Source organism: Hibiscus syriacus, unplaced genomic scaffold (assembly GCF_006381635.1).
Source record: "Hibiscus syriacus cultivar Baekdansim isolate YM2019G1 unplaced genomic scaffold, ASM638163v2 tig00110462_pilon, whole genome shotgun sequence".
In the NCBI taxonomy this organism is placed as follows: domain Eukaryota; kingdom Viridiplantae; phylum Streptophyta; class Magnoliopsida; order Malvales; family Malvaceae; genus Hibiscus; species Hibiscus syriacus.
In genome coordinates this window covers 627,915-700,003 of record NW_024062747.1, presented here as the reverse complement: position 1 = coordinate 700,003, position 72,089 = coordinate 627,915, and the positions used below count along the sequence as shown (strand labels likewise).

Genomic DNA, 72,089 nt, shown 5'->3' with positions numbered 1-72,089 from the left:
TATTGATAAAAATTTAAAACATTAATGTTTAAATTTATTAAATTAGTTTTAATTAAAATAAAATTAAGAAAATATATAAATTTTTAGAAATATTATTACATTATATCACAAGCTGTAACAACTCTCATTATATCGTTAGGGGTGTAAATGAACATAACGTTTAGTGAACTGTTCGTGAGTCGTTCATATAACATTCGTTTATGTTTGTTCGTTAGGTTAAATAAACGAGTATGAATAAAAAAATTTAGGTTCATTTAATAAATTAACAAACACGAACAAAGGTGTGTTCAGTTCGTTTATGTTAACGAACAAGCTCGTTTATCGACTCGTTCATGAACAAGCTCATTTATCCATTTATCCTTGTTTTTCTTTCTTTTTTCTCTTTTTTTAATTTTAAATATTGGTAAAGGTAGAGACTAAATTGAACACATGATAAAAGTTGAAATTCAAATTATGGATTTTAAAGAGTTCAAGCACTAGTGGTGTAATTTATCATTTTTTCTTTAACTAGCAAATGAAAAGGTAAAACTAAAAATTAACTATATAAACCAACAATAAACGAACGGTAAACGAACATGTTCGTGAACGTTAAATGAACACGTTCGTAAACATATAAATGAAAACGTTCACGAACAATAAACAAACATGTTCGCGAATAAGTAAACAAAAGAACACAAACATAACTTTGTTTGTTCAAATTCGGTTCATTTACACCCCTATATATCGTTAACAATATATATTTTATAAAAAATATTATTAACAATAAAATTTATTAAAATTTTACAATTAAATAATTTATTTATAACAATATTTAATTGACATATTTATAATTTTTAAAATAATAACATATCTATTACTAATGTCATTATTAAATAATTTTAAATTTAATTTAATTATTAATATTTTGGATCACAACTTAAATATATGAGCTCAAATCTTAAGCAAGTCAAGGGGCACATGCTTCAGTTGCAAGGTAAAGTTCAAATTATTGGGAAGATGAGAGATAGCGATAGGCGTGGCCATAAATAAGTAACGAACTAAAATCGAATTATTCTCAATGACACTAAACTCCAATCACGCATGTTAGTTTACTGGATTAATAATACAACCACTTGATAAGGTAAGTCCATCTACACTAATTTAATAATATTATATAACTTATTTTCACATAAGAGTAGGTGGCTAGGGATTTTTATAGGCAGATACGCAAAAGACCAAAATATCACATATATTTATATTTTAGATAATATTAGTATATGCTGATTAAAAATGTCGTACAAATTTAAATACTATAGTTATTAAATAAAATAAAATTGGAATCAAAAGATATAACTCTGTTTTGAAAACCGGACCGGATCGGCCGGTTTAATCGGGAATCGTTGCCTAGTCCAGTTCAATATAAACCGGTTGAACCGCTACTAGTAAACCGGTCAGAATCGCTGAACCGTTCGAACCAGACCGACTGAAAACCGAAAAAAACCGAAAAAATCGGAAATTTTGTTTTTTTTTTTAAAAAAAAATTAAACCAAACGTCGTTTGTTAAACGAGCCAAGTCGAACTCGAGTATTGCTGATATCGACTCGAACTTGAAAACTTTAAAAGTAAGCTCAACTCTACTCAAACTCAAAAGTTTAAAAATATCAAGTTCAACTCGAACTCGAAATATAATATTGAAACTTGAACTCAAAAAGGCTTGAACTCAAAAAAAAAATTAGAAGCTCAATTGAAGCCTAAAATTCGAGCTTGATTGAAATGAAATAATAGTTCACTCAATGCTCACCAAAAGGCTTCATGATTTTGAATATCAAATTACCTCTATTATTTATAGAAGTTAGTTGTGATGCTCTTCTATGTTTCTAGCAATGTGTGATTGTTTTATTCTCATATTTTTAATCTTTAGACTTTTGGGATGCTCTTCTATGTTTCTTAGCCATGTAGGATTGTTTTTTAAAAAAATTAAACCAAACAATATCATTTTGTTATGATTTTTTAGCCCCAAATTTATTTTTTAATTATAGTTATATAATTATATTTATTATTTAATATGTTTTACCTTAAATATTATGTTGTAGTTAATTTGAATCATTTTATTTCACTTGATTTTATAGTTTTAAATTTATATATGTTATGACTTGCTTTGAATATGACTTGTGATATAAAAAATTATTTTTTATTAAATATTTTTGATATTTTTATTTAATTTTTTTAAATAATTATGACGTCGTCTGACTCTTCTGATCAATCGAAATAATTCAATTAGTTAAATCAGTGAACTGATAGTATGACCGATTCGTTAATCGATCCAATTCGTTAATCGATCCGATTCGTTAATCGGTCCGATTCTGAAAACCATGATGTATAAGCATGGAATACGCGTAACGCGCATACGACAATCCAACAAATTAAAAGCAAGTTTCGGTTTTGGGTCAAAACTCATATGAAGAAGATGATTTGAACTATTAGTTTTGTGCTTGTTGAAAAGGACAAAACAAAAAGACGGCACCGTTTTATATGAAAATTATACTAGACACGTGTCGAACGATGAATTTATGTAAACGCAGCCAATGACCTACTATTTATCTTTTCTTTTCTTTTTTTCTCTACAACTAACCCTCATCAAAATAGAAAATAAACATTTTTCATTTTCCTTTGTTTGAACATTGAACTTTGAATTAGAGAAAAACGTAGCAATCTTTCATCTTCTTCGTTTTGATCCAAAAATCTTTAAAAACAAACAAAAAAAAACTTCTTTTCAATTAATCTTCCACTTAATCCTTCATGGGCAAAGGCGGTGGCTGTTTCCCGAGCAAGAAAAAACACCCGACCCCCGCCGAAGACGCCGCTGGCACTGCGCCCGTTGCTGCCGATGAAGAAATCCAAGAAGCTCCCGCCGTAACGGTGAATTCAGAGAACGCCCGATCATTCACGGCCACTTTAAAAGTCTTCATTGTGTTTTACTCCATGTATGGTCACGTTGAGAAGCTGGCGAAGCGGATGAAAAAAGGAGTCAATGGTGTCGAAGGTGTCGAAGCGGTTCTTTTTCGGGTCCCCGAGACGCTTTCAGATGATGTGCTGGAGCACATGAAGGCGCCGCCTAAAGATCTCGAGGTTCCTGAGTTATCGGCAGCGGAGTTAGCGGCGGCGGATGGTGTTCTATTTGGGTTTCCGACAAGGTTTGGATGTATGGCTGCTCAGATGAAGGCGTTTTTCGACTCCACGGGGCAGCTTTGGAGGGAGCAGACACTGGCTGGGAAACCGGCTGGATTCTTTGTTAGTACCGGAACTCAAGGAGGCGGCCAAGAAACCACCGCGTAAGTTATAATTTCTTTGTTGGAAAATAGAATGACAAAATTTGAGTAACAATTTGAATTCTTTTTCCTTTCCATTCCGATTTTACTGAATTTGTTGGCCACGAGATATATTTAGGTGGCTTCTTATAGATGATTTTCGAATATGAGTATGAATCATTAAGTATATGACAAATCCACCATCGAGTATAAGTAACATGTTGCAAATGTGCGGCAAATGAATGAAGCTTCCATATAGCATGTACTCTGTATTTACATCTGTATGTATGTTTTTATCAACATTCCGACATTTCTTATGCTTTGTTGATCCTTATGGTTCAGTTGGACGGCGATAACCCAGTTAGCACACCATGGAATGTTATTTGTTCCCATCGGCTACACTTTCGGAGCCGGTATGTTCGAGATGGATTCGATACATGGAGGTTCCCCTTACGGTGCCGGAGTCTATGCTGGTGATGGCTCAAGGGAGCCTACTGAAGCCGAGCTCGATCTGGCCGAGCATCAGGGCAAATACATGGCTGGTATTGTCAAGAGGCTTTCTCAAGCATGACGTTCTCAGCATATTTCCCATCGAGATGAAAGATGTTTTCTTTTTTTTTTCATTCCTTGACATTTTACATTCAGTTAAAAGTTGATATACATGATTTGATATTCTTCTATCATATATAGCTTATCAAAACTTGTAGATGTCTACATGTGAGAATTGGGTGTTCGTTTATATAATTTTCTGTGCACTTCACTCAAAGTTTCCGATTTAATAAAATTTCAGCTCATTGGTATTCTCTCGTTTCATATGGATTCAATATCCCTTGTTTATCTATGAACAGTGAACTGTTGTTTCTTCATAAACTTCAATAAATTATAAAGATAATAAAAAATAAACACCTTTGTTATTTACATATAAATTAATTATTAAAACTAACAGAAATAAAATTGAAAATAACAACACAAGTACACAACAACATGAATTTATGATTTACCTGCCACTCTACAAAACCTTACATGCTATCATACTTATTGTCTGCAACAACCATTCCAAAGCCAAGCTTGAAGGGTGTCAAAATTCTCTCTCATTTGTAAATTTAACCAAACCATGAAACCGCCCTTCACCGAAGTGTTTGTGAAAATTGATTCTTATAATTATTGAAATTGTTGATTGTTAAAGATGATATGGTGTTGTTTAATGTATCTCTTCTCAGATTCTAGAGCATATCAAAGAGAAGACTAATTGAATTTTTGATCGTTTCATCTTTGACTTGAGAAAAAAAAAGCTCTTCACTCCGTTCCCACTCCAACTCATCTCGTATAACGGACAAATGCAAAATTTTATGTTGTATACCTCATTCATCTCTATGTTTTATTTAATTTCAACGCTAATTTTTTTTAAGTATTTATCAATGGCTACTGCAAAAAGTAGTGGCGAATCCAAGAAGAATGTTAGTAATGGAACATAGAAGATGGGGAACGACAAGATTGGGAGATTGAAAAGAGGACGAACTTGATTTTGGGTTCAAAAAACAATGGAAACCAGTTTTTTGTGAAGCTTCCATGACACAGACTTCACAAGAAAATTCGTGGCCTTCAATGAAATCAAGAACCTGTTCGATCATTTGCTTCACTAGCAGACCAATCATCTTCTAGTTTGTCTTCTCTAACGCTTTCTTTACTGTCTCCTTCTTCGTGGAATGTTTCTTTGGCATCTTCGAGATTGGCTTTTCCTTTCGCTTTCGGTGCATCCCAACAGCCGATTTTGTTCCCTCTGCCAATGCTCTATCCGTCACTGCAATATCAGAAATAGATGATTTCGTTTAGTCCTCAACAGCGGAAACATTTCGTTTACGGACCATTTTGTGCCCGAGAACATCACTGGTACCGTTACAAATCATGGTCTTTAAAAAAGCAATAAAATTCAGTACCTTTCAGCACTTATTTTGGGTTTCTTTGTGGCAAATCGAAGCAAACCGACCGCTGGGAGTGGTGGTTGTGGAGGTTATGGCAAGGTTTTTGAATTTTCTAACCGGAGATATGGTGATGGAAGTTGTTGTTATCTTCAATGGGTCTTGATTAATTCAGAGGGGTGTTGGGGTTGGGGAAGGAGGATGGTACTGACGACGGAAATGAGAAAAGAGGAGTAATTTCGGCATATTATTTAGAGAAAATCGCCTCAGTGACCAAAAAAAAGTTATAATATACGATTTTAACCAACTTTTTTTGGATTTGCGAAAATGACCAACAAAATCGCAACGCGAAATAAAAATCGCAACGCGATTTAGAAAATCGCAACGTGATTTAGAAAATCGCAACGTTGAAAAGAAAATCGCAACGGTCAAAAGAAAATCGCAACGCGATATTCCAAGAATCGCAATGCGATTAAGAGAATCGCAACGCGATCTTCCAAGAATCGCAACGCGATTAAGAAAATCGCAACGCGATTCCAAGAATCGCAACACGTTTAAGAAAATCGCAACGCGATTCCAAGAATCGCAACGCGATTAAGAAAATCGCAACGCGATTCCAAGAATCGCAACGCGATTCAGAAAATGAGTAAATTCTTTCAAAAGCTATTGTATTTGTTTCTTTCTTAAGAATTTTCTCTAAAAAGATAGTATCCGCGCGGACGTGTCGAAGACACGTATTACCACGACCACGACCACGACCACGACCACGACCACGACCACGACCCGAGACGAGACGAGACGGCGGCGGCGGCGCGCGAGAGTCCCCCTTGTTCTCTTTCACTCAACAAGGAAATGGGAAATCCAAGCCTTAAATACTCTTCCCAATAGTGTTTCCAATACTATGTGGGATTGAGCATTACTCAACACTTCAAAGAAAATATAGCAATTTTTGTAGCATGTTTCCCGCTTAATCCATATTTAAAAATATTAAAACATTTTATCATATTAAAACTATATATATAAGTTTGAATTGAAATGTAGATATCTACAACTCTTTTAATTCTCTTGATAAAATGTTTTAATATTTTTAGATATGGATTAAGTGGGAAAATACTACAAAAATTGCTATATTTTCTTTGAAGTGTTGAGTAATGCTCAATCCCACATAGTATTGGAAACACTCTTGGGAAGTGTATTTAAGGCTTGGATTTCCCATTTCCTTGTTGAGTGAAAGAGAACAAGGGGGACTCTCGCGTGCCGCCGCCGCCGTCTCGTCTCGTCTCGGGTCGTGGTCGTGGTCGTGGTCGTGGTCGTGGTCGTGGTCGTGGTCGTGGTCATACGTGTCTTCGACACGTCCGCGCGGATACTATCTTTTTAGAGAAAATTCTTAAGAAAGAAACAAATACAATAGCTTTTGAAAAAATTTACTCATTTTCTGAATCGCGTTGCGATTCTTGGAATCGCGTTGCGATTTTCTGAATCGCGTTGCGATTTTCTTAATCGCGTTGCGATTTTCTGAATCGCGTTGCGATTTTCTGAATCGCATTGCGATTCTTGGAAGATCGCGTTGCGATTCTCTTAATCGCATTGCGATTCTTGGAATATCGCGTTGCGATTTTCTTTTGACCGTTGCGATTTTCTTTTCAACGTTGCGATTTTCTAAATCGCGTTGCGATTTTTATTTCGCGTTGCGATTTTGTTGGTCATTTTCGCAAATCCAAAAAATGTTGGTTAAAATCGTATATTATAACTTTTTTTTGGTCACTGAGACGATTTTCTCTATTATTTATTTTATTTTTAATTGATTTTTATTTATTTTGATAAAGAAAATAAAAATAAAAATATAATATGTTGATTTCCGAATTTTTTTAAATGCAATTAACAATTTGAAGCAAACAAAATAACTATTTAAATTTTAGGAGATAAAATATTTCGAAAAACACAGGCAACTCAATATATACTTTAAAAAGCATCAATGCATTTAATCTTAAAAAATATTACCTTCAACCATGCATTAGTGTTCATGCAAACTTAAGAAATGGCTCAGTGACGAAGATAGCAACTTTCCCTAATGAATAAAAAAAATTAAGGCAAAAAACATAAGAAGTATTTGTATTTAAAAAAAATATAATTAATATGGTATTCGTATTATTTTTCACTTAATATAATCATCAACTCAAAAAGCAAATTTGATATGATTATTTGACCAAATTTTTATCATTGATCGTCACTGTATTGATGTGACGATTTGTGAGGTTGATATATCATTTTACAGTGATCAATAATATGACAGAATATATGATATATAAGTTAAATTGATTTTTTTAGTTTTGCTCATGAGTCAATTTGATTTGTTTTCAAAAGTTCAAGGGTTTGTTTGTTTTTTAAATAAAAAATATTTTAAATATAGTCATTCAAATATTTAAAAAATAAATATAAAAATACTAAAAATAAAAATTAAATTACTAAAAAAGTTGAATATACATATAAAAAATACTAAAACTATTATAATTATTTATTATATATCATAGGTTAAATGATAACTTATAAATTATTAAAAATATTTTTTAAAATATATGTTATACATAATTTATAAATGTAACATAAAGACATTCACCAACACTTATATAAAGCATTATTATTATTACTCGAGACTTACAAAATTTAAATTAATTGAAACTTATAAATTTGAATTAGTCAATACTTACTATATTTTCTAATTATCTTTTATGTCGAAACCTATTATATAATTATCTTTGAAATTAGTTGAGACTTACAAAAAGATAATTAGAAAACATAATAAGTTTCGACTAATTTAATATGAGAAAATAACCTCAGTGACCGAAAATTCTTTAAAATATACGATTTTGACCAACTTTTTTTCGATTTGCCAAAATGACCAACAAAATCGCAATGCTATCTCTAAATCGCAACGCGATCTCCAGTATCGCAAATCAGTTTCCAGATTCGCAACGCGATTTTGACTATCGCTTTGCGATTTTTCAAATTTGCAACGCGATTCTGATTATCGCAACGCTGAATTTCAAATTCGCAACAGGTTTTAGTTTCGTAACACAAATGTTTTGGGTATATAACTACGCAACAACAACAACTCATAACCTAAATCCCTAAATTACAACTCATTCCATCTCCATCTATCATTCTCTCCGGCGACATCCGTTCCTATATCCAACGACATCCTTCCCCATCCGGCAACATGTTTTAGTTTCGCAGCTCGTTTGTTTAGTAAATTAATTTACAATAATGAAATCATCTAATGTTGATCATGTTTGGATAGATTTGTGTTTTGGAGGGTCATGGGAAAATGTTCATGGTGTTTTACAATATATGCCTTTACCCATGAATCTTCAACTAAAACTGTCTTTAAAAAAGTTAACTTATGAAACTCTAATGTTACGTGTTGCAAATAAATTGAATTTAGAGCCCTTAAGTGGATTTAGGCTATCTTATCAGAGAAAATGTAAAGTTTATTTGTTAACCGACAATGAAGATGTTGAACGATTCATTGCTTACATTAGTGTTTCGCAAGATGATGTTACATTGTATGTTGTTGAACTTAGAAGTAGTGAAGTTGGGTCAGTAGCAGGTAGTAATCAACTAAGTTTTTCAACCCCAGTTTATGGTGCTCAAAATTTAATAGTTCCACCACAATTTCATCACCAAGCAAATTTTGTTTCACCACATTTCCAATACTAAACACAATCTCAAAACCCACAACCTTTCCCTAATCCAAATCCCAATCAACTTTCAGCACCAAATTCCGATTTTCGTATTGACCAGTTAGACGATGATGAGCCAACATAAAAAATTGTGAGTACTAGTCAGTATTCGAAATTTGATATTGGTCAATACCCGGACTTTGATCATGGTCAATACTCGGATTTTGATGATGTTTCAGAAGAAGAAACAGACCCTGCGTGTAATGATTTTGATATTGGTCAATACCCAAATTTTGATGATGAAACAGCCGCTGCCGAGGAAGATGTTGTTGATGATAACGAGAAGGAAGTTACGACTGTGAATGAATATGTTGAACATCCATTCTGTAATTCATATAACCCTGAAGAAGAAAAAGAATAAGAAGAAATCCCCGAAGAAAAGTCCCCAAAGAAAATGCCACGGGAGTATAACTGGAATATGCCAGAATTACTTCAGATACCGAAAGAAGAGTTGGTAAAGATAGCAGTTGATTGTTACACAAAAATTATTCGTATCAAGAAAGATGATTGTTTTGATACAAAGGAAGACTTGAAGATAGCTTTGTATACGAAATGTGTGGAAGATTACTATCAACTAAAAGTTAACAAATCAAGCAAAGATCGTTTCGAAACAAGGTGTATGATTGACAAAAACTGTATGTGGCGTATGATTGCAAAGAGGATAAAAGATTACGAAATGTTTCAAGTTAGGACTTTTATTGATAAACATATATGTTCAAGAACCCAAGTTTTTCCTCACCATAGACAGGCAAACAAAAAGGTGTTGGGTGATTTTCTGGCTGAGTTAATGTTTTTGAATGGCATGGTATATCGGGGACATAAAATTATGATTGACATGAATGCTCGGTTCAAGATTAGTATCTCATATTCTCAAGCTTGGAGAGCCAAATGTTATGCCTTGAAATTGTTGAGGGGGTCGCCAGAAGCATCGTTTGCCCAACTGCCGGCTTATTGTCACAATTTAAAGCTGAAAAATCCTGGGTCAGTAACTCATATCAAAACAGATAGAGATGGACGCTTTGAGATGATGTTTATCGCCATTGGTGTTGCGGTTAGTAAATCAATATAATTTTGTTGACTCATTTTTGTTAGTTACATGCATTTCACATTTAAATGATTATATTTCTTGTGTATATGATTTTGTAGATTCGTTCGTTTTATTACTTGCATGCGCCCAGTTATTATAGTTGATGGAGCACATTTAAAAGGTCGATACCATGGAGTAAACTTATTAGCAGTAGCTATGAATGCTAACAATGAGATACTGCCAATAGCTTACGGGGTTGGCAAATCTGAAACCTCTAATTCATGGACATGGTTTATGGGGCATCTTAGGGATTGTATAGGTCCTATTAGCAATCTGACAATCATATCCGATAGGGCAAACTCAATTGACAACGCTGTTAGAAGGTGTTTCCCAGATGTTTTTCATGGACTTTATGGTGTTCATTTGTATAGAAATCTAAAATCAAGGTATGCTGGTATAAAAAATCACAAATGGACATACTGGAATGCTGTAAAAGCTTATCGGGAAGTGGATTTTAATAAGCATATAAATTGTTTAAGACGTGTTTTGCCTCAGTGTTCTCAAACACTAGAAGATGTTGGGTTTGAAAGATGGTCAAGAGTACATCAACTTGGAGCAAGATATGGTTTCATGACGTCTAATAGTACATAATCAATCAACGCTCTAAGTCGTTATTCCCGAAAATTACCCATTACTATGTTAATGGAGTTTTTTCGAGCCTTTATTCAACAGTGGTACTACAAGAAAAGAAACCATGCAGGTATTATTTCTTTAAATTCGTAACTTTTCATATATTTTACTAAGTATTATTTATTTAAATTTACAGGAACATTGGAACATCGTGTTACACCATGGACTGAAAAAAAAGATAACGAAACGTGTTGTGAAGTCAACGTCATAGAGAGTTGAACCATGTTCTGTAACCCCCCAGACCGATGCGGATAACCCGATCCGATCTGGGTTGTCACATTAGGGCCACCGGAGCGACCCACTGTAAAAATAGAGGAAAATTTAAAACTTTTTATCAGAACATGTAAACTTATAAAATCATTTGTCACGATTTAAAAATAAAACATATTTCCAGACTCGTATATAAAACAAAATACAATTACATGCCCCCTAATCACATGTACCATACTCTACAAACAGCACCGGAAGAACTCCCTTACTGAAGTCGATAGCTGCACTGGTATCATTCTTTTAGCCTGAAAAGATGAGTAATAGAGTGAGCTTCGAAAAGCTCAGTAATACAGAACTACCAGATGATGCTACATGACATGCAGATAAATGGGAAACCATAATTTCCTTATTGAATCATACGTATACCAGTGGGCGGAATAATCTGGGGTTCCCTTAGAAGTTCATCGAGTAGAAGCCATGAATCTCAGTTCATAAGAAACCTTTCAAAGTATGACATTTTCAGGAGATCGAATAGGATGTCTAGTGTTTTCCAACAATATAATAAAATCATAATAGGTACACTTATCAAATGATAGTTCAGTAAATCTCATAAAATCATAATGAAATTTAACTTTTGAAACTTGTAGTTTAAACTATTCTCTTGTACACCATCCACAGTTCTTAGAACTGCGTCCATAAGGCTTACCTTAAGCACACAGCGAAAAGGAAGCCAACCTAAGGATAGGCTTTGGGACTTGTATCCTTAAGTCTGTAAGTCCATATGGCTTACCCTAAGCACACAGCAAAAGGAAGACAACCTAATGGAACATCTTAGGTCCCGTGAGCCTACCCAAGAGTCACATTAGGTCCGACAAAGTTTTTCAGCTTGAGAGCTGTACTTTATAAATCCGTATCAAAAATATAATTACACCATGACATAAATTCCATAAATCCATATACATAGTAATCAAATACCAGTTCAAACTAAAAAAATCAGATAGTCGTCTTAATCCATAAAATATCACAATAAATTGGTGCATCAATAAAACAGGAGCCATAGAATCCAGTGTACCACATTTTAAAATAAATAAAACAGTTCATTAATAAATAGGGAACATACTAGAGAATCCAAGTATTTTCAGAGGCCATTGTAGTTATCATTATGGATAACATGAAAATTATGATATTTGATCGAATTCCAGAAACAAGGTCCTATTGAGGAGAATCGATTACTAGCCGATCTAGCCAGACATTTAAGGTTGATACTTTAGAATCCCACTATATTTTCGTGTGCATTAGGAAAACGTTCAGGAACCTTTATACATAATAAATCTAAATTCAGATTTACTGCGAGTGATTCCATTACCCAAACAATCAGGGGTATTCAGGAATATACTTTGAATTCATAGGATTTCAGCCCAATTGAACCAAATGAGGTATTCAGAATATTTTCCTTCTGCGTTACTTGCTTTTTCAAACATGACCGAAGTGATTTTAGATGAAATATAGAATCGAAGATTCAAGTCATTTACAATCTACGACTATCGATCATATTATCAAACAACTCGAGTTACACGACTCCCAAACTGATGCATGTCAACAAGTCAATTCATTATCCTTCTAGTGTATTTACTCTTTAATACCATAATGCAGATCCATAGATCGTCCCCATAATCATCACTGAATAAATCTTCCAACGATCATTATTTCATAAGGAAATACAGACGTACTTGATCCATGGCTCATAACCCATAAGGACAATTCATCATGTAAGTTCAATAGTGTTTCCAAACTCATCCAATCACCTATTTAATCCTCAATCATTGATGTTACTTAGTTCGTTTAGTAAGCAAGTCTATCCCGATTACTTTAAAGTTTTCCAGAATAATTCAGACGTTTCTGAATTTCAAATACAGGTTATACTTCATTTCAGTTCAATTTATTCATGTAATAAAGTCATTATGGTATTCGTGGTTGATTTAACTCACGAATACCCACTTATTAGTACTGTATGCGCTCTAGAGTTGAGCTGAGCCAAGTACTTCCAGAATTATCATCGATCCAAATTTGAGAAGATGAACAAACATTCAAGTGGTACTTATATCATTCAAGTAATGATATAACACTAACGTTGGTTGATCACTTAAGTTGTGTTCCATAACTTTTAAGAGCAGTACAACATTCATGTTTATTTGGATTCCTTAATTAATCCAAGGCATTCACTTATTCTAGGCCAATAGGGTATTTTGGTCATATTAGTGCTCAATATTTTTCTATTCATTTCAAAGCTTGAGTATATCCATTCATTCCTGAGCTTGGTGACATTCTTGAGTCATTTCCATTCCAGGGGTATTTTGATTATTTTACAAATCTAGAATATTTCAATCATTTCCTTCCGTTCGGTCTTATTATTTAATTCAAACTTATCATTTATGTCAGTCCCTTTGAACTATTCTGACAAAATATCACCATCGATAAATTATTATTCTTCACGTACTTACTCAAGTCGGAGATTTCCAAGTTAAATGCCTTATCAGATGTTACTAACGGATTATCAGAATTTTCCATACAAAAATAGGATCTCAACAATCAAATCAGTAATTTATCGGTTTAAAAACAGATTCTCATGTTACTCCCTCATTCAGAGTCAACTTGGACTATTTTTACCTCTCAAGGGCATTTTTGTAATTTCTTAATCAGATAATTTCGGTATTAACTCTTAACGAAAATAATTATACTTTAGAGATCCAATGGTTAATTGCTTTCCCGAACATTCTTTGATCTTGAAATGATTCCTTCACAAACTCTCTTATGATTAAAACCGGTTATCCATAATTTCCAAATAAAACTAACATTTCTTATGCACATCAGTAGTTATATCGGATCAATATGTCTTTTCAGAGTTATTAACCAACTTCCAGGGACAATTCTTGTCATCCTACAACATAAGGGTATTTTCGTAATTTTACCCTACCGGATTATTCTCATAATTTCCCATCCAAGTACTTTTAACATTTAACCTTTGATGATATAAAATATAATTTACAAATCCATGTCTGATTTCTTTATCACTAATCACAAACTTGTAATTTAATTCTAACAATCTTTCAATCTCTTATATTAGTCATTCGATCCATATTCAGTTATCGAATTTCTACTACATTCATATCGAGTGTATAAATTAACCAACTCCACAAAAGTGACCAATATTATCTTATTCATGCATTTACCAATATTAACATGTTCCATAAAGTATAAAGAGGTAGTAAAGTATTACCTCTATTTCCGTGCAATACTGATCGACCATTAAATTTCATTCGAATGCCCTCGATCTTGGAATCATCTTCCAATATTTCCTCGGATACAAAGCAACCAAATATACGTCAAAAACTGAACTTAATTGTGAAGCTAACTTGAAACCGAAGGTAAAATATGAAAAAACGGCTTACCGGTGTGAATTTGGCAAAACGGACATCGGAATCGGAACATCAACAAAACCCAAAATATTCGTCTTAAATTCTAGTTCACCAACTTGATTTCTAGCTTCTAATCTTTTTCTAACGAACACGGATAATCTATCGTACAAATACGACTTCCAATAATTTTCCTTGCCATAATAAAAATAACTTATTAGAATCTAATTAATAATTTGGAAACCAAATTTGCATAACTAAAAACTTGAAGAGCTAGTAATATTTAATTACTAACATCATGGACTAAATTGATATTGTAAAAACTATTATGTCATAACTATAACCACTTGGAAACTAAGAGACAAGGTAAAGATCTCACCAAACTTGGATGACATACCTTGTGGTTACCCCTTTTTGCATGTTATCTAAAATTCTCCAACAACCCACGTGTATTTTATTCCCTTCCACCATTTCTTTTCCATTCATTTGCTTAATCTTTAAAGCTTCAAGCCATATTCTGCAGATGAACAAGGAAGCCTCGTCGATAGGTAATTGAACGCCGATGACCACCGTATCAATCGTCGTCACTAGTCGTCGATCGAGAACCAACATACATGGTTCAAATCGCATCAAACTCTTCATTACTAATCCAACCTCCGAATACTTTGCTTCGTACATACAACATTCCAGGTTCGGCCCTGGATTTAGAGTTGATTGATTTGTAGATGATTTGTGAGCATCTTTGTTAGCTGAGAAACACTCCTCACAGAAATTCTTCATCGGGAAACTTGCAACAACAACTGGCTCAGGACCATGTGTACCTCGTTCGAGCACACTAAGATCAGATCTTGAAGAAACTGCGAGGGATCTCCGAGAAGCTCTGAGCTGAATCCGAGCACAAATCAGACGTGTACAAATAAACACTAATAACATAATACTCGTTGTGAAACCTATAACTGTCATCACCAAATTACTCCCGATATCATTTTTCTAAATATATATTTGTTCTACAAAAACAAACGTAAAACAGAAAAGAAAATCAACTTCTCAAGCTCATTCCAATCAGCTGAAACAAACTGAAGAAATTCCAAGACAACCCATTTTCGATTTACACGAGCATGATATGAAATTGAAGGGCTTTAGTTGGAGTAACAGAGCGAAACCACTAGAAGTGAAATATTTTGAGTTTTGATGCTGATTGTTCCATTGTTGGAAAACATAGAGGGAATCTATTAGAAAAATTATATATATAAGAAAAGGCAAAAGTTTCGTTGGGAACAATCAGTGATATTTGCTGCCATTTAAGTGGAATCATAAGGTCACCTGCTATTCTTTTTTTTATAATAATGGAGATTGTTGTTGGGAAATGACAAAGCAAATAATTTCTTTAATTGATTTTCAGCTTGGAGGATACTTGCCGAAAATGAAAGCTGGAAGCAATGGGTTCCATCATTACTTAAAAAAATATATCTCATATGAGTGGCTCTCAATTGTTTAATAAAATAATAGTAGAATACAACAATTATTAGCCAACCACACTTCATATCATTTAACAATAATAAGCTAACGTATTCTAGAAACCTCTTAACTTATAATAACCAAATGAGAGAAAATTATAACTAAAGTCCATGAATTTTCTCCATAATTCTTTTGAACCCAATACTTTATAATTTCTAAAATTTAGCCCCTAAATTGGGGTGTGACATGTTCAAACACTTTGTTTGAAGTACTGGATAATAACTTAAATGGGCTTGTCGATCTAAATGCAAAAACGTGTAGTTGTATGAAATGGCAAACATCTGGTTATCCGTGTAGCCATGTTATAAAAGTTGCTCTTCATCTAAACCAAGATGATTCAAGTGCATACTCTATGGATTGCTACACTATAAAAGTATATCGACAGACTTATGCCGAGATTATCTACCCTATTCCACATCCTTCTGAGTGGGACATACCAGATGACTTACAAACAGTTTTGCCACCAGCCATGGACAGAAGGCTACCTAGCCGACCAAAAAGTCACAATCGTTTACCGTCTAAGGGTGAAGAGAAGAAGAGATCGACATGTAGTCGGTGCAAGGAAAGTGGTCATACAAGGTTGACATGTGGATCACCAGTGCCATCACAATCATCTTTTCCTCTACCAAAATATGGATCCTCATCAAAATCCAAAGCTCATATGGTGTCAAGAATAAGGCAATCAAAATCGCAATCAAAATCAAAATCCCAATCACAACCGGCTTCACCTTTTGGGACTATTAATTTAGGTGATTTTTAAGTGCAAATGTTCTATTATGTGTATTTTATGTGTAAACTTTTAACATTTTCAGTTAGGCATGTATTAGTAACTTAAGTTTGAATATTGCTATGATTTGTTCAGTTGTTATCACTTATTACACATTCATTTGAATATCGCAATGCGAATTTGACTATTATGTGTATTTTATGTGTAAACTTTTAACATTTTCAGTTAGAAATGTATTAGTAACTTGAGTTTGAACATTGCTATGATATGTTCAGTTGTTATCACTTATTACACATTCATTTGAATATCGTAACGCGAATTTGACTATCGCAACGAGAATTTGACTATCGCAATGCAAAAATCACAACGCGAATTTGACTATCGCAACGCGAATATGACTATCGCAATGCAAAAATCGCAACACGAATTTGACTATCGCAACGCGAATTTGACTATCGCAACGTGAATTTGATTATTGCAACGGGAAGTTGACTATCGTAACGAGAAAATCACAAAGCGTATTAGACTATCGCAACGCGAATTGACTTTCGCGTTGCGATTTTGGTTTTCACATTGCGATTTTGAGTTTAGCGTTGCGAAAGTGTACCTTCAACAGGTCTTTTGCCTTTAATATGATGCAGATTGAAATCAACAAATCAACTTTTACATTTCAATCAATTAAACAAGCACAAATAAGAATTATTTACACATCAATTAAACAAATCAACTTTTACAAATCAATTAAACAAGCAAAAAATGCTAATAATTCTTATTTTCCTCATCAATTAAACAAATCAGACTTTTAAGAATCAATTAAACAATAAAAAAAATGTACCCCAGACAGTTGTTTATGCACCCATACATCAATTTCACGCAGCTCACTTCAGGATTAACCTGCAGAAACCAAACATTTGCTCAAACAACACTTTATACACATCTAAAACCAACAAACAACAAATTATTATTGAATTTTAGGTACTTAACAACACTTGTATTTGACTTACAAATTGTTTATGGACACTTTCATAACACGGATGCAGGTAGGCAACGTCTCGCATATATCGCTCTAGCCATAAAATACCGAAACCACAAGCCTACTGCACTTCTATCTCTATCGGTGGGAGGTAGAAACTGTGTACTTCCTGTCGTCAAACGCTCCAAGCACAAGCATATGAGAGGACCACAATCCCCTCTGGCTTCCTACGTTTGTTGTGGCGCGGTCTCGTCTCTGATAACTGTAACATTGAACTTCTTTGGCTTCTTGTTTCCAGAATAAGTCCAATAATTAATCGCATCCAAGAATTTAGCCAAATGAGAGCTCCATCCCTTAATAATATCTCCCAAATCAGACAATGATATGTAATTTATCATGCTGTCATATACTATTGTCTTCAGGGATGGGAGCTGAAGCTCGACGAGAAGCCAATGAGTACGTTCCAAAACAGGGATAAACACCTGCAATCATAAGTAATAATTCAATTGTGCACTTATTTATGAACACCTTTAAAATATTTTAAAAATAAATACTAACCTTATCGACCTCCCACCATGCAGGATAAAGTTTAGCTTGTCCATTAGCAAACACATATGATTCATGTCATTGATTCTTCAAGTGAACTAAGTGAAAAGACGTCGGCATAATTGAAAATCGCGTATTTTTTTATTTTTCCTCATTTTCCTTATCATTAGAAGACGTGACACCCATGCATCAATATGATGTTTTACAAAAAAAGACATATATTAGTGAATTACATAAATTAAAAAAAAATTAAACAAAATGAAATATAAGAAAAATATAAGACTTACCCCCCCATCGAAATAGCCTTTGTCTTCAACCCCTAATAACACACCCCACCAAGACCAATCAATCAAAAAATGTATATCATCGTTGAGTTTGTATATGTCAGCGTAACACCCCTGGCTCCACTCATGTAGATAAAAATCAACTGCAGTCTTAGCCCAAAGGGTATTATCCAGAATTGTTTCCGGTAGTTTTCTCCTCTCCACTTCATCTGTCGGAATGGTACTGGCCGGTAACTCATACGAAAACCAATAGTCATCCATAATGTTCGGTACATGAGAGGGTTTCTCAATAATTCGACATATTACGCCGTGTGAATCGAGCTCTTGAATGGTGGGAGGGACCTCTTCAACGATGACAGGGGCCTCTTGAACGATGAGAGGGGACTCTTGAGGGATGATAAGGGCCTCTTGAACGATAGGAGAGGCCTCTTGAACGATGACAGGTGAGTCAGGCTTCTTCTTACGGAGTCTTCGCACTATTGGGGTGAACGGAGACGTAATAGCACGTGCACACCGTCTGATGCGTAAACCCCGTCGTGTAATAAAAACCCGACGTAAAGCATCCACCTTATCAGGCCGCTAAAAATAAATTAATACATAAATCAGTAAATAAACAGACATGATATTAAACAGTGAAAACAAAGACAAATATGTTTCAAACTTGCACGGTATTCACCCAAGTCATTATTCTATCATAGTTCACAAAATGCATCAGATAACATTCCAGAAGTAAGCACTTATATAAACATTTAAAAGGACGTCATATAGGTTTAGTGCATGTTCAAGGACAACATAAAGAGTAGTAGTTTATTCTTGAAACTTAAATTTGCAACATTGTGAAGTTAGTACTTGTCTTTGTCTTTTGGTTGAAGTAATGCAATCCATTTAAGTTTCAATTTGCAGAAGAAGAATAGTTTCTTAAACTTAAAATCGCAACACGAAACTTAAAATCGCAACGCGAAAATGACTATCACAACGCGGAAATGACTATCGCAACGCGAATTTGACTATCGCAACAAGATAATCACAATGCAAAATAAAAATCGTAACGAGAAAATCGCAACGCGAAACTAAATTCGCATTGCGATATTTATTTCGCATTGCGATTATCCCATTGCGATAGTCAAATTCGCGTTGCGATAGTCATTTTCGCGTTGCGATAGTCATTTTCGCGTTGCGATTTTAAGTTTCGTGTTGCGACTATTCTTCTTCTGGAAATTGAAACTTGAATGGATTGCATTACTTCAACCAAAAGAAAAAACAAAGACAAATACTAACTTCACAGGGTTATTTTAGAATAGTTTAGCAGTATTGGCAGCAACCGAATGAATTTACTAAGCAATATAAGTGAAATGGTTAATCTAAGTGAAATTACGAGTAAATCAAGTTAAATATGAAAAATCTTAAACTTACCTCATTGCGTATAGTATGAACCTCATTTTGCAACGATGCTACCATCTCACGTAGAGCCACTACCTCACCATGTAAAGTAGATACCTCATCACGCCATGCACCATTGTCATCGCGTAAAGTACCGACCTCCTCACGCAAGGCATTGACCTCATCACGTAACTCCCCTAACTCATCCCGTAGAGGTGGAGGTGGATAACATGGAGATAAATGTCATAGCATCTTTGTCGGTCGCCTATCATGAGGTGATGGTGGAGAAGAGGCTTGATGATGTGACGGAATAGGTGATGACTCTCGTTGTAGAGGTGTATAGTGTGGTCGATCAGGTGATAGCTCTGGGTGAGGTGATGGCTCTCGAAGTGGAGGCTGCTCATCGTTCGTGCCATCAAAAAAACGCTTACTAGCTTGCCACCAATCAGTGGCAAGCTCAGCCTCCGTGGGTGTCAGCCTCTGTAATGGAGTGTTGGCCTCCTAACAATATAAAAGCTCAAACAAAGTTAAACGTGTACTAGTAATAACTTGTTTATATATGGTAGTATTTGTGTTAACTTACATCATTTATCGTCGTATACCGTAGTAACTCTTCCCAAATCAACAACCGCCGTTTCCTCTTCTAGGAAATAGCCCTAGGAATATCATTTGAAGTTTTTAATGCATATGTCTGCATGTCGGGAAAAGCCTCAAATATCCAAATCTACAAACAATATAATACACAAACAATAGTAATTGTTAAATAATTAATTATAATTTTGGAAACATTATACAAAAATTATAACCTTAAAGACCCAAATAAAGCCTAACAAAGTGTATTTGGAACCATCACCACGCAAACTTTTGCGGTCATCAAAGGCAGACGACAACTTATTACAAGTAGTTTTCCATAGATACGAACCCCACGGAAACAGGTTCCATGCATTTAGGTCATCTACCAATAATATTTGGTCCTTAGGAATATGTTGTTTGGCCTCTCTGCCTAAAAAGCCGGCATGCAAAAGTACTAAAAGGCATACTCGGACAACATCGACGTCATCCATCCGAGTAAAACCATCTTTCTTATTCAATAATCTCGTTAAGTCGTCGACGTGTAAATTCGGCTTCTCCATTAACAGCTCAGGAAAAACCCGGGATAACCATGATGGGCGGGTAATATGACTAGTATATCGACCTACATCATCGTGTCCGAAGCGTAGACCAGTGATTAAGCAAAACTCCTCCCGCCCAAAACACGTATACGCCGGTGGAAAATGAAACCATATCTCTTCATTACCACGTTTTATACTCTCGGGTAGATCGCTAGTCATGGTCTGAAGCCACAAATGGGTCAACATAACATCTCCACCTGGATGTTGTACTTTCAGCCATGGCCCGAAGCAAGTATCCTCAAACAATTTTCTTTGTACATGTGAAAGCTTCGATGCAATTGTAGTGACTAGGCTTATTTTATTCTTTCAGGTCAATTGAGCCGAAAAAAAGTTCTACAAAAACAATAAACATACCAAGTTAGATATACCAAAAACTACACTGTGAAGATATACCAAAAACAATAATAAACATAAAGAGTAGTAGTAGTTTATTCTTTAAACTTAAATTTGCAACACTGTAAATTTCGTATTTGTCTTTGTTTTTTGGTTGAAGTAATGCAATTCATTCAAGTTTCAATTTGCAGAAGAAGAGTAGTTTCTGAAACTTAAAATCGCAACACGAAAATGAAAATCGCACACGAAAATGACTATCGCAACGCGAATTTGACTATCGCAACGCGAAAATAAAATCGCGTAGCGATTTTGTCGTTGCGATTTTCATTTTGCGTTGCGATTCTCGGTTTCAAATAGTCATTGTCTAAAATTGAAACTTGAATGAATTGCATTACTTCAACCAAAAGACAAAACAAAGACAAATACTAACTTCACAGGGTTAAAGACTAAACCGTTTAGCAATATTGGCAGCAATCGAATGAATTTAATAAGCAATCTAAGTGAAATGGTTAATCTATTATTGAAATAACAAGTAAACTTATCATCAATTTCAATATGAAAACCTAATAATAATGCAAAATTTTCAAAATAAAAATAATTAAAAAAACTAACACTCGGTGGTTGATTTGGTTGATTTTCCATTTCTGATCGTGAATGATTGTGAGGGTAGCTCTGAGAGATGGAGATAGACGGATTTCACCGGAGATGGGGACGGATGTCGTTGTAGAGAGTGAGAGATTGAGATGGGATGAGTTGTGATTTAGGGTTTTAAGTTAATAGTTGCGATTACGGGATATATTAATATTCGTGTTTGGAATTTGAAAATAAAATGCACATTGCGATACTAATGGCGCTTTGAAAATCGCAACACGAATTTGAAAAATCGTAATGCGGTAGTCAAAATCGCGTTGCGAATCTGGAAACTGATTTGCGATACTGGAGATCGCGTTGCGATTTAGAGACCGCATTGCGATTTTGTTGGTCATTTTGGCAAATCGAAAAAAATGGTCAAAATCGTATATTATAAGGAATTTTCGGTTACTGGGGTTATTTTCTCATTTAATATTAGTAGTCTCGATTAATTTAGAAAAAAAAATACTTTGTATAAGTGTTGATGATATGTTATAAATTACATGTATACATATTATATATAATATATCATTTTAAAAATATTTTTTATTTTTTTAATAATTTATAAGTAATTCCTATTATATATATTAAAAAATTAGTTTTTTATAATAGTTTTATTATTTTAATATGTATATTTATTTTTTAGTTAATTTTATTTTTAGCATTTTTATATATAATTTTTTAATATTTGAACAATTTTATTTTAAGAAAACTAAATAAACCATTGAACTTTTGAAAAAAACCAATTTAACCTTAAAACAAAATAAAGAAACTAATTTAGTTTATATGCAATGTCATTCGTACTTTATTATTCATCGTGGATTGTCATGATATTATCGTAGATTGCCACATCAGCACCGTAACAGTTAATGACGAAAAACGTTATGAAAGGATGACATTGAATTTATTTTCTAAGTTGAAAGACCACATTTAATAAAAAAAATAATACGATAATTACATTGATTTTTTTTAAAATATAGGATCCTTTAATATCTTTTTGCCAAAAGTTAACATGTATTCTATATAAAGGTATATTAATAAATTATCTTAAAATGAACAAGTTAATTTTTTATTTTACATAGATAGAACTTTATTTTGATCCTAATTTTTTCTTTTGAAAAATTCATCAAATAGAAAAATAATTTTAAAAATATAATCAAAACTGGTAAATTTTGAATTTTTTCCCATCTCAAAACTTGAAAGATAAATTTTGAAAAGTTATTATCTTCAATTTTATATTTATTAATTACAGTAATTTATTTTGATCTTCATACTAAAGACATTCATCCTTTATTATTTTTTAATTTTATTGTCAAAATATAAACAAAATTAAAATTAATATATACAAAAATAAATTAAAATAACATCACTAAATAATTTAAGATATTCATTTTTTGTCTTGGTTAGTGTTAGGTATGGCTCATAAATATACCAGTAAAGAGGACAGGAGATGAAGTGGAGTGTGCGAAGCGAACATCAACTGCCCTTACAAAGAAAGTCTCGTTGTGGGGTTATGAATTATGTGGGTTAGGGGTGCGGGGGCGTAGCCCCCGCGGTACGGTACATGGTTGATTTTGTAATTATGTACCAGGGTTTTCTATTATAAATAGAGATGTAACCTAGACCTAAAATATCATTGAATAAAACTTCTAGCGCCGCCTAGGCACCGAGGACGTAAGCACATTACCGAAGCTCGTAAAATTCTCGTGTTCTTTTGTTTTTCTTTACCCGTTTTCGTCAACAATTAGTATTTTTTTTATCTTTGTAAATGACAATTACATCAATTTTACTATTAATCATCGACAATTGGTATTCATTATCTTTATTTATTTTATTATATAGTATATTTACTTTTTTTTAAAATTTTTAATAACTATATTTTTATGACATATATGGTATGTTTCATCTTTCTCTTGATGCATTTTTTGTCATTTGACCATTCTTTTCGTTTATCATTTTTCTCAGGGTTAGATTTAACATCATCACAACTAATAAAGATGACGCTCATTTGTTATCATATTATCTTCACTACTTTGAACATATTGGATTTGGATATGCGATATGCGCTCGTGAAATTTGTTTTCGTATTGCTCGATTATGATTTATGGTTTGTTTGTGGTATTATAATAACTTGATTATTTTTTGTGGTTTTTTTTCAATACGATCAAATATGTTTGTATATACATTTTATTCAAGTTTATTTAATTAAAGTTTTAACATTTTTCTCATATGATATTTGTGTGATTTAAGTGACTAGTTTATCTATTAATTAAATTTATTTAATTAAATTTTTAATATTTTCTTTATATAATCATTGTGTGATTTAAATGACTAATTTATCTATTAATGATTATAGAAAAATATTATAATTATGTATTTTGAGTTACTCTTATGATTATAAATTTATTATAATTTAAATATTTTTAAATTTTTAATAAAATTATCCGCTTTTATCTTATAAAAAATATAAAAACAAGGAAAACAGTCCCCAAAAAAATAAACAGAAAAGTAGTCAAATTTAGGTCCTTAAAAAAGTACTTTCATCGGGACCAGCTCGAGGAGAAATTACCTTATTTCAAGGACAGGTCACATAAAGATGAGGTCAAGATTGTAATTTCCAAACATGAAACTATAGATGAAAATGTTCGCTTACACAGTGTCCTACGGAGCTTCAACTCCGAACTTCTATAAGAAATCGCAATTCCTTCATACATTTTCTAATTATCTGAGAAAGAAAAATAAATATTCGAAAAATATTTCCAAAGCATAGAACTTCCTCTCATGGCGGATATACTCTGTTCTTTAAGGTCCTTAATGGCCTCTCACTCTCCTCCTCTCGATGCCTTACTCGTCCCTTCCGAAGATTTTCACCAGGTTTAATTAAAAAAAAATCTCCTTTTAAATTCTTTTATCTTTTCTAAAAAGGAAAATGTTCATTTGTTTAATTTTGAATCGATTTTTGCAGAGCGAGTATGTTTCTGCTCGTGATAAAAGGCGCCAGTTTGTTTCTGGATTCACTGGAAGTGCAGGTTTCTATTTCAATTTCCTCTTATACTAATAATAATAATTATTCTTATTTAAGTTTTGTAAAATATTTCAGGATTGGCACTTATTACAAAAAATGATGCAAGTCTATGGACGGACGGCCGATATTTCTTGCAAGCGATGCAGCAGCTCGGTGATCAGTGGAAACTAATGCGTATTGGAGAAGATGCTTCAGTCGATGCTTGGTTGTCTGATGTAAAATTTACCATTTTGCTTCTCTAAAAATTCAAATTTTTATACTTTATTAATATTTGTTTATTTTTTTTGAACGATTTAGAATTTGCAAAGGGAGGCAGCTATCGGTATTGATCCTTGGTGCGTATCAGTGGACACAGCTCAAAGATGGGAACTAGCTTTTGCAAAAAGGAAACAGAAGTTAGTTCAAACCTCAACCAATTTGGTTGATGAGGTTTGGAAAAACAGGCCTCCAGCTGAAATTAATCCGGTTGTTGATCATCCCTTGGAATTTTCCGGTCGTTCTGTCGCTGAAAAATTGAAAGATTTGAGGGTAAAGCTGGCCAACGAAAAGGCTCGTGGAATTATCATCACAGCTTTAGATGAGGTGTGGCTTTGTCAAGTTGTTGGTTGTAATGGAATGTGTTGAGCTTTTTCCTTTTTGTAGTTTAAATGGGTAATTTACAGGTTGCTTGGTTGTATAACATCCGTGGAAGCGATGTATCTTACTCTCCAGTTGTTCATGCGTTTGCTATTGTAACATTGAATTCGGCTTTCCTCTATGTCGAAAAAAGGAAAGTTTCTTCTAAGGTAGGATTTTGAATATGTACTTAGTTGTTGAAGTTTTCACTTTCTCACGTATTAGATCATATGATGGTATAACTTTTGTCTTGATGGTTTGGGTATGTTGATCACATGTATGTTAATGCAGGTTAACTCTTCCTTGCAAGAGAATGGAATTGAAGTTCGGGAGTATGGTGCAGTGAGTTCTGATGTTGCGATGTTAGCATCTAATCAGCTTGATCAGGCCACGAGAGTGATTTCTAGTCAAAATGGTGTTTGCGATAATGATCTTATATGGGTTGATCCTGCTTCATGCTGCTATGCTTTGTTTTCAAAACTAAATGCTAATATGGTGCTCCTGCAGCAGTCACCCTTGGCCCTAGCGAAAGCCTTAAAGGTTGTCAATGCATTTGTTTACTGGTTGAATCTTCCTTTAGAATTGCATAGCATATATCTATATGAAGTTAGAACACCTTAAATTTTGGATATTTACTTGTAAATCTACATGCACTGATCCTGAAGAATAAGCATATGCTGCCCCTGAAAAGGGAAAAAAAAGGAGAGCCGTTACCTATTTTAAAGACCATACAAGGATCAAAGAGTGTTGCTCTTTGTTCATGTTTCATCTTATAGTAATTTATCTACGATTTTTGCATTTTTAGAATCCAGTTGAGTTGGAAGGACTGAAAAATGCACATATCCGAGATGGTGCAGCTGTTGTGCAGTTTCTTGTCTGGTTGGATAAGCAGGTATTGGATTGTGAACTTTTGATATTGTTTTCTCTTGAAAATTGGTAAATATTCTCTCTAAATCATTAAGCTTCTAACTCTTTTGTTTATATTTGGTTCTAATTTCAAAAATAAAAATATTTCTCATCATATGCAACTATATTATAGGCTTGAAATGATGCTATTGCTCTCTCAATTGCACAGATGCAAGAGATTTATGGGGCTTCCGGTTACTTCTTGGAAGGGGAGGTAGATAGGAAAAAAACACCGTAAGTAATAGAATTGAAAGTTGATATCTTGTCTCTCTTTCATCCCTGTTCAGTTGCTGTCTTTCAAGCCTGAAACCAAGCAGGCTGTTCCCTTTCTTAAGAAATAAATTCTGAGCTGGGGCTGGACTGACTGATGCTTAGTTGTTTCATGCTACTGGAATGAACCATGCAGGGAGACTACGAAATTGACAGAGGTGACTGTTAGTGATAAGTTGGAGGGGTTTCGTGCATCAAAGGAGGTAACAATAATTTTGAGAATGTTTTATTGTGAATATAAGGGATAATATCATCTTTGGATATAACTATAATAGTAAAAACCTTTCAAGTGAGAAATTCTTGTATAAGTAATGATAAATTCTGTTGTTTGTGCCCACCAATAGGTAATTACTTTGTTATGTAAACTTCGGCATCTTAACATTTGAAACTAAGAATTTTCTAAGAGTCTCAACTCACAAGCATATTTAGTGTGTAAGGAGCACCTTGGTTCTGGTTGTTGCTATAATATTGTGCTTGCATTTGTAATTTTCTCAATTTTTTTTGTATGTTACCAATTGCAGCACTTCAGAGGCCTAAGTTTCCCAACTATTTCTTCAGTTGGTCCAAATGCAGCCATCATCCATTACTCACCTCAGGCAGAAACATGTGCTGAGCTTGATCCCAATAGCATTTATCTATTTGATTCAGGAGGACAGGTTTGCTCAAGTCGTAATGATTTAGCTGATTCTCAATAAGATGACAATAATCTTATTCTAGATTCTTAGTTCTGATTCTTAATTTTATGACCGATAAAGTATCTAGATGGAACAACTGATATAACTCGGACGGTTCATTTTGGAAAGCCTTCAGCACACGAGAAGGCTTGTTATACCTCAGTAAGTGGTTTCTATTGGCTGTTGCATTGTCTTCTGGATAATTCATTATTAGTTACCTATGTTTACCTTCCTTTGGACAGACCATATGCAAATTTAATTTATGATGTGCTTATATTTTCAAAGCCCCTTGTGGATTTTAACACAAGCTGTATATCCATCTCTCAGCATCTTTGTTTATGTTGCCTGGGAAATGATGTGTCGCATGAATGATTGTGATACTCTAATAGGAAAAGAGTGAATGGATGTCTTATAATATTTTCTATATTTTACAACATCTATTTAAGCTTTAAATTAATATTTTTCCAAGAAGAGAGTAGCATATGTTGTTTTTGATGATCCATCCAATGAGTTCGCAACTGTGATTTTCAGACAACCCTGTTTGTATTCGCATTAAAGCAGTTGACCGTTTAATATATCGGAAGTCAAAATTTATGACCTAGAGTAGTTAATTTTATTATTATTATTTCCGATTTTTCCTGAACTTTAAGCCTTGAAGAAATTGGTTGATTCTGTGCAGGTTTTGAAGGGCCATATTGCTCTAGGCAATGCTCGTTTTCCTAATGGAACAAATGGTACTAGAAGTTCTCTATTTATCTATTCAATTGTTTGTTCCATATTTATTTAAGCATACCCTTTCAAGTCAAGTAGATTTTGTCTCAAATCCAATATCTAACTAATGTGTATATATAATTATATTCATAAACACACTCTCAGATGTATATATTAGGTTGATTGGTTGATTGCTTTTATAGGTTATGCTCTTGATATTCTGGCTCGAATTCCTTTGTGGGGGTATGGTCTTGATTATCGACATGGTACCGGTCATGGAATTGGGTCTTACTTGAATGTTCATGAAGGTTAGCAATGAGCTACAATTGCTTGGTGAAGTTAGGGTTGCTGTTAAATCAATGAAACTTTTCATTTAATTTTGTTTGTTCCCGGTTGAACTACTTGGAGCAGGGCCGCATCAAATTAGTTTCAGACCACACGCTCGAAATGTGCCACTTCAAGTTTCCATGACAGTAACAGATGGTTAGTATTGTTTGTCCTCTCTGTTCAAATTCTTGACAAAGGATGTTTATCTCGCCTCATACCGGCTTCCTTTGACTTTGTATTCTTTTTATACTTAATGCTTTACTTCTTTGTTTACTTCAAGCTTTTCATGCATACATTTTCTAAACATTTAATGCTGCCTGGCTGTCAGTCCTGGCTCGAGTTTTTCGCAGAGGATGTCTCTCCTTTCGCTGGTGTTGTTTTTGTGCATATGTTACCATGATTATAAAGTTCTAAGCAATTTAAGAATTCTATTTTCTCAATGTTAAAATACTGCCTACTCTATTCTTGTCGTCTGAAAAGTAGCATGATGTTACTATTTAACTGAAGTAATAATCTATACCGCAATCGGAAATTCTTTTTCCCAGAACCTGGATATTATGAAGATGGTAGCTTTGGTATAAGATTGGAGAATGTACTCGTAATCAAGGAGGCTGAAACTGAATTCAATTTTGGCGACAAGGGATACTTATCATTTGATCATATCACATGGGTAAGTTCTGTCATTATGTGTAATTATTCATCTTTCTCTTCCTCCTATCGACCATGATGCATGTGATCTGTTTGTCTTCAAATGTGCATGCATGCTTTAGGTTTTCCGGGTCTCGCATACTTGGTGTTGATTACTATTCTCTACGTTTACTGCAGATGATTAACTTGATTGATAAACTACCGGGAGACTTTAATTATTAATGTTCTCTCCTTTGAAACGCTATTGCAATTTTTTAAAAGCATCCTTTGTGTGCATCTTATTTGCATCTCATGGCATGCTGAATGTAAGGGTTGTTTTTGGTCATGCTTCAATGGATTAACGTGCATACTGTTTACAGAGACAACTGAATGTTCGATTTTAATGGTTTTTCTTATGTTCAGGCACCATACCAAATAAAGCTGATTGACTTGAGCCTCATGGCACCGGAGGAAATTCAGTGGTTGAATACTTACCATTCAAAATGTCGGGAAATTCTTGCTCCTTACATGGATAAAAATGAGATGGAATGGCTAAAGAAAGCTACTGAAACTGTAACTGCATGATATGCATATGCAATAAAACCCAAGGAACCCTTTTAGCATCTTTCTATGCTTTCGCTCTATATCAAGAATAAAAATGAGAATAATTTTGTAAATGATTTTAGTTTGCACATTTATATGTGATCTTTATGGATTAACTAATGCTGAATTTAACTATTTATTTAGTCTTCCTAGTAAGTTCCTCTTATTTCACATCTGCCAATATTGTCCTGCGGTAGTGATGATGTTGACTCGGGTACACACCGCTAAATGCTCGGTCACTGTCGTGGCATTCATCTTGTGTTCGGCAATCATCTTGGTTACCTATTTATAGTAATGATCGCCGGCGCAAGATTTTCAACCTGAGACGCCCACATAAGTCGTTTGGCAAAATAATTTCTTATTTTTCTTTTTTGCTTAAAGTTTAACCGAGTTTTTAAAATTCATAAAAAAACAATTTAAGTGCTCCGACCATGTTATGATTCACATGTGAATCACCACGCCAACAAGTGGTTATGTCAGCAATATGAATTATCATATTAATAATATAGTGAACAATGATATTTTCGTCGATTGAAAAATAATGCTAATTATTTTTTTTGAATTTAAAGATTTAATTAGATAAAAGAAGGTTTAGAAACTTTTTTCTTCTTTCAAATGTACATTAATTTTTGTTGTTGAACAATTTACACAAATTTATGACCCTTAAAACAATTTTGTATTATCAAATATGTGGATTTAATATTTTTTTCTTTATCAATAATCAAAATATCAAAACCAAGATAGTATTAAGCCTTTTTACTTATGTCTGTACTACCTAGATTATTAACCTAATATTTAGACTAGGAGGTGGTACATGCAATCATTGGCTACTTGAGACAGAGAATTGAAAGAGGAACCGCCCTTGCTTAAAGCCTTCTCTGCACTCTTCTTCATTTCCTTGACTCTTTCCTTCATCGCTTGCCCTTTCTTACTGGAAATATGAATAACAGAGGAGTATAGATTGGATATTGTTATTGTGAAAATCAGTGAATTGAGTACAAGACTGGTGCTCCTTATATACAACAATTCTCAGCTGTATCAGCTGCTAATACAACTACCTTAACTGCACAACTAACCAAAACTGACAAAACTAATTTGCTAACAACCAAGGTTGTTATACCAGCTTCACCTACAGGAAACATCTTGAATGTACTGCTAATGTACATACTGCAACAGTTGATATGCACGCTAACATTCCCTCTACTTCTTCTTATTCTCCTCTTCTGATTGTGAACTCACTTGTACTCCAATATTGTCATGAAACATTTCAAACGCTGCTTTAGACAACGGTTTAGTGAAACCATCAGCCAGTTGATGAGCTGCAGGTACGTAATTCACGCTTAGTTGTTGAGCAGCCACCTTCTCGCGGATGAAATGCACATCAAGGTCAACATGTTTCGATTGAGCATGATAAACTGGGTTGGCACTCATTGCCACAGCTCCAGTATTGTCACACCATATCACTGATCGTCCATGTTGCTGCAACCCAAGCTCAGCGAGTAAGGTACTCGCCCATGTAACCTCAGCAATGGCATCCGCAAGGCTTTTGTACTCAGCCTCCATCGTCGAGCGTGAGACAAATTTCTGTTTCTTCGAACTCCAAGCAACTAGATGATTGCCAAGGAATACCCCATAGCCTGAGATGGACATTCGATCTGTTATGTTGGCACCCCAATCAGCATCAGCAAATGCTGAGACTATAAACCTTGATTTTAATGGCAGGTACACCAAGCCATATTCCACAGTACCTGCCAGATACCTCAATATTCGTTTTACCGCCACTAGATGACTTTCTCGAGGAGCATGCATGAATTGAGCAACTTTGCCTACACTGAAGGCAAGTTCAGGCCTGATATGACACATATACAGTAGAGACCCAACAATAGATCTATACATAGTCGCGTCCTTTATTAAATCACCATCCTCGGCTAACTTGGAACCCAGAATCATAGGAGTTGCACATGTGGAAGCATTCTCCATGCCAGTTTTTTTAAGAAGATCCAAGACAAATTTCTTTTGACTTAGCATCAGGGAGCCATTGTTACGTTTTACTTCAATATCCAGGAAATAGCTAAGAGGTCCCAAATCCTTAAGGGAGAACGTGTCCTGAAGCATACGAACAATATTAGCAATGCTGGTAGTAGAGGAGCTTGTGATGACTATGTCATCTACATAGACCAGAAGGTAAACTCGTTCAGTGCATGTGTTTGTAAAAAATAGAGAAGTATCAGCTCGGGACACTTGGAAGCAGTAACACGTCCTTAAGCTTTGCATACCAATTACGAGGTGTTTGCTTCAAACCATATAGGGCTTTTTGCAGTTGGCAAACCAGGGGTTCACCATCAGCTGTTGTCTGTTCAAAGCCTGGAGGTTGTTTCATAAACACTGCCTCTTTTAAGTCTCCATTGAGAAAGGCATTATTGATGTCAACATGCCTCAGCTCCCAGTTGTTAGCCACTGCAACAGATAGGATCACATTGAGAGTTGTAAATTTCACAACAGGGCTAAATGTATCAAGGTAGTCCTGCCCAAACACTTGAAAAAATCCGTTTGCAACGAGCCGAGCCTTGTATCTATGAACCGAGCCATCAGGATTGCGTTTCACTTTGAACAACCATTTACAGCCTACTGCAACTCGTCCAGGGGGGAGCTTGACAAGCGTCCAGGTCCCATTTCTTTGAAGTGCATCGAATTCTTCTTGAACCGCAGCAGTCCACGCTGGAGATTGAAGCGTCTCAGTAACATTTGAGGGGACTTCCTCATCAAAGTGGCATGAGAGAGCTTTCAATTTAAAAATTCCACACTTGCTTCTCATGAGCATGGGGTGATTGTTCACCCGTGATGTGCCAGTAGGCGAGATTTCAACACTAGATGGGACAACATCACTGTTCGACTTAGCTGGGCTGTTGTGATTGTTCACTCGTGTTGTATCAATAGGCAAAATTTCAACGCTAGGTGGGACACCATGAGGATTAGGTGAGATTTGACTAGCCTCTCTATTTCTAGGTACATTTTCAAGGCTAGGTTCAAGAGTTATTCCAGGTGGCATAGCCACACTTGATGATTCACCTTCACCTCCTTCGATATTCACATGTTTGATATCATGAGATCCAGTGGGAACTGACTCAACGCTACCTTGAGTTGCTGGTTGTGCTAAGAGTTGAGCAGGTTGGTGATGCATGTTAGTCACGATTTGTAAAGTTTGCGGCTGTCGATTTCTGAGCTCCTGAGCGTTGCATGAGGACGGACTGCCTGCAAAAGGAAAGGTAGTTTCATTGAAGACAACATGCCTGGAAATATAGACCCTTTCATCAGCTACGAGGCATTGAAACCCTCTATGCTGGGGGCTGACACCAAGATATGTGCATGATTGTGATCGATATGCAAGCTTGTGAACTTGAAACGGGCGTAGATGAGGGTAGCATTGACAACCAAACACCTTCAGATCATTATAGTTTGGTTTCTTCCCGAGCAGCTTCTCACTGGGAGAGATTCCCTGCAAAACCTTAGTAGGTAATTTATTAATTAGTTGAACAACAGAGATAATAGCATATGACCAATATTTCATGGGTAATGAGGCTTGTGCGAGCAACACTAGTGCCATTTCAACCAGGTGTCTGTGCTTCCTTTCAACAATGCCATTCTACTCGGAGGTATGAGGACATGACAACCTATGTACAATTCCAACTTTGGCTAGCAGTGGTGAGAGGCTGCGAAACTCACCTCCCCAGTCGCTTTGTACTGCTTTGATTGAGGCATTAAATTGGGTTGCTACCATTTTTTGAAACAGCAAGAAGGCTTCAACAGCTTGAGACTTATATCTTAATAGGTAAACCCAAGTGTGTCGCGTTCATGCATCGACAAAGGACACATAAAATCTAAAACCGTTTGATAACACATGGGGAGGTCCCCATAAATCAGTAAAGACAAGCTGAAATGGAGTATTATAAGCTGTATTCGATTACTCAAAGGGTAATTTGTGACTTTTGCCCATATGACAAGCACTACAAGTCTTGTTTACATCAGAGGTAATTGTTACATCAAGCATTTTTGTAATATGTTTTAGTGTGTTACTAGAGGGGTGGCCAAGTCGTCGATGCCATAACTCTTCAACCTCAGTGGATGTAGCAAAAGCAGCAATACACGCAGTAGTTTCTGTAGATTTATTGGTAACAAATGAGTACAGTCCTTCAGACTCTTCACCAGTCAACAACACCTACTTAGTAGTCTCATCTCGTACACAATAGCTCCTGGCATGAAACTCAACGAAAACGTTGTTGTCCCTAGCAAGCTTCGAGACCAAAAACAAGTTTTTTGTTATATGCGGGATATGTAACAGATCGTGCAACATTAATGCTTTGGATGCAGTAGGTAAAGTTGTATTACCAATGAGATGATTGTCAAGGGAATTGACATTACCAACTTTTAGTTTACCTGGGACATGAAAATCAGTAGAGTTTCCTAGATTTGTTCTGTCAGGGGTGACATGATGAGTGGCACCCGAGTCCACCACCCATCGCTCAGAAGTTGCAGTTGCAACGTTTGCTTGAGAGTCCGTTTTTACACGAGAACAACACTCACATCCCTGGCTAGTGCTGGCAGAGTTGGAAGTACCCGAGGAGTAACTGCTTGAGGTGTTGTCCTTGGAGGAAGGATAACTGTTAACCGAAATACAAGTGAAGTCCTAATCAAACCTGTGCCAGCAACGATCAACCAAGTGTCCTAGCTTTCCACAGAGCTGGCACTGAACACGTGTTCGGCCTCGCCCACCATTCCTTCCACCAGACGAACCACGGCCCGATCTGTTCTCTTGATGATTAGAAGACCCACGATCAATATCACCATGGGCATAATTGGCACTGATGGGCAGACTATCTTGTTGTTCATCAAATCCAGCAAATTGAACCTCAACATCTAATAACATTGTATGGATGTTATCAACAGAGAGTGCATCTTTCGTTGTTGAAACAACAACCATGAATGGCTGATACTCCCTAGGAAGACCTCGAAGAATGCTAACTATTTGTTCAACAGGAGGAACATTACTCCCACAGGAAGCAAGGGTGTCACAAACTTCTTTGATGCGTGTTAGGTACATTCGCATGCTGTCATTCCCTTTTCGTATAGATTGTAACTTGTAATGTAAGCTCATAACGGACATGGTTGAACGCTTTGCAAAAAACTTGAGGATAGTTTCCCACACTGCAGCAGCTGTTTCAGCACCCACGAATTGAGGTAAAAGATGTGTGCTCACCGTAGACAAGAGCCAAGATGCTAGAGCACTGTCTTGTGCGATGAAATCTTCATATGCTTCATTCACCTGAAGTTCACCGTTTGCATCAAGAGTCGTCATAGGTGGAGTAGAAATACCTCCAGTCAGCAACCGTTCCAATTGATGGCTCCTAATTGTGAGCAGAATTTGTTGTTTCCACAACAAGAAGTTGGTCTCATCAAGGACCACATTTACCTTCTTGTTAGTGAATCCTCGAGAAGAGCTGGCAGCGAAATCCATAGAAAAGCAGAAATTCAACAAGGCATAGATCACACACGAAAGCAGGAATGTATGATCCCAAGATTGATGGCGATTGATACCATACTGGAAATATAAATAACAGAGGAGTATAGACTGGATATTGTTATTGTGAAAATCAGTGAATTGAGTACAATACTGGTGCTCCTTATATACAACAATTCTCAGCTGTATCAGCTGCTAATACAACTACCTTAACTGCACAAAACCAAAACTGACAAAACTAATTTGCTAACAACCAAGGTTGTTATACCAGCTTCACCTACAGGAAACATCTTGAATGTACTGTTAATGTACATACTGCAGCAGTTGATATGCACGCTAACATTTCCTATCAGCCATAATCGTCCTCACCATATTCTTGATCTCTCCCCTCCCCACTCTTTCCTCGGTCGTCGACACATTTGGTCGAACATCAATCTCAAAATCCTCAGTTAGCATTTTAGCATTCATCTTTTGCTCCGCATAAAGCGGCCATGCAATCATCGGCACCCCTTTCATAATGCTCTCTAAAGTTGAATTCCATCCACAATGAGATAAAAAACAACATACAGATGGATGGCTCAGGATATGTGCTTGAGGCGCCCACATCGGTATCACCAGGCCAATCTCTTTGGTTCGAGTGAAAAAACCTTGTGGCAAGTAATCCGGAGTGACATTCCCTTCATATTTCCTATAGAGAAATAGGCACCAACTGCATTGATTGATGGAGGACGAACGACCCAAATAAACTTTTGCTGGCTTTGCTCTAAACCCCAAGCCAACTCGGTCATTTGTTTTCTGATAGAGTCCCCCCGCTGCCAAAAGAGACATATATGACTGATTCAATCGGTTGCTTGTCGAGCCATTGTTTCACTTGTTTATCTAAAGCTTGATTTCCATCTTGCCTGACCAATGGCTCCATAGGATATATTGGAACCTTAAGAAGCGTCCCCAAGTATTTGTTATCTCTAAGTGCTTCAATGGTTGAGGACTCAAGATCTTCCCAGGTATTGATCAAGATCCCACGAGAATTAATCATTTTAGCTCCATGGAATTTGGGTCGATCGACACTATCAATGTTGTGTAAAGATTCGGGGGTATCTTCGAAAGAAAGCGAATTACAACTGGGAATTTCCAATGGCTTTTGGCCCTTAACATGGTTTTCCAAGATGAATTTACCGTCAAATCTTGATGAACGGAATATGGCTGCAAGGTACCATGCATTAGTGGTGTTGAACACGTACTTAAGCATTCCAAACTCTTCGGCTATCTCAAAGGCATCAGCTCCAAACAAGTCGACAATTAAAGCCGAGGGACGAAACTTCATGGCAGCAATCGAAGACCGGAGGCTTGGCAACGACTCCCTCATGATGAGAAGCAGTTTTTCCACTAACTGTGTGTTAGGGCCGACGAGGCTGGAGATATCCACCGATGGGAGTGTGACGATGTTGAGATTCTCGAGAGTCGGCGATTTGAGAAGCGATGTTGTCGAGCCATGATCACTTGCAGCAAAAAAGATTGTGACATGAAAATCATGGTGAGTGGTCATTCGTTTGCCAAGCTCCATGACAGGAATGAGATGCCCCATTCCAGGGCTGGATAGCAGGGCAGCATGAGGATTATCGTTCTTCGGCATATCAATGGAAGACAAAAGAGAAAAGAATTGTTGGTGGACCGAGATTTGTTCAGTTCTTACAGGATGGTTTAGCGTTAGAAGAAGTTAAATGATTTGTACACTGAACAATGGCATTTATCATGTTTCCTCTCATGAGAAATCAATCGGATATTGGCATGTTTTTTAGGTGATTTATTTGGTCAGTTATTGTTACTTGAGGATCAAGCATTGTCCATATATTGGCAACTTTTGTAATTCCCATTCTCTAATCTCATAAAAGAGAGTTTGTTTCCTTTCCAAATATATAAATATTCTTTTAATAAATTCTTGATTTTAGAGTATTAATTGGTTCATGCTAAACTTTCCATCTAAATTCATGTCACTAAAAACAACCAATTAAAGCTTTCAATCCCTAAATTATTTCTTTATAATTGCTTATAAGCTCCTTCCTTAATCACAAGTGTTTATAAAAATTAAAATCAAGAACCGTATAAAATATAGTTTTACATTTAAGGAATTTATAAATTTAGAAGATTTTATGAATTTCAGGTTTATATAGAATAACTATGTTAACTAAAAGTAAAAAATTCATAATTTACTTTTAAACAATTATTTTGATAATTAAACTTATAAACATATAGATGCAGTTAGACTCCAATAATGGAATGCGTAATATTAACAGTGCTGTAAATGGGTTGGTATTAAAACTTTCATGAAAATTTAGAAGATTTGTTATAAACTATTGATAAATATATATTAAATAGGTTATTGATAGGGGTTTGTTCATGTGGTAACAGATTGATATCGCTTAAGTAATGTCTCAGGTTCGAGTCTTTGTATATGCAGAAAATCCATGTGGGGAGACTCACCCATCAAAGTTATGTGTACGATGCGGGTCGGTCCGGATTAATCAAGGTGAAACCTTAGAACTGAGAGGGCAACCAAAAAATATATATACATATATATTAAATAGGCATGATAATAAAATTAGTCCAACATTTGTATAAATAATTATTTTATTTCGTATATTTTCAAATATTTTAGTCTTTAACGTTTAAATTTTAGTCAAAATAGTTCATATCAGATGAAAAATAGTTAATTGATTATCATTTAACACATGTTATTGACGTGACATTTTCACATGTGCTTAATTAGCATAACGTAATTCAAATTGATGATATATCATGTGCCACGTCATCTAAAGTGATATTGATGTGTGTGTTATGTCACCCAAAGTGATGATATGTCATACATCTAGTCAGCAACATGTGATGATCGTTAGTCAACTAATAATTTTCATTTAACATGGATTATTTTGACCAAAATTGAAATGGTTGAGTTAATATGCTTAAAAAATAGGGGCAAAATGATATTTTGGACAAACATTGGAACTAATTTTATCATTATACCTTTTAAATATTGAATATTTTTTTATTAAAATAATAAATATTTTAAATTATATTAATATATTATCATATTATTAAAATAAGAACATAATATGAAGCATAATCCGTTTATATTGTGTAAAAATGTTTAGTTTTACATTTTTTAGAGATCATCATATAAGTAAAAATAGACAGTTGAAATTAATAGTAATGAAACAAAAAAATAATATCAACTACCTATTTTTATTTATTTATTTATCTTTAAAGAAATGTAAAACTTAAAATTTTAAATAATTCATATACAAACAGGGGCCGACACAAGATTTTATATTAGAGGGAGTGAACTTATAAAATTTTAAAAGGGAGATGAACTTATAAATTTTAAGAGGTAAAAACATATTTTCAACTAAAAATACAAAGAAAATATCTAAATCATATAAGAATTTAAAATTTTTAGGGACGGCTGCCCTCACCCATCCTCACTATGTCCATCACTCCATAAAAATGCAAATGAAAAAGTCAAAAATAAAAATTAAGAATATTATGTATTTATTTTCTATTGATATTTCATTTTATCTTTTCAATATATTTATTTGTATTTTAAATTTTAAATAAATAAAATTTATCTAATTTTATTTTTATAAAATAGTTTTATAATATTATAATTTAATAATAACATAAATGTTACACATGTCACTGAAACTAATATATATTACAATATGTCAACTAAAAAGTTTTTATTTAGCAAAAGTGTCTTCAAGAGACTCATATTACAATTTAAAAAGGAGAAGAAAGTTCTAACGCATTAACTGCGCCAATGCTTGAGCAGAAGAACCATTGTCACTTCGAGTTCTTTCTCCACTCGATGTGAGCTCCTTGACTCTACCTCTCATTGCATGCCCTTCTTCATCCACCATTAATGTTTTCACCATCATCTTTATCTCCTCTCTTCCCACAATTCCCTTCCACGGCGATTTCAGTCGCACTGCTATTCTCACTTCTTCTGCCAACAACGTAGCATTCATTCTCTGCCCTTCATACAAGGGCCAAGCTATCAACGGTACTCCACTGATGATACTTTCCAAGGTCGAATTCCACCCACAGTGCGACAGGAATCCCCCAACCGATTCATGCCTTAGAAGCTCAACTTGTGGAGCCCAATTCGGAGATGATGAAACCCACGGTTTTGGTCCGTTCCAAGAATGCTTCAGGCAAATAGCTTGCTAGTCCTTCATCGCCGTGGCTGGAATTCCTGACAGTGAAACATAAGTCATCGTTGGATTCGGCTGGTGGTCGAATCACCCAAATGAACCTCTGCTGGCTTAGTTCTAAACCCAAAGCCAACTCTATCATTTTCTCATTTGACAGCTACCCACCACTCCCGAATGATATATATAACACGGATTCACTCGGTCGCTTTTCTAACCAATCAAATAGTTCAGTTTTGTTCGATTCGGTTGGTCTTGTCGGTCTTACCATTGGCCCTACCGGATAAACTGGAACCTTGCTGATACCACCCCAGAGTTTATGATCTCGCAAAGCAGCAAGCGTTGCTGGTTCCAGCTCCTCCCATGTGTTGAGCAAAATCGCATCAGCCATTGGAATTTTAATGGCTATATTTAAATATTCCAAGTACTGTTGATATGACCGACATAACATCGGATCGACTACATCTTCGGGCAGAAGAGGCTTACATCCGGGGATAAACAAAGTATTCTTTTCATCAACATACTCTCCTTTCACACTTTCATGGAGAATCGGAAGATGTAATGTTAATGCAAGAAACCATGCATGCGAAGGAATGTAAACAAGCTTTTGAATCTTAAACTCATCAGAAACCTCCATATGTTCACATCCGAACAAATCAACTATGAGAAAAGTTGGAGGGAAACTCAAAGCAGATAATGCAGATGAAAACGCTGGTCTAGTTTCACGCATGACAACTGCTAATCGAGTAACAACTACAGCATCAGGGTGGACAAGGTGGGAGATATCGGGTGGAGGGAGAAGGATGACTTCACATCGGTTCAAGCTTTTAAACGATTCGATTACCTGTGATTCCGTTGCTGATGTTCGTGAAGAAATAACAAAGATGGGTACCTTGAAATCGAGTGTCCGTAGGCACTTTCCAAGCTCCAGGACTGGAAAAAGGTGGCCTAAACCAGGGCTTGATAATAGCACTGCGTGAGTCTTGGTTGAGTCTTCAATCTCTGAAACTTAGCAAGAGTAACAAAGAAAATTATCGGTGGTTTTTATGGTACTAAATTAATGTCGGTAGATTCGGTACAAGATTGGTTTTAACTTTCTGACAAGTCCAGTTTTCTGATGGATCTACCAGCGGTGGAGTCCAGTACGCTTGGCTGTTATTTGTTCTTGTTTTTAAAGAAAAATACAGTTCCATTAGTTAAAGGTCGTTATAAAATAACAAATCACTATCATATGAGATAATTATCCATGGCATTTACTAATAATTCATTGATATGACCATCTAGCTCAGTTGAAATAGCACAAGTCTCTTAATCTTGGGGTGCTTGGGGTCGTGGGATCGAGTCCCACGGAAGACATTTCATAATTCGGAGGTCTCCTACGGAACTTGTTCTCAACCTGATGTTGGGGCAGCCTACCATCTTACCTCTCCTTATCCCATTACATATGAGAATAAGGGTCATCTAATTCATTCTCGTCAATTATCTTTTTTAAGTGTTGTATTTTTATCCATAATCTTTATTCACATTTCATTCATTAATTTATGTTAAAAAGTAATAGTAGTACATTTATTTTATTTGAATAAAACTTATGGTTTTTTTGTTATTTTCTTGGTTTCTCGAAATTTTGTTTTAACTAATTTGAACCGACCCATATCGCACACTTGATTTTGATGGTTGAGTCTCTAATAATTTTTTTATATATACACAAGACCTCAAACTCGTAATTTAAAAACTAAAATTAATTAAAAAGAAATTAAGTTGTATACTTTTTACAATACATCATAAATAACTTATTACTTGTTAGTGTATATAATCTTCATAATTTTAAATTATATATAATTTATCTAACTTTTTAAAATTAAAATATGTATAATTGGTATACATGTAAAAAATATATAGGGTAAACTACAAGAATGATCATTTACCTTTTATATTTGTAAATTTTTGCTCACCAAATTCAAAAAACATAAGTTTTGGTCACTTACGTTATCGTTTTATTAAATTTTGATCATTGAGACGTTTAATGACGTTATTTTGCTGTCGTTACACATTAGTAAAAGATATTAGTTTTTATTTTAACCCCTACACTTAAGACAAATACTAATTATGGGTCCTTTTGTAAAATCTAAAATAGTTTAGGGATAATATTTCAATTTATCCCTTTTTTAATGTACTTTTCTTTCAATTTGACTTGCGCTGCACTGTTCATCTTCTCCGTTGCCGATTGAATGCACTGGATTATTTCGGTTGCTACTTTCCTTTCATCTAGCGGTGAGTGCATGGGTGTTGTAGATTCTTATCTTCCACTGGAACATAAGTTATATTACAAAGGTGGTGTGTGTGAAACATTGCCCTCTGGATGAAAGGCAGAGCCAAATGAAAACACATACACGCAGAGAATTTCTAAAATCAATCACCAAATAACACACACAAATGGAAGAAAATAGTTCCCTTACCAACAAGGAAACAAACCTGCACCATGTTAGCCAAAAACATGACAGTTCTCACAATAAAGATCTGGACCACAATCTGTAGCCTTCGTACATAAATCGTAAATCTGTAAAATCGCTAAACAGTTCCATTAGAATAAGAAGAAGAGCAGAGAACGTGAAAAGAAAAAAAAAGAAAGGAACCAGGCAAGCTCCGCAAGAACAAGAAGAGGAAACGTTGATGAAGGCACATGAAGAAGATGAACAGCATACGGCGCAAGTGGGGTCAAAGGAAAAGCATATTAAAGGAATAAATTAAAATTTTGTCCCTAAACTATTTTAGATTTTATAAAAGGCCTCATAATTAGTATTTGTCAAAAGTGTAGGGATTAAAATAAAAATTAAATATTTTTACTAACGTGTCACGTTATCACACTAACGACATTCAACATTTCAGTGACCAAAATTTAATCACACTAACGACATTCAATGTTTCAGTGACCAAAATTTATGTTTTTTGAATTTGATGAGCAAAAGTTTTACAAATACAAACGCTATGTGATCATCCTTGTCGTTTACCCAATTACACAAATACATGTCATGTTTTTTCAATTATAAAAATAATTGTATATCAACTCAACTAACCAAGTAACTCATATAGCTGCCTAACTAATCATGACAGCTTAACTGTGTGTTAGTTATCTAAACAGTCTGACCTTAATTGCTAACAAAGTTCAATCGGTGAATATGAAAATTTGGTTGCACTGATTTGTTACTATGCTTGCAAATACCGATGCCTAACTAGGAACATAAATCACATTAATCGAACGTAAATCAAATTAATCGAACGAACTCGTGAATCATTCCTATAATATTTGTTTATGTTCGTTTATTAAATTAAATAAACAAGTATGCATAATTTTTTTATGTTCATTCAATAAACAAACGAACACAAAAAAATGTCTATTTGATTTATTTATGTTCACAAACAAGTTCACCTATAAATTCGTTTATCCGATTATCTTTTTTTTACCTTTTGGCATTTTAAATATTGGTGAAGACATGCACTAAATTGAACATATGATGTAGTTTCAACATTCCTGAATATAAAAAATGAACATATTCGTGAACATATAAATTATTACATTCGTAAACAATAAATAAACAATGATATCTTAAAAATTTAAATAGACGAAAGCAAACACTTTAAAAAAAATAAACGAACGTGAAAATTCTAAAGAAAATTAGCGAACATAAAAATAATATTAAAAATTTAAATAAACACAAACTAAATAATTACAGTTGCAAAAATAAAGAATCAAATACAATTACAATTATATTCGTTCTCTATTCATTCTCTTATCGCAGTTGGAAAGAAATGGGGATTGGATTGTAGGAAGGAAGAAAACCGAGACAGGCTTGGACTAGAGCTCGAAGACTCTATCACGATGGAAAGGTTTTATTTGACCCAAAAGGAATCCAAATTTGCTATATAAAATCAACTTTTATATAATATTATCTTAAAATGGAATACATTTTAAGAATAATTATATGCTATATTGACAATGAAATTTATAAATAATGATTGAGTTTAAACAACGGGAATGGCCTTTAAACTATATTTATAAATAAAATACTAATTAAACGACCTCAAAATTAAGAGATTTGTTGTTATTATTTGAGATTTCGAATTCAAACACTATATATACATTTATGAGTATTAATTGTTAAAGGATTATAAGTCTTTAAAGATATATCACCTTGTATTCATCCTAAATTTATATAAAAATAAAGAAATAAAAGTCTTTTGACAGTCTTTTAATCCCATTTATAGAATATAAAACTTTCATTAAAAATATATTGAATAATAAAAACCAAATAAAAATAAAAGAATATATCATTAAATTCGATTTAAAAAACAATAATTGGTTGGTAAATAAATGCAAAAAAAGATGAAATTCAGATATATAATTTATCCAATAATTGATAAACCAAGTGGTCCAAGTCAGTTATTGCATTATTGGATGGTACATTTACTACATCAAACGTGACAGAGATAAGATCGCATGCCTAAAAAGAAAAATAGTTTAATATAAAAATAAATATTTAAATTATAGCTTAAGTTAATTTTAGATATCTAAAGAATATTTTGTTAAAAATAGGTGTCTAACGTTTTTGTTGTTACACTTTTAAGTGTCTATGCAATAGTTGCCGTTAAAAAATCTTTATGTAACATGTATCATGTTTATATTTTGGCGTAATACAAAAATAAGTACTCAAATTATACTCAAAGTTAACTTTATGTGACTTAAGAACTTTTTGTTAAAAATAAATGCATAATGTTTATAACGTTACACTTTTAGGTGCATATGCAGTAATGATCGTCAAAAATCATTAAGTGTTTCGTGTCATGTTTATATTTTTTGATTTTTTTTAAAACCTAATAAGATTATTAATTAAAAAGAACTATTTTTTTAAAATTACAAAAAAAATTGCAATCATAAAATCTCTAATTTCAACACCATTATCAGTTGTTGTCGGTCATTATCGACAGCTTTCGTCATCATCGAACGATCACTCAATTATCGTCGGATCTCTATTGTCGATCATCCCTTTTGTTGTCTTCTCAATTCTCCCGTAAATTCATAAATTCAAACTTATTCCTAAGCCTAATACCCAAATCTCTAACTATGGTATCAAATTTATCACACTTTAAGTTTACTTTAGGGATTTATCGAGACGATAGAGGAGGGTTTTAAATGCAATTGGAGGAGAAAATTTTCTCAAAAAATATTTTTTAAATAATATTCTAATTTTAAAAATATATAAACAGGACACATATCAAATAACGGTCGTAATTTAACGATATTTACAACCTAAGCACTTAAAAATGTAACGTCGAAAATATTAGACACCTATTCTTACAAAAAATTATTTAGACATATAAAGTTAAGGTATATTTTGAACATTTATTTTTGCATTAAACCAAAATATAAACATGACACATATCTCTTAATGACTTTTTAACGACCGTTACTATATAAGCACCTAAAAGTACAATAAAAAAATGTAACAAAAAAACCTTATACACTTAAAAATATAATTAAAAAATATTAGACATATAATTTTAATAAAAAATTCTTTTAATGCCTAAAATTAATTTAGAGTACTATTTGAACATTTATTTTTACATTTAGAAAAAAATTAACACATGACGTGGTCCAAGGCCAAGGGCCCCTCAACCCTCTGGTGCAAGTACCATTTTGAGCATCATATCACACCAAAAAAAAAAGAAAACAAAAACTATTTCAAATATTTTCAATTATGAACTGATATGATAACATGTCATAAAATGAACACAAATTATCTACCCTTGATATTATCACACCTATATATTTTCAGATTTTCTCATTTTCCCTTGTGATAAATGATCATGTATAGTAATTAGTGCCTTCAAAATTCTGAGTTTTGTGCTCCTTCAAATGATAGATAGATTGAACTCTAGAATAAATTATAAGAAAACTGTACACATAAACATCAACATTTTTTATATAATCACTTCCTTTTTCCTTCATGCCACTTGAAGATTGAGCTCGTAGTGTCTCTCATTCGAGCCCTCTGTAAGTGTGGTCAACGGCAATTGAATTGTGATAGTAGGCTTGAGTTCCTTTAGCACAAAGTTGTAAAAATATGATGGAAGGATGGTATCTGAGCAATGCAAGAACTCGCATTGAATATGGCGGTCGATAATGCAGCAATGCTGAGGAATGATTAATTTCTTATTGCAATGCAGAGACGTCATTATGCACAAGTCTTGCTAGTTCCGACTTCCAAGTGTAAGTTCCAGATCATCGACGCCAACTTCGTGTATTCTTTCACCTTCCCAGGCTTTTACTCTACCGTTCTCAAACTCCAAGTCCGAGCCTCTTCCCATCTCTGTAACTGTCCCCCATGTGACCCCTCCATGTCTAGTGACACCATCTTGGAGAGGATTCTGTAGAACAACCCTCTTCACAAGGTTGAAGGTAGGTGAAGGAGGGGCTGCATTGGACGGTGCCATTGTCTGAAAACTCATCCAGCGACCGCAGCCCACGGTCGAGGCATCAGATTCATCGCATTCAGGTATGGTGGCTGGCGCATGGTGGTGCCGCCTTGGGGGGCTCGATGGGGCTGATGTGGCGAAAAGAGGATGACGAATCGAGTTCAGAGAGCCATTTGAAAGGTGCTCCCAGTCAGCTTTGGGCTTAGATCCTCTTGATGTAGGGGATGAAAGAGGTGGGGTTACGGGAGCACTATTGGATATCCTAAGAGGAGGGAGATTATTAGGGATGGCAGCAATGTTGTGGAGGAATGGAAGAAGGTAGTTTGATGGATTTGAATCGAATCGAGTAGGGCTCGGGCACAAGGAGGAGGATGGGCTAGCATGGTATGAAGGAACGGGACTTGGGAAGGACGAGGACTGCGGACTTGGTTGAAGAGATGAACAAGCACTGATATTTGTCGAGGTCCCTGCAAGCTCAGATGGAGGTGGCTTGCATCCCTGTACCAAAGCCATTACAAAGGAATCAGAAGAACACAAAAAGGATCGAATTCGAACCTTCTTTTTTTTGTTATATTCTCTTGAACAATCAAGATCTGTGACTATCAAAGACTACTATTCACACAGATTAGTAAAAAGATGGAACTTAATGTAATTTGATTTAAGAAAGGAAATAAAAAATAAAAAAAACATATAAAACCTTTCCGATTAATTCTTCCCTTGTTCAATCCAGATCAACACAAAGTAAAAGACCCAGATTTCAGAACATAAAAGACCAATCAAAACCCAATTCAGACCGAAACAACACATGCATGTATAGATCTAGTATTGTAAAACGAAGAAAACCCAGAAACTTTTACAAGGAAAAAGAAAGGGAACCTTGCAATAAGTGGTACCATCTTCCTCAACAATCCAACCAGCCTCAGCACAAAGAGCTTTCAAGACCTCGTTGTTGTCACAATGTTTAGGAAGTTTATAATTGCCTTGAGATCGAAGACCAGTGAATATCTTTGCAGCTATGGCTCTTCTCCTCCGTTCCCTCCTCTTGTTGTTTTCCCTCTCTTTCCATGTCGGTAATCTCCCAGATGCCCCCGTCATCTTTCTCTTTAAAACACCTTTGCTGTTGTTTATGAAGAAGAAGAAGAGAAGCTTTGCATTAAAGGGAGAAACAGAGAGATATGAGCAAAGTTCCAAAGAGAAGACGCAGGAGACAAGTCTCTATCTTTCACGAGGATACTGCTGTTGTTTATCGTTGAAACTTGGAAGCTTTTTTAATAGTTATAGAGGGGGAGATTAAACGCCTTTTTTTCCCAGTGTTTGACGCTTCCTTATAGATTAGATTCTTCAATCTTCCCTTCTCAATCACTAAAGCTCGCGCCTTCTTTTTCCCTTTCGTTTTCACACTTTCATGAATAAAGTACTGATTTACTTGGAAACTGATAACACAATTAAGGCTCGCTTAACCCAATGTCGCCACTCCTGTCCTTTATTAATATTTCTCTCGCATAATTAAACAAGATATTCAATATTCGTAAATGATTAATTATTATTTTAAAATCAATTTTATTACTGTCATTCAAAAAATATCAACTACTTAAAATATTATCTAATTGTATCATAAAATATTTTCATTTAAGTATCACCGTATAAAGATTTGCTTGTTTCTTTGTAATGTTTTGGTTCGTGTAAAAGGGGAAAGTGACAGAGTTTGGTGAACCTCACCTCTGCTGTGCTGTGTTGCGTTGTGTGGTTCAATTATTATCATTTGTCAATTGTCAGTCATTCCTGAAGAAAAAAAAATGACTGGCCATTTACATGCTAAATATTAATCATAAATAAAGGCGTAAGGTTGCTGCCCAAAATAATTAAGGTTATATAAAATTTTGAATTTTATAAAAATATTTATGCTAAAAATGTATTAAATAGAATCTTCAAATTTAAAATTTCAATTAAATAATTCTTTTGATTAGTAAAAATAGTCTTTCATCATTACTATATCATACGGTCATAAATTATGTAACTGACATTTATATGCAAATACCTATTAATGTGATAGAGAAATGTAATTGATCATTAAATAGTTTTAAAAATTATAAATAAACATTAAATAAGTTAATATATTTAAAATAAATTAAAAGGTCTTGACGTAGGTTTATATTAAAAGGTCTTTGAATTCTTTTTTCTACTATCACTATCACTATATTTTCACGCACACAAAAAAGCTATAGAATTTCTGACTAATTCTATGTAAGGATATGGGCAAAACTCACGAGATAATATATTGAGAAATTTTATTTTACGAAATAATGTTTTTGTCAGATTAATTGCTCAGATAAGACGAATGTTACAGTCTCCATGTAGGTCGCCAAGTGCTTCGGACGACGTAGGTGAGATGGTGTAGGTCGCCATACCGTCCACGAGCTGTATTGAGGTCAAGTTCGCCATGCACGCCTAGCATGACCATAGGTCGCCACGTGAGCCGAAGTAGGTAACCTTGCAATTCCATGTCACCATGCACGCCCGCGCTAGCTCTAATAATTATTATAAATAATAGCCATTAAAATTGCATGCATGGTACATGCACACATATATAATATCAACAAATGCAAATACTGCAATTGCATTGGATCACGTCTCTAAAATTAATAGTAATTTTGAAGCAAATGAACAGCTCACACGACAAAAGCACTAAATTAACATTAATTAAGAATCGATTAGCAGATAATCCACAATGGTCAAAGCATGGAGAAGAACACGTATGCAACTCCTTTTGGGAAACCCATGCGACTTGGAATTGCAAGGCGACCAACTTTGGCTCACATGGTGACATATGGACATGCTGGGCGTGCATGGCGACCTTGAACTCAACACAACTCGTGGACGGCATGGCGACCTACACCATCTCACCTACGTCGCCCGAAGCACTTGGCGACCTACATGGGGAATGTAGCATTCGTCTTATCTAAGCAATTAATCTGACGAAAGCATTATTTCGTAAAATAAAATTTCCCAGCACGTTATCTCGTGAGTTTTGCCTAAGGATATGTGTTAGTTATTTTTTGTATGTAAATAGTGAGATTTATAATGATCAATTATATTTATTTATCAAAAGAATTAGGAAGAATATACAAGTATATTTTTTTTTGGGTAAAGTACAATATGATCACCGATTATATGATATTTATTGTTGAGTTATTTTATTATTAAAAGTTACAAAATGATCATCCAACTATCCATTATATTCATAACACTTTCTTTTTTGTTAAAAAATTAATGGTCGTCTTAGTTGGACATTAATATGTTAATTGAGATATGATTGTTGTTTGAGATTATGAGATCATATTTTATCATATATTAGTCAATAGGTTAAAGTTAAACTCAGACTACCGTCAATTCTTTAACGAAGAATGACGAGTTTGAAACATATGAATATTTGGGTGATTATTTTGTAATTTTTAATAGTTATAAGATTAAATAAATCGATACCCTAAAGTCAGAGGACCATTGTATACTTTACCCTTTATTTTTGTATGCCAAAATAATATCTTTAATATTTACAAATTATTTTCAACTTTTACTAATAATCTAAGGGGAAAAAAGTAAAATGAATTTGGTCAAAATAATCACAAACTACAAAGGATAAAACTGATCGGTCAAAGCATTGATTCCATGAATGAATTTGGTTGTATCAGACTTTTAATAGCCATTTTTTTTTTTATATAATGGGACCGAGGAGAAGAAATGGGTAGCCTCCATTATTGACTAGGATAATGGTTTCTTGCAATCATGCACCAATTGCATTTTCTATTCAATTTTCTTTTTAATTGTTTTATTCATCCAAATTGACGTCTATCACTATCGTACGTGTGACTAACTATGTTTTCATTATTTATTCTTTAAAACAACTAGTATTAAACATAAAAAAATTAGAAGGATCGTAAATGAGATGAGTTCGAGTATTGTTAAATTTAATTTAACTAAAAAATTCTAAAATAGAATTCGACTATGTTCGAAAACTCATTAACCTAAAATTTCAAACTCGACTCGAAATTAAAATCATGAATTAAAGCTCGTAAAAATTTGGTTGAAACTTAAACTCAAACCTAAATATTAAATACATGAAAATATTATATTGCATTTAAAAAAATCATCACGTAAATGTTAATATTATTGATAATTTCATTTTTTAAAATTAAAATTTTAATATATTATTTTTTTGAATTGCTCACGAGTATTTTGAGTCGAGTATCAAGTAACTCGTTTCGGCTCATTAAGAATTGAGTCGAAATCGAACCCGAGTTAAATATTTATCGAGTTTTGATCGAATTAATCTCGAGTAACTCATGATCTATCTCATCTCATTTATAACCTTAGCAACTATTGTTTTTCTAAAATATACATTAAAATTAAGTGAAATATTATTAAAAATTTCATTACTCATTGAATGATTTTAGGGATTAAAGGAATGTTATTCTCTTTTAAGGTTCTACATTTAAATAATTACGTTCATAAGATGTATTTACATTATTAATAATTAAAAAAAATTATAAGCAAATATTACCTTATAATATCTCCACACAAATGAAAAAAAAATCTATTATGTATCTGTTTAAAGCATAGTTTTATTTATAGATTAAGTTAGTGATGTATCAACCAAGCATCGGTTTAATATTAACTAAAAGTAGACCATAAAATCTACCTTCCGCATTTCCTTCTTCTTCTTTTTATTCAAAAAAATAACTAAATATTATTTAATCTCATAACTTTAATAAACGGTATTTTTAAAATTTTATAAAAATGAAAAATTCTCTTATTAATTAATATGTAAGTTATAGTAAACTCATCAAATGGTCTTAATGATAAAAAATATTGTTCTTTTTAAAATTTTGAGTTAGAACAATTATGTTTATAAAGTGTGTATGCGTTATTAATTTATTAAGAAAAAATTCGAACAAATAATTCCTTATAATCACTCTATAATATATATATATATGCAGAGTCTTATATATTTTATTTTTTTAATTATTTTAAATTTTTATAATTTAATCATATTATCTCTTCATTATTTAATTAACGTTAAAAATTAATTAAACTCACAACTTTTTCATTGTATAATCACTAATGACTGAATTTGACAAAAACTAGCAATGTAGAAAATATCCTTCCGGTGATTGAGGTGGTTCAGTGTAACTAGTGTGGTGATAATCTGTTTGAACGGTGCAGTCTTGCAGATGTCTACAAACACGAATCTTAGACAAATGTGACCCCGCCACGGACACTCCCTCTTTCTGTGTGGGGCCACCGGCTGGCTCCATACGTGCGACTCATAATTTAAACTGTCGTATTTTATTTATTTAAGGATAAATGATATGTTTAATATCTAAATTATTATTTTGTTTCATTGTAGTACTTGAATTTTATTTTTTTAAGTCATATCAAACATTTAGTTTATGTTTCAATTTGTTATCATGTTATTAAAAAATTAACATAATTGTTGACTTAATATTTTTTATTTTTTCAACGATAACGTGATATTACTTTGTGATGATACGTAAACATCATCGTTAAGTTTTTAATAAAAAAGTAACAAACTAAAATTTAAACTAAACGTTATTTATAATTTTAAAAATATAAAATTTAGATACCATACCAAAATAAAAATAATAATTTAAATATTAAACATATAATTTACCCTTATTTAACGATGTGATCTAAATAAAATAATCTAGTATACCCTGCGGTTCCTCACGGAATCCAGCCGAATGTTAGGACATAGGGGGACCGATCTACCACCGAGGTGTGTATATATTTGTTCAACAATTAGATTTTAATTTAAATTGAAAAATATTTGGTTTAATATAGAGTTTTTATCGACTTTATAATTTTTTTGAGCTATTTATAAGAATAATAAAATAAAATAGTATCAATAATTTTATATTCTTACAATTGTTTTGAAATTAAAAAAAGTATAGATGCTCCGAATAATTTCATTTTAACCATTGATGATAAAAATTAATCAAGGGTGAATTTGAGTATTGAAAAAGTACAAATTTGATTGATTACGTTGATTTAGATTTGTAGACAGGAATATTCTTTGAAGTTTATAATTATATATGTTTATTTAAATTTAATTATGATTTGTATATGATTTTTTAAAAAAATTAATCATTATATCTAATTTATTGATCAATTAATTTAGATTAGATTTTGTAAATATTTATTATAAAAGAGACATCCTAAAAACTATTCTAAAACTCTCCTCTCTTAAATCCGACATCGAATCCAAGCCCCAAATCTCAAGAAAATCACCCTATCGGTGTAGATCTATCCCAAAGTTCACGACTTTTTACCTTTTCCTCAGCAATGACTCGGTTTCTCGACGGCTTTTGGCTTTCCTCCGACGGCGAAAACAACAATAGCTAATTGCTCCCTCTTCATTTCTTATTTTTTTCTGATTTTTTCGTGTGGGTTTCAAATACTTAAGCTTGTTGCTTGGTGGTTTTTTCGTTCGATTTGTAGGGGTTTATATAGTTCGTCGAAGGTGGTTTATTCCCTTAAATCGGTGGACTCACGATTCCGAAATTATTGGGATTTGATTGTTTTGGTTCGGCTTGATTTGCATGCTAAAAGGATGTTTACTTTTGTTCGCCGATTCGATTCTTGTTTCTCTATTTGGGTTGGTCTGACATTTTCTTAGCCTTTGAAAGAGTTTTCTTAAATTCTTAATGTGTTTTTCTTTAGTCTTGGCTTTGACAATCATATCATCAACATAGACTTTTATCTCTTTATGCATCATGTCGTGAAATAACGTCACCATGACCCTTTGATATGTTGTCCCTGCATTTTTCAATCCAAACAACATTACTTTATAAAAACACGTACCTCACATGATAACAAACTTTGTTTTTTTTCATATTTTCAGGATGTATTTTAATTTGATTATAGTCAGATAAATCATCCATAAATGAGAATAAAGAATTTTCATCAGTATTATCCACTAAAGTGTCTATATATAGCAGAAGAAAATTATCTTTTGGACTTACTCTGTTGAGATTTATGTAGTCGACACTCATACGAACTTTCTCATCTTTCTTTGGTATTGGGACTATAATTTTAATCGATGAATCTCAATGTTTTTTTTCTTTAAATACCTCAAAGTTATTCTCGAAAAACACTACATTCCTAGAGAATAACTTTGTAAAAATGATACAATTGGCGGAGTTACCATTCTCAAAGGGGTAAGATATTTAACGTATAATTGAGTTTGATTTCATAATATTAAATTAATTTAAGGTTTATTCGATAATTTATTAAAAATAATTTATTAATTATATAATATTCTAAACATGTTTAATAGTTTCATACTAAATTTAATGACATACGATATAGTTTACCTTATAATTTAATTTTTCGTAGTCACCAGTTACCACAAATCAACTAGGCTTAATTTTGATTGCTGCAATTACCACAAGTGAAGTACCTTGGAAGGTTCCGCCTCGTCTCTGGTCCTAAAGCTTACCAATTCAATTTCATTTCTTTGACTTTTCTCATCATCGGAGAGGAGAGGAGAGGAGACGATTCAAATTCTAGTGGTACCCTTCAGCACCTTTGACTTCATTCCTTTTGATCTTTTCAGGCTTACAATTATTTCCTCTCATTTTCCTTATCATACCTCCTCTCGAAATCCTTATCCTCCGCCATTCTGCGTCAAGATTCATCCTTTGTGTTCACTAGATCGTAGCGTGTTTGTGGTCAGCTTCGGTTTTCGAGCTTTATTATCGGCTAAGGATTTCAGGTGAGGAGAAATCAGGAATCTGGAAACCCTCGTTTCTTTCACTCTTTTTCAGCTGAAATTCAGGTACTTTAAAGTTCATCCATTTCTTGGATTATGTTCCAAAGATTTAATCTTTTATCACTAGAACTAATTGGTGTGCACTCTTGAGAACTGTCTCTGGATTTTTAAGATCTTACCCAGACTTGAAAACTATCTCTGGGTTTTTAATTTGAGAAAGCCATAGGACTTCACTTGATTACTGGGTTTTACTTAAACTTCTATCTCTGGGTTTCTTTTAAGTTCATCTACATCAAGATTTGAATCTTAATAAGCTAAGATGGGGGGCAAATCTAGCAAAGCAGTGAGTGGTCAAGAGGTATCTTCCCAAGGCAGGGCCGATTCTCAGTTCGAATCAGACTTGAGCTCCTACGAGGCTGCTTGTAGAAATGATTCAACTTTGCAGCAATTTGATGCGACTCTCCATCAACGCACCAACGATGTCATTGGCACACTCGCTGCTGGTTTGGGTGTTCAATCTTTATCTTTTGACTCGTTCAAACAGGTCACCGGATGTCTTCTTGAAACAAACCAGGAAGTGGTGAAAATCATTTTAGAATGTCATAAAGATATTTGGAAAAACCCGGACCTGTTTTCTTTGGTTGAGGAATACTTTGAGAACAGTAAGAAGACATTAGAATTTTGCACTGCTCTTGAGAATTGCCTCAAACGAGCTCGAAACAACCAGTTAATTATTCAGTTGGCTGTAACATACTTCGAAGAGGAGGTGGGTTTACAAGTTGGGGACGGTGAGAGGAAATTTGTGAAGACTTTGGAAGAACTAAAGAAATTTAAAACAGCCGAGGAGCCATTCACTAAAGAGTTCTTTATACTGTTTGATTTGGTCCGTAGGCAGCAGGAATTAATGCTGCGGAAATTGCAAGCTCGGAAGAGGAAGCTTGATAAGAAGTTGAAATCCTTGAAAACATGGAGGAGGGTGTCAAATGTGTTGTTTGTAGCCACTTTTGTTTCGGTGTTGATCTTTTCTGTGGTGGCAGCAGCCATAGCTGCACCGCCCGTTGTCACAGCTTTGGCAGCTGCATTGGCAGTTCCTATTGGTTCGGTTGGTAAATGGTGCAACTGGCTCTGGAAACGCTATGAGAACGAGCTGAAAGGGCAGAAGGAGTTAATAATAGGAATGGAAATCGGTTCTTGGATTGCAATCAATGACTTGGAAAACATAAGAGTGCTTATCAGTCGGTTTGAAATTGAGATAGAATCACTATTGCATAATACTGATTTTGCACTTAGAGAAGAAGATGCACTGAAGCTTGCAATTGATGAGATCAAGAGAAAGTTGGAAGCATTTATGACAATCATCGAGGAATTGGGTCAACAGGCTAATACTTGTGGCCGTAATATTAGGATGGCAAGGACAGTGGTTTTGCAGAAGATGATGAAACGTTCTGGCAGTTCATCAACAGGTGACAGCCCTTGGGAACTCTAGCAATGACATATATTCACTGTGTTTATGTTGTATTAATCTCATGCTCTATTCGAGGTAATGAAGTTCCACCTCTACAAGTGAGTATAGTATATGTGTATTTGATCATATATATATATGTAGCAATTACATTGTTCAGTCAATCTAATTTTGGTTCGATTTTGCATCTTCCCTGATTGTGTCAAGTGTTTAGACATGGTTCGGAGTGAACATGTAGGATTTTGATATGAACTTAAACCAATTGAAGACTCTTCTAACATAAAAAAGGTTTCCATGTTTGCTCACCTTATTACATATTTGCCGGGGGACGTGCCTGTTTAAGTATTCATCCGTTGTTAGAAAAGATATCAAGTTAGCTGTGTTTATGAAAATCATGGTCTATTCAGGTGATTTGTTGGCACTGGTTGCAGGGATGTAAAAGGGGCATTTATACAAAACATTGTTTTTTTAATTATTTAACAAAATAACATCCAAGCTAATTATTTTCGAAAATGATATATATATATATATATATTATCAGGTGTTCTATGTCGGTCAAAAGCACGTTCTTTAACGATCTAGACTCAATCTATACGTTACAACTAGATTTAGTGGATTAAAATAGAAAATTTTCCAAAACATTTTTTTGATAATTTAAAACCATATTATGAATGAATATCTTTAAAAATATAGTTGATAATATTAAAGTTCAATTCCAGTAAATTAAAGTCGTAAGAACTGTGTAAAATAAAAATATTCTATAATCAGTATCGAAGCAAATCTAACATCAATAACAAAAGCAATATACGTCGTTAAACAAGTATTTTCAAATTATAGACACATGTCACCCAAAATAAATGCAACTCGAAAGATAAAAATATTAGAACAAAATAATATTGTACGAATTTTTCAATCCTCCAAGTGTTAGGTTCGGGCGCCTATAAAAAAGTATCTGAAAGATAAAAGTTTGGGGAGTGAGTTAAGGAGCTCAGTGTATTCTAGCAATGCAAAATAATTTTTTTGTTTAACAAAATAAACAACCAAGCTAATTATTTTCGAAAATGATATATATATATATAGGGTAAACTACACGGGAGACCACTAAATTATGGTCAAAAATCAATTTGACCACTGAAGTTTTAATTGAATCAATCAGACCATCCAACTATTTAAATGTTTCAATCAAGACACAGACCGTTAATTTTTAACGGAGGTGATGGCGTGTCCGTTAATAAAATTAGCATAATTATATATTTGGCCATTAATATTTACATATTCTATCAATTTAGTCAATATTTTAATTCAATTAAATAAATTTAACTATCCAATTAGAATATGACATGGGTCAATACATGATTGAGAAGTTTTATTTATGAATTTTAAATTATTTAATTAAATGATTTTTCTGTCCAACCAGGTGGTGACACATGTCACCACCAAATTGGAATGAAAATAAAGGGATAAAGTTGCGCTCAAAGATTTTCAAATCAATGTAGGGGGGAGGGGGAGGATTATGAGCAACCAGGCATCCAAACCATTGGGTCAGGTCCAGAATAGTTTAAACTTACAACAATTTGTATTTGACTTTTAAAAGTTTGTTAATGATAAAAAATTAAACAAATTATTTGTTTAAATAAAGTTTACAAGTAGGGGTGTTCAATCATTCCAATCATGTATTGACACGTTTCATGTTCTAATTGGATAATTAAATTTATTTAATTGAATTAAAATAGTGACTAAATTGATAGAATATATAAATATTAATGACCAAATATATAATTATGCCAATTTTATTAACGGACACATCACCACCTCCGTTAAAAATTAACGGTCGGTACTTGATAGAGACATTTAAATAGTTGGGTGGTTTGATTGATTAAATTGAAACTTCGATGGTCAAATTGATTTTTGACCATAGTTTAGTGGTCTCTCATGTAGTTTACCCTATTTTTTATCAGGTATGTCGGCCAAAGCACGTTCAGTCAACTATTCTTTTGAAAGACACAAACGGGCCTTTATTTTGTATGATACAGGCATACAGCCAGTTAGAAGCCTCTAATATTTAATTTAGAGAAAACGGAGGAGACGACCTACCTAATGCTGAAACAGATATACATAAAATACATTTTATTTAACACCGAAACAAGAATATAAATTCTACAATTGAACGCAAGATTTGAATTCTAAGAATGGTGCTGCGACTTGAAACCCACGCTTTCTCAGTAGCTTGTTTACGTCTCTCTCTCTTTTACTTTAGTATCTATATTGTATAATTTCCTGCTTCTGCAAGCTTGATTTCTACCAAATAATTTTTTAATGGATTGGGTCATCAATTTCGGCTCAAGTTGGTAAAAGAGGTCGAAAATAGTTGTTGAAGGAATTCCAGTTACAAAATTATAATTGATTTTTTTTAATTTCATTAAGATTTATATCTTAGAAAATAATGATATTTAAAATACTTGGAGATAAAATTAAAGATAAATTATAAATTTAGTAACTAAATTATCTAATCACTCCTATTTTATTTAATTTTAAAAAAATTCAATTTATAATCAAACTTTATATATTTATTTATTTATTTTATAATTCTACGATGATATATTATTTTATTATTTTTTTCATATATAACAGGTAAATTTTATTAATATTTTAATATCGCATAAGATTAGAATAAAAAATAAATTTAAAAAACTTAAACTATAACCTTAAAATTTAGACTCAAATCTTAATTCATCAAATTATATCCCAAACCGTAAACTCTAATTTACAACTCTCACCCTCCCCGACAGGCGGTAGCTCATCGACGATTTTTAATGCATGTGTTATTTTCCTTGAATAAATTTCATATAGGTTTTAACCTATTATTCTTCATTTTTTTATTTTGATCATAAACCTTAATATGAGATAAATTATTCAATATATCTATCATGTAGAAAAAGGAATGTCTTCCAAAGCACGCAATTTAAAATGAGCTTTTGTGTGTATGTATTTTTTTAAAGTGCCATTTTAATTTAAAATAAAATTGTTTGATGTGATTTGATTAAAGAGATAAATTTGCTACGTTAATATGGTGGGAAAATGAAATTGTTTATATGAAATAGTGCAGATTTTTTTTTTTTTGGATCATATGATATTTTCGGGAAGACACGACGTCTTCCCTCATCAGCTCTGGTGCTCATCTTTTTCTTCTTCCAAGCTTCATCAATGGTGCCTGCTAGTTCTCACGCCTTTTGCTCCTACAACAGTTCAAGTTCAGCCTCAACCAACTTAAGGACAACAACGATATCATTATTTTTATGTCGAAGGTTGAGAAGACATCGATTTTTTTATACATCTTCATAAAAACGTCACATAATCTATTCGTCTTTTTCGATTCACTATAAAGATCACCTTATTTAAAAAAGTCTGGTAATCCATATTTGAAGAATTTTTCTATCTTATTATTTTGGTGATTCTGCTGATTAAAAAAACACTTTTTAAGTATTACTTCTAAAATATTTCTTTATTATAATTTTTTTATTAGAATAAACTATTATATTTTATGTGCACGACTTTAAAATCTTAATTTATTTTTATAAAACGAATATTCATTTCCTTCTCTAGATTGGTTTAAACTTGGAAGAAACATCACGGAAAATTTCGAGTACCCTCGAATATTCCCGAAATTACCTATCACCCATTTAAGAAATTTGTACCTTCACTCTATCAATCAATTCTTTTGATTCTCAGGTTTGTTTCTTTAACCAAAATCTTAAATCTGTTACCTTTCTTTCTCAATTTATAATTTTTTAGATTATAATTTGTGATGGATGCGAATGCGGTTGTGTTTATAGATTTTTTTCTGGATTTAAAAAATTTGAATTATATTCTGATTTTAGATTAGGGATTTCATTTTTTTTTTGCCCAATAACTTGAGATTGGATAATTTGACGATGATTTCGAAATTTTTGATTTTTAGAGTTTTATCTGGTTTGTGGTTTTTGGAATCTCAAATTTTCTTCTTTTCAAAAATGGGGAACTGGGCTTTGAAGTGATTGATCGTAAGTGTTTTTTTTTTCATTTTATTCCGTAACTTGAATTTCTGGAATTTTAAATGCTTGCCTCTTCAATTCGTGCATTTTCCTGATGATATTTTGATTTATTGCTTTAGGTATATAAGCAATGGCGAGTGGTTTTGGGGAATCAACAAGCATTCCTCCCCCGCGTCAATCTTGCTCTAGTAGTATTAATGCTAATGATGCTGGTGATTTCGAATGCAATATCTGCTTCGAATTGGCTCATGATCCAATTGTTACACTTTGCGGTCATCTCTTCTGTTGGCCATGCCTATACAGATGGTTGCACCATCACTCGCATTGTCAAGAATGCCCGGTCTGCAAGGCCCTCATACAAGAGGAAAAGCTTGTTCCCCTTTATGGCACGGGCCAAAGCCAGACCGATCCGCGTTCAAAATCGTATCCGGACATGGAAATTCCTAACCGCCCAGCCGGGCAAAGACCAACAACTGCTCCACCACCACCCCCAGAAACCAACCAGTTTGCCAATTATGGGTTCGGACTAATGGGCGGTTTTGTTCCGATGGCAACTGCAAGGATCGGAAACTTCACGATGGGTTTTGGGGGCTTATTGCCGTCCTTGTTCAATATTCAGTTTCATGGATATCCAGATCCTGCTGTGTATGGATTCCATACATTTCATGGTGCTCATGCTCATGGGTTCCCCCCACCGACAACTCAAGGGCAGCAGGCAGATAATGTTTTGAAGAATCTTCTTTTGTTGATTGGTGTCTTTGTGGTTCTTGCTCTGCTTTATTGGTGAAAATAGTTTTTAAGCCCTCGGCCAGTGGTGGTTATTTAGTGTCTGTAAATATACCAGCAGCACTGGGGATTACGTTTTTGGCTTGAGAGAAAGTTGTCTATATGATACTGTCATTTTGTCTCATTTAGCATCAAGAACAACTCAAACCGGTGTCTATTTCTCTTTATCAAAAATAAAAATTAGTGATAGTTTTCATTTTCTTCCTCTTAGGCACTGGGTCTCGATGATTGCTTGTTCGGCTATACCATTGCGATTTGCTAGTTATGTAATCACAACTAGCAGGTGAAGAAGCGATCCGACATATCCTATTATGCTCTGGCATGGAAATCTTGTTCTTATCATCTTAAAGCGAATGTTCCAAGTGGAATGCATCCTGTCCAATAACTGAGGCGAAAACAGGTGACATTTCTGTGATTGTTGTTAATGCTGAGGAGAATAACAGCTTCATTTACCATCTTTTCATCGTCTTTTATGGCACTCTTATGTGAAACACCACTTGGTTAATAGAAACTTCCCATTCATATGATCAAAACCCTTGGGTTGTGTGTCGCAACCGTATTTCGGGTGGATCCGAAATTAGACTTCGACTTGAATAAAATGATTTGGAGTCGTCACCGATCATTTAAAAAAATATTTAAGCCGATCGGACACCATCTTACTTGATCTACGTTTTATTAAAAATGTGTCGGGTTCGAGAGTCGATTACAGTAAAGGAATGATTAACACCCTTGTACTGTCCTTTCAGTATCAATTAATTCGTCGGTTGTCTTTAATTGTGAAAATTAAAAATTTAAATTGAAATTTAAAAATCCGATTCAAATTACTTATCTTTGATTAGTTAAAAAATTCTCCTAAAAAGTCAAGAATATCGTTAGATTATAAATTAAAAAATATATATGAAAAAAGGAAAAAAATATAATAATAATAATAAAATAAATAAGATAGATAAATAAGGATAAATAAAATTGAGTAAAAAAATAATAAAAAAGGGAAAAATAATTATGAAGATTTGCCCCATGGATTTAGCCCACTTCTGTTAATGGTATGTTGTGTGCAGTTCAATTTCATTCCCAGAAACTACAATGGGCTGGCGATGAGATTTGCAAGCGAGGGAGTGCTTAGATCAGGGTTGTTAAAGCTTGGTGGTAGGATTAATGTTGTTTACGGGGTCGGATTATGGGGGAATAAAGCGCAGTTTAATATTTTCCTGTTATTTGGGTTAAGGAGGCTTATAGTCTTCGAACTAATAGTACTGGGGTGAGTGTCACTAGTCATTTTGAATGAACCGAGCTAGGCAAATCAACAAATAGATGGAGGACACTGGCGTCAAGAAACAAAATCCACAAGTAACACGGGCAGATCTAAACCACAATGAATACCAACTTACTAAAAAATCCAGAATCACACAAACAGTCCTGATCTTCGCAAAACGCCTTAAATCATTGATAAAACAAGATAAAGATACTCGATTTAAAAGACTTATGTAGCGTTTGATTGGATGGAATCTCTTGGAATTGGGGGAATTGGAATCTAATTCCATCACTTTCCCAAGTTTGGTTCAAGCTTTCTAAGAGAATTGAAATCCCTCATGGCTTCAACTTTCCATCAAATGAGGGAAAGTGAATTCCATCCAACTTGTTGGAAGGAATTGAAATTTGATTATACTACCCTCATCAATATTTTGGTAACTTATTCATATATTGAATAAAAATATTTTTTATTATTTCGGGTCGGGTTTCTAATTCTTATATTCGGGTCGGGTCAGGTGAAACTTTATTTTGGTCGGGTTGGGTCGGTTTTTTTAAGTGTGATATTCGGGTCGGGTCGGGTCGAGTTCGGGTTTAGGGTGAAAAATACCCGACCCGAAAATATATATAATTTTACCTTATATATTTAAGAATAATTACAATAATATCTCTCTCTATATATTTTTTCAATTAAGTCACTGTTTTTATTGAATAAAAATAATTTTTTATTATTTCGGGTCGGGTCGGATTTCTAATTCATATATTCGGGTCGGGTCGGGTCGGGTGAAACTTTATTTTGTTCGGGTAGGGTTGGGTTTTTTTTAAGTGTGATATTCGGGTCGGGTTCGGGTTTAGGGTGAAAAAAACCGGACCGACCCGAAAAAATATATAATTTTATCTTATATATTTAGGAAAAATTATAATAATATCCCTCTATATATAATTTTTTTCAATTAAGTCAATGTTTTTATTGAATAAAAATAATTTTTTTATTATTTTGTGTTGTGTCGGGTCGGGTTTCTAATTCATATATTGAATAAAAATAGTTTTTGATATATTTTTTTGTAACTAATTAACATACTCCGATTGGAATGTATCGAAATATTACTCTATCTTTTGGTAACTTATTAACATATTTTGATTGCGATGATTTTAACTTATGATGTTTATTAACATGATTTTTATAATTTATTGAAATGAATAATCAATTAATAAAATGAAAATTTAATATTTTTAAATTTTTTATAATATATTACTACATGTAAGTTATAAAACAAACTAAAATAAAATAAAAAAACAAGAATGACAATTCTGTCATTTTACATTACTGAAATCAAATTCATGTGACATGTCTGCAAAACTAAACAAAATAATTCCATTTCCATTTCCTGCCAACCAAACATAATATGGAATTGAATTCCAATTCCTGACAGATTCTAATTCTTCACAGATTCTAAATCCCTTGTAAATATTCCAACGAACCAAAAGCCACCTTAAGATATCAAGAGAGGATCGCTAGTTTGCTCTTTCTCCAATGAGTCACGGCAAGTCAAACATTATTGCAATAAAAAAAACATACCTTCATAGAAACAGACTTCTAAATCGATGCAAAGATGAAGAACAATGTGCAGACAAAGACGATAAATGAAGCAAAGGAGAAGAACCTTAATCGAAACACATTAGAAATCACGAAGAAGCAGTAACCACCAGAGCAAAAGCGAACAGGATCTGCAGGTCAACTTGGCAAAAGGTACCATCTCAAGATCTTAAATCTAGAGTAGGTGAAGCGAGAGATGATGGAACGAGCAGTGATCGGGGTATGTTGATCCTCGAGTTGCATTCTACTTGTTGTTTCCAGCTGCCCAGTGATGTAATAGATTCCATTCTGACCCTCCTTCATTCTGGTCGTATAGTCCTTCAGGCTCGTCACCTCATCACCACTCTTGGTGGAGTGGTAGCGGAACAATTCAGCAATCTTATTCCTGTTCTGAGAGTCCTCGTGGATACCAAGCTTGAGGTTCTTGGAGAAAGCCTCGTAAAACTTGTTGTAATCTTCCTTGTTCTCGGCTATTTCAAAGAAGAGCTCAATGCGCTTCTTCACCAAGTTCTTGCGGATAACCTTCAAGATCTTGTTCTGCTGCAACGTTTCTCTCGAGATGTTGAGAGGAAGGTCCTCCGAGTCGACGTACCCTTCACAAAGCTGAGGAACTCGGGAATCAAAAGTTCATTTGAATAAATAGGCAGGCCCCTATAAAGATTCCCACTTTCATTTTTTGAGGAGAGACGTTCGAGGTGGTGAGTGAGGTTTAGGCCTGTAAATGAATCGAACGCATATGAACGAAGGTATGTTCATGTTCGTTTATTTAATAAATAAACGAACATAAACGAACATAAACGAACACGAACATAAATGAACAAAATTTTTTTTGTTCATGTTCGTTTATTAAGGAATATAACTTGTTCATGTTCGTTCATTTAATAAATAAACAAACATAAACGAACACGAACATAAATGAACACGAACATAAACGAACATAAACGTTGGAGACCCTACCTTCCATTGTTCTTTCATGAAAAATAGTCGACAATGCAAATCAACCAAATCTACAGTGATAAATAGCGTAAGAGCTTATTAGTAGTGATGAAATGTTTGAAGATATCAAATATTTCGATCGATCTTTTAAAGATATTAAATGATTCACACGACTTTAATTTAACGCTATAACATTTATCTTAGTGTTCCATGATTACATATGAACAATCATTTTCCGCTATTACACTCTTTTTCAGAAATTACATAGAAACATTTGTTTTGTTTTTTGGCAAATTCTATATATTTTTCTTTTTACTGATGCTCATATACTTCCGATTTTTACCTTTATCTTCCCATCTATTTCTAGAAAGAAGTATTATGTTTTCTTGAGTTTTAGATGTGAAGATACCCACAATAACTTTACATATCAACTATTAAGTCAAATAAAACAGAGAAAGAGATGAAAACAGACCTGTAAAACTTCATATTGTACTATAATATAACTTGTTTTGAATCTTTCAGAGATCGTCTCCACTCTCCAGTGAACAATAAGGTTTGGGAAAAAAAGGGGGAAAATGAATATAAGTGCGAGGTACCTCACATGTTAACATATTGGATTTAATCTCCAAATAAAATTGGGTTAATTATGGAGTTGGTCATCAGAATATCATATTAATATTTTTTAAGATACTTACAAATTGGTCACCAAAATTGATTTAAGAAGATTGGGTTAAACATAAATGAATGAACATAAACGAACGTAATCGAACGAACATAAACGAACATAACCAAACGAACATAACCGAACGTTCACGAACGTAAATGAACGAACGAGACCTATGTTCATGTTTGTTCATTTAATTAAACGAACAAAAAATCTTGTTCATGTTCGTTCATTTAATAAATAAACGCACATAAACGAACTTCCCACCGCACGGTTCATAAACGGTTCGTTGAACGTTCAGTTCATTTACAGGCCTAGTGAGGTTGGTAATTAGTGGTTTAGTGGGTAAGTAAATTATGTTTTTTAGGGGTTTGTGGAATAGTGGGATTGAACATAAGGTATACAATAAATAAATAATAATAATAATAATAAATAAATAATAATTAATATAATAATAATAAATAAATAAATAAATAATAATATAATAAAATATTTTTGTAGATCCGAACAAAAACGGGTGTCTACATTGTGGTATTTACCTTTTCATCCTAGATGAATCTATATAGAAAACAGTGGGAAAATCAGGGGTTTAAGAAAACAATATCCCATTACTTCTTAATCATGTGTCAAGTATGGAAAAAAACCCAAAAAGAATTTGTATATATGTCTAGTTCAAATATCACCAATAAATAAAGCTGCTCAAATGCGGTCGTGGAATCGCACCTTAGATTTATATTTGTCAAGAATGTTGCACAAAATGGGCATTTTTTAAAGTGCTCCCATAGAAAATGTTACTACATTGTGGTACAATTGTTTATGGATGTATGAGTGTCATTCGTTCTGAATTCTTTAAGAAATAGTAATTAAAATATTCTAATATTATTTTGTAATATTTAAATATGCACAAATTAAATTAAATATCTAGAAACATATATTTATATTACTAATCTGTCATAACATTTAACTTTGATGTTATTTTTTTGGATAAATTATATTTACATCAACTAAGAGTTATTTTTTTCAATATCTAAGTTTTAATAATTCCGTTGGGATTGGTAATATAATTGTTTATCATAAAATGGTCATTATATCATTAGTTCATATTAAACAAATGATATAACATGCTAAAAAATAAAATTTAATTTGATCTCTAAACTATAATTAAAGTACAAATTTAGTTTATAAAATATAAATTATAAATTATTTCTTAAAAGAAAATTTTATTTTTTAAAATTAAAAAAGATATTTTGTAACTTATCATAAACGAAGACAGAGACTTAAGTGTCTCCTTTATGTCTTACCTCTGATGCAAAGAACGGACACGACAGGTCTATGCATTTAATGTTGGACACGATATCTGGATCATATTATGGGGGAATTAAAATAGAAACTATGCTGCTAAGTGGCGGATGCACTAAGTCCCATAGAAGTTAAATATATCTATTTATTTTGAAAAATAAGTTAAATTTAATTTAATATGTTAAGAAAAAAAGAAAAAATTATAATTTTTGCATATTTTTTTTAAAAAAAATTAAATTAAATTTTAGACTCTATTATTCAATTTTTAGATTCGCTACCGACTGTGATAGAGATTTTCTACACACCGATGACTCATCCTATAATTCACATGATATCTATTTAGCTAGTTTTAGACTGATATTATTATTTTTTGGTGCAAAAGAGTTTAGAGAGTAATTTTAATTTAATAAAATATGCTTTAAAGATTTGATTTGCCTCCATTACAACTTTATTATACCCTTATTACATGGCTTTAATTGGATTTGATTCCATTTTCTTATGCCGTAAAGGATGATTAGGGAGCAAATTTAGGAACTAGAAAAAATAAAATGTAAAGCTGCTTGAGTTTTGATGCCTCCGTTTTCGTAACATTAATAAAATAAATAAATATAACGATGAGATATATTATATTTTAAAAGTAAAATTTGAATTTTAAAAATAATTACAAAATGAATATATAATAAAAAAACACTTAACTCATAAAACTTTAAAATTCAGTTTTAGTTCAATCTATTTTTATTTTTTAACGTTGGAAGTTAAAACAAGATAAGAAAATAGGTGAATTGCTCTAAACATCACTGACTTTTAGGGTTTAAATTAATTTTTTTCCAAAATTTTAAATGGTTTGAATTATATCATTTAACTTTAGTTTTGGCTCTAATTATAACATTGAGTGATTAACTTATTAATAATGTGATGACATGAATATATATAGAGATAGAATCTTGTTACACATATATTGAATAATATAATGTAATTATAAAGTAGTATTTTAAAAAAATATTATTTATTAATTATTAACAATACACACCCGCAGACGTAACTGCTTGAGACTTAGGACCCTAAGAAAAACACTTCTTTTAATCATTGAAATCACTTGATAGGTACCTGACCATTTTTTCATTAATTTTAATTTTATTATTAAATTTATTATTAAATTTTAAAACATTTAATTTTAGATACTAAATTTTTTAATTGTATTTAACTATCCATTATTACAAGTCCGATACTAGCTAAAAAGTTCACAGTAACTTTAAAATATAATAGATTTAGTGTAGTTTATCTCAAATGGAATTGCTCGTACCTGTTTGATTAGATTATATTGTTAGTGAAACGTGGTTTCAAGACAAAGGGTAGTGGATATCATTGATATGTCGCCTTCCTCAATCTGAAAAAGGTTAAAAGCTACAATCTAACATTGGTTTTGTTTTTCTTCTAATATCTGGATCCTCCGTCCTTCCCCACCAAGGCAAAATGTCACAACTTTCATTAATCCCACCACGTGATCACCTGGCTCCTCCACCGACAGCAGCAGCACCTACTCCTCTTCCTCCTCATCTCCGTCAACAGTGCTGCCCCTGTCTCTGCCGCCACCACCAATTACAAAAGATTCAAATAAGCTCCACAGTTTTACAACTCTCCAAACTGCCCTTCCATTGGCACAGACGATATGTGTTCTGTTCATGTAGCCATGACCTTAGATGCTGCCTACTTACGTGGCTCAATGGCCGCCATTTTATCCATCCTGCAACACACTTCTTGCCCTCAAAACGTCATCTTCCACTTCATTGCTTCCGCCACCACCGCACGATCTCCCGCTCTTTTCCTTCCCACTTGTTCCAAATCTACCTATACGACTCAAAAGAAGTGTCGGGCCACATTTCCACTTCCATCCGCTCGGCGCTCGACTGCCCTCTTAACTACGCTCGCATCTACCTCCCCAACCTCCTCCCTATTTGCCTTCGCCGAGTAGTTTACTTAGACTCCGACCTCGTCCTCGTCGATGACATAACTAAACTCGCCGTGACACCGCTCGGAGACAACTCGGCTTTAGCGGCGCCCAAGTATTGTTGAAAAGTCAACAATGTAAGGCACCGAAAGTGCGCACTGAAAATTCTAACTCAATATTATTGAATTTTTTTAAAAGGTAAAAATATTTTTTAGTCATTATAATTTAGGGTATTTATAAATTAATCCTTAAACTTCAACTATAAATACCATAACTCTTTTAGGTTCAAAATTATCCCAAAACATTATAGCTTTCTTCCAATATTAGAGAGAATTTAGAAAGTTTCTTGAGAATTGTTTTCTCCTTTTTATCAAGAGAGAATTATCATTGTTTTCTCCTTGGTAGATTAAGAGAAGTTGTAATTCTTATTTTCTCATAGTGAAATTCTTCTAGCGTTGTCTGTGATTTTTACCCTATATTATTTAGGGTTTTCCACGTAAATTTTATGTCTATTTTATCTTCATATTTTATTTTCTCAAATTATCAGTTACGATTTTACTTTATTCGATAGCCGTATACCGCAACAAGTATTGCAATGCCAACTTCACGTCCTACTTCACCCCAACTTTCTGGTCGAACCCTACACTATCCTTAACATTCTCGGGTCGCAAGGCTTGTTATTTCAACACCAGGGTGATGGTGATAGACTTGCAAAGATGGAGTGCGGAGGATTACACCAGGAAGATCGTAGAATGGATGGAGGTTCAAAAGAGGATGAGGATATACGAGTTGGGATCTTTGCCGCCGTTCTTGCTGGTGTTTGCAGGGAACATGGCGTCGGTTGATCATAGATGGAACCAACATGGGATCGGAGGAGACAATTATAGAGGATTATGTAGAGGTTTACATGCTGATCCGGCTAGTTTGTTGCATTGGAGTGGGAAAGGTAAGCCGTGGGTGAGGCTCGATGCTAATAGGCCTTGTCCCTTGGATGCTTTATGGGCTCTTATGATCTTCTGCAAACAACCTCTGCTTTGGAGTCTTAGATATTTTTATGCATGCTATTCCGATAAATCTATTTACTCTTTTTAGGTTCAATAGTGCCACTATATCTTTCACTCTTGCAGGTAGTGTAGATTATACAGCAGAACATCTTAATGCATACATATACATATATATGTATTATATGTATAATACAAGGTGGAAATATAATTTAAATTATTCACGTTCCATGTTAGAGATGCTTGTTATATAACTTAACGTCCAATTTCCAAACCCATTGTTTTCTTTTTCTAATTTTATTTGTGTAAGAAAGATATGATAAAACTAAACCATAATAAATATCAAAACCTAATCGGATTTAATCATATCAAATAATCAAGAATAAAAACAATCATAAAAAAATAAAAAATTAAATGTGAAAGCATACTTGAATTAGTCAATAAGTTGAAATCATTGAATACTTATTTGGTGTTGATCTTACAAGAAGATATGTTTTCTCTTACTGTAAAGGCTTTCTAACGAGAATAAAAGTGATACAAGTTAACATATTTCTTGGGACCAATGCCTCTTTATATATATTGAATATTAGGTCAATCTTTTAAATATTTATAATTTTATCCCTCATCAATATGATATATACACTTTAATTCAATGACACTTTAATACTATGACACATGTAACATAATTAATCATTTAATTTATAATTAATCATTTATATATTTAATTTTGTTTTATACTTTAAGATAACATTGTATATTACACATATGTGCCCACAATTATATATTTTAATCCGTTATTTTTGTTTTATCATAATTTTTTTTAAATTTCTTCTTCCTTTTCTTTTATCATTTTTTTATTTTCTTTTTGTTTATTTGAGTTTTAATTTTATATTATTCAATAAGTGTTTTCATTTTTTAATAAAAATCGTGGATTTTTTTAATATGCTTCTATAACATCTTTGTCACGACTCATGTGTCATCTTTTAATGGTTGAATTTGATGTTAACTCTCAGGTTGTCGTTTGTTTGATTATTTTATTGATCTATTTTTAATTTAGATCATCAAGTTAATTATCATGTATTTACAACTATTTGTAATCACTCGAGGTAGATCACTTTTGACTTGTGATTGTAACACTCATAGCCCATAAACATATAAAAATACGAGTCATAGATGTTACATCAAACTGACTAATATTCACTATTCACAATTGCTAATTTTTTTAAACATTCATTTTTCAACTTTGAAACTATTTATATCTACTTGAATTTCTTTATCATTTAAAAACATAATATTATATATTCTATGCATACCAAATACTGATAAACTAAACTAGTAAAAATAATCAGTCCTAATTTGCTATTATAAACAATTTAATCGAAAATTGATAAAGCAAACTAATAACATAATTATACATGTCACTACTAGTCAAAAGAAACATTGATGATGTCTTACTGATACTGATATTATAGATGATCTTCACAAGATGCTCGGGAGGCTCCTTATAGTACGTCTGTATCTCTATTAGACCCTACGCATGAAAACCATCATGTGCTAAGTACAACTTAGTAAGACAATAATACTAAATGTGAGAATAAATAAATAAAATATCGAAATAAATAAAAACATTTAAAAACAATGAAGACAAAACTTTCAGAACATTCAAACTAGATATCTCATGCTGAATCTTTTATCAGAAACTTGAAAAGAATCATCTTATGATTTTTTTATGAAATCATAATATGTCATATCAGGCAGAATAATCAGTCAACATCCCTTTTCAGTCAAACACTTTTCAGAACTTTTATTTTTCATTTTTACAGCCCAAAGTATATCTAAGAGAATATAAGGTAAGTGAGTCAGACGAGTGTGCGCAATAAGTTTCTCAGTGTTATTATCATAATTGGAACATATAAACACACACAATGCTATCACATTGGAAATCACAATATGCACACAAAGTGCAATCACAACGAAATATACATACTAGTGTACACATCAGTACACCACAGTATACCAAAATCAGTATATAATCACTCCACCTCATGGCATGTCAATTGTACCTTTGACTCTCAATACAACATACAATGGGATTTCATTTCAATTCATAAACATTTGATAAAAAATCATATCAAAATCAGAATTATATTCAGATCATATTCGTAAAATATAACATGGGCAATTTATACCCAAAATCATTCATAAAACTTTTAAAATATTACGGATATAATTCCATAATCAAAACGTAATTCATATCTTTGAAATAAATAAGGTCAGTGTTGAATCATGTTTTATAATATTTTGATATAACAAATTAAGGCAAAATGTTTTTGGACTTGATTGAATTTGTTCAAAGTTTTCAAAAATAATTCAAAGTCCATTAAACAAGAATTTGAGCACAAAACATTTTTCTGGACAAGTAGTATCGATATTGTTCTTACAGTATCGATACTATATTAACAGTACTGATATTGTTCATGTGGTACTGATACCAAAGGTAAGAGAAGTATCGATACTCTATAGGTAGTATCGATACTATCAGTTGTTTTCCAACGGCTCAAACTCCAGAATACATAGGTATCGATACCCAAAGGGGTACCGATAATACTTTACATAGTAATATCATTACCATGATCACAATATCGATACTGTCAATCCCAACGGCTAGTAATAACTAGTTTTATTTAAAAATAACAAAGGAAGTACCGATACTCATTAAAGGAGTACCGATACTCCCTGTCATGTGTAGTTTATTTTTGTAGAGAAAACATCCCCAAACGGGTCCAAATCATCCCCAACGGCCACAAACACAATCTAACTTATAGTACAAGTTCAAGACACTTGAAGAAGGTTACCAACACTTATCCAAGTATTGATCATCAAGAGAAAAGTTATTTCACTCTTATTTTCTTTTCTATTGTAAATAGTGTGCTTTTGTGAGCTTTAAATTTGTAAACACCATTATTTTTTAGAGGTTTTTCTTGTTTATATTTTTCCTTTGTAAAAGATTTTTAGTTTTGGTTCTATCTTAGCCATTGAAAAGATGAGGGAGTTGTAAAGGTTATCTCTTAATCTTGTAAAAAGAAAAAACAAAATAGTGAATTTGTTAGAAAATCCGAAGTGAGGAGCTTAGGTAGTGGATGTAGACTTTGGTTGAGAAAGTTGAACTACTATAAATCCTTTTGCAACAATTTTTTATCCCTTTAAATCTCTTTACTCCCTAAAATTCTCAAAAAGCCAATTCAACCCCTTCTTGCCAATATTTTCGGTTGTCAATCGAGCTTCTTCAAATCCCAACAGTGAGGTTGACTTATCGTAAGTCGTCCTCGATCAAAATAATTAAATAAATAAATTACACTTACCTTTGCCTCACTACCGAACCTTTATATGCAAATTCTTTATTCGTGTACTTTTTCGTTTCCTTTCGGGTCGTTCAGATCGCTAGGTTTATCTTAGTATGACAATATAATATAAAATATTCAACTATATGTTAGTATCGTACCAACATAATTTAAACTTAAAATATAAAG

At 33.5% G+C, this 72,089-nt stretch overlaps 7 protein-coding genes and 3 pseudogenes across 9 annotated transcripts; 6 read left to right on the top strand and 4 right to left on the bottom strand.

Annotated features, from left to right (window-relative positions):
- The first annotated feature begins 2,620 nt into the window (after positions 1–2,620).
- Positions 2,621–4,071, top strand: LOC120126759 (probable NAD(P)H dehydrogenase (quinone) FQR1-like 2). Its single transcript, XM_039144856.1, has 2 exons — positions 2,621–3,311; positions 3,630–4,071. The coding sequence occupies exons 1-2, from the start codon at positions 2,779–2,781 to the stop codon at positions 3,856–3,858; spliced, it is 762 nt and encodes a 253-aa protein (XP_039000787.1). The 5' UTR covers positions 2,621–2,778; the 3' UTR covers positions 3,859–4,071.
- Positions 4,072–24,512: 20,441 nt separating this feature from the next.
- Positions 24,513–29,731, top strand: LOC120127163 (aminopeptidase P1-like). The gene is made up of 16 exons (XM_039145150.1): positions 24,513–24,723; positions 24,815–24,878; positions 24,950–25,089; positions 25,172–25,456; positions 25,537–25,659; positions 25,781–26,029; positions 26,295–26,381; positions 26,565–26,629; positions 26,802–26,868; positions 27,187–27,321; positions 27,421–27,501; positions 28,019–28,073; positions 28,254–28,358; positions 28,462–28,533; positions 28,923–29,047; positions 29,428–29,731. Exons 1-16 carry the CDS (start codon positions 24,631–24,633, stop codon positions 29,587–29,589), a joined length of 1,908 nt encoding a protein of 635 aa, XP_039001081.1. The 5' UTR covers positions 24,513–24,630; the 3' UTR covers positions 29,590–29,731.
- A 669-nt stretch (positions 29,732–30,400) lies between these two features.
- On the bottom strand, positions 30,401–36,759 carry LOC120126956 (annotated as a pseudogene).
- A 2,157-nt stretch (positions 36,760–38,916) lies between these two features.
- LOC120126800 lies at positions 38,917–40,520 on the bottom strand (annotated as a pseudogene).
- Positions 40,521–45,319: 4,799 nt separating this feature from the next.
- Positions 45,320–47,139, bottom strand: LOC120127002 (BES1/BZR1 homolog protein 2-like). The gene is made up of 2 exons (XM_039145019.1): positions 46,675–47,139; positions 45,320–46,296 (listed from the first exon to the last, which is right to left on the bottom strand). The coding sequence occupies exons 1-2, from the start codon at positions 46,891–46,893 to the stop codon at positions 45,574–45,576; spliced, it is 942 nt and encodes a 313-aa protein (XP_039000950.1). The 5' UTR covers positions 46,894–47,139; the 3' UTR covers positions 45,320–45,573.
- LOC120127001 (UPF0496 protein At2g18630-like) lies at positions 46,739–55,240 on the top strand. Of its 3 annotated transcripts, XM_039145017.1 has the most exons (3): positions 46,739–46,746; positions 53,715–53,832; positions 53,885–55,240. In XM_039145017.1, the coding sequence occupies exon 3, from the start codon at positions 53,907–53,909 to the stop codon at positions 55,071–55,073; it is 1,167 nt and encodes a 388-aa protein (XP_039000948.1). In that variant the 5' UTR covers positions 46,739–46,746; positions 53,715–53,832; positions 53,885–53,906; the 3' UTR covers positions 55,074–55,240. The 3 variants fall into 3 exon arrangements, with proteins under 3 accessions (XP_039000948.1, XP_039000949.1, XP_039000947.1); XM_039145018.1 differs by lacking the exons at positions 46,739–46,746; positions 53,715–53,832 and adding an exon at positions 53,431–53,653 and having other exon boundaries at positions 53,870–55,240; XM_039145016.1 differs by lacking the exon at positions 46,739–46,746 and having other exon boundaries at positions 53,431–53,834; positions 53,887–55,240.
- A 3,431-nt stretch (positions 55,241–58,671) lies between these two features.
- On the top strand, positions 58,672–60,073 carry LOC120126924 (E3 ubiquitin-protein ligase RNF185-like). The gene is made up of 2 exons (XM_039144959.1): positions 58,672–58,778; positions 59,200–60,073. Exon 2 carries the CDS (start codon positions 59,211–59,213, stop codon positions 59,865–59,867), a length of 657 nt encoding a protein of 218 aa, XP_039000890.1. The 5' UTR covers positions 58,672–58,778; positions 59,200–59,210; the 3' UTR covers positions 59,868–60,073.
- A 2,484-nt stretch (positions 60,074–62,557) lies between these two features.
- On the bottom strand, positions 62,558–65,649 carry LOC120126799 (annotated as a pseudogene).
- A 1,323-nt stretch (positions 65,650–66,972) lies between these two features.
- On the top strand, positions 66,973–67,711 carry LOC120126981 (probable galacturonosyltransferase-like 2). The gene has a single exon (XM_039145003.1). It carries the CDS (start codon positions 67,084–67,086, stop codon positions 67,681–67,683), a length of 600 nt encoding a protein of 199 aa, XP_039000934.1. The 5' UTR covers positions 66,973–67,083; the 3' UTR covers positions 67,684–67,711.
- A 437-nt stretch (positions 67,712–68,148) lies between these two features.
- Positions 68,149–68,650, top strand: LOC120126798 (probable galacturonosyltransferase-like 2). Its single transcript, XM_039144888.1, has one exon. The coding sequence runs from the start codon at positions 68,255–68,257 to the stop codon at positions 68,648–68,650; it is 396 nt and encodes a 131-aa protein (XP_039000819.1). The 5' UTR covers positions 68,149–68,254.
- Positions 68,651–72,089: the final 3,439 nt, after the last annotated feature.

What these genes read in the sequence shown, in the direction of transcription:
- LOC120126759 (XM_039144856.1), top strand. Translation starts at nt 2,779, where the DNA reads ATGGGCAAAGGCGGTGGCTGTTTCCCGAGCAAGAAAAAACACCCGACC. An exon ending in GGCGGCCAAGAAACCACCGC is followed by an intron (nt 3,312 to 3,629) that starts GTAAGTTATAAT and finishes CTTATGGTTCAG; the next exon opens with TTGGACGGCGATAACCCAGT.
- LOC120127163 (XM_039145150.1), top strand. Translation starts at nt 24,631, where the DNA reads ATGGCGGATATACTCTGTTCTTTAAGGTCCTTAATGGCCTCTCACTCT. An exon ending in AAAGGAAAGTTTCTTCTAAG is followed by an intron (nt 25,660 to 25,780) that starts GTAGGATTTTGA and finishes ATGTTAATGCAG; the next exon opens with GTTAACTCTTCCTTGCAAGA. An exon ending in GGTTTCGTGCATCAAAGGAG is followed by an intron (nt 26,869 to 27,186) that starts GTAACAATAATT and finishes TACCAATTGCAG; the next exon opens with CACTTCAGAGGCCTAAGTTT.
- LOC120127002 (XM_039145019.1), bottom strand. Translation starts at nt 46,893, where the DNA reads ATGACGGGGGCATCTGGGAGATTACCGACATGGAAAGAGAGGGAAAAC. An exon ending in ATGGTACCACTTATTGCAAG is followed by an intron (nt 46,297 to 46,674) that starts GTTCCCTTTCTT and finishes GCTTTGGTACAG; the next exon opens with GGATGCAAGCCACCTCCATC.
- LOC120127001 (XM_039145017.1), top strand. Translation starts at nt 53,907, where the DNA reads ATGGGGGGCAAATCTAGCAAAGCAGTGAGTGGTCAAGAGGTATCTTCC.
- LOC120126924 (XM_039144959.1), top strand. Translation starts at nt 59,211, where the DNA reads ATGGCGAGTGGTTTTGGGGAATCAACAAGCATTCCTCCCCCGCGTCAA.
- LOC120126981 (XM_039145003.1), top strand. Translation starts at nt 67,084, where the DNA reads ATGTCACAACTTTCATTAATCCCACCACGTGATCACCTGGCTCCTCCA.
- LOC120126798 (XM_039144888.1), top strand. Translation starts at nt 68,255, where the DNA reads ATGGTGATAGACTTGCAAAGATGGAGTGCGGAGGATTACACCAGGAAG.